We start from the raw sequence: 72089 nt of genomic DNA, 5'->3' as shown, positions 1-72089 counted from the left end.
AATTGATTTGACTTTTCTAATTATATGTATGACGAATGGTAAAAGAAGTCTACAAATATATTTTGTTCCTTTCTGTTATGTTAAATATTTGTATGTCATAATAGGTTCTGAAAATATTAAAAAATATTTATAGAATAGGGTTGTCAATAGCATTATATTTACCTTTCCATTAATATTTGTGACTTCCTAAAATATATATATATATCAAGTGAAATACCATTCTATAAAAGGAACATTGAATACCGTAACGCGTCGTAGGGGAACGGGAACGCTAGAAGTCCTATATTTTCCATGTCAAAAATGTATTCTTCCAAGACCTTTGTGCGTATACAGATATATACTTAACAAAATAACATCATCATATATCAGCTACAAGCATTTATCATATACTTATAAATGAAATACTGAGAAATGTTGTTGAAATAAAATTCGTATATTCATTTTCCGTATCCTCAACGTATAATTTGATTTTTCGTATTTTCACTGGTGTCTAGAAAGACTGCTTCCTTCTAAATTCACCCAATACACAAAATTAATGGGGGGGGGGGGGGCTCTTTCAAATTGTACCGTCAAAATGTGAAAATGCGTATTATTAAAAGAAAATTTAAGTTTCTTTTTATATAAATACAGGATTTATTTTTATCTTGTGGTATGAAAATTGTCATATTTCACTCGTGGCTGTCGCCACTTATGAAATATTTACTTTCATACCACTCGATGAAAATAAATCCTGTATTTATAGAAAAAAACATGAATATCCTCTATATGACTCGTACATGTATTTAAATGCAACATACAGTAATGGTGGTAAATAAAGAGTTCAGCGATCGACGGACATTGTTATTTAACAACATTAACCCGTTATTCACTATTTAATGTGTACATAATTCTGTAGTTGTCTGAATTGTGTCCAGTGCTACAGTATACGTGCAGTAAAGAAAAAGAAAGAAAAAGGAAAAATACTTTGCTGTAAATTGTTCTTATTTTGGGAATGTAAGAAAGAGAAAATTATATCCGTTTATAGTTCCATTACAAATTTTATTCAATGTATAGAATAAAATAATTTCTCACATTCTAGTGAGAAGTATCACATTTTAGTTCGATATTTAGCACATTCACTCGAAACATATCAGTATCATCTCGGGTAATTTATTATGTCTAATAAATTCAGTATTGAACTTATAAATACTCATTTAATGTCTTCTTTTTGTTTTTTTAAATTCAAATCATACTATTGTTTAGAACAAAAGAATTAATTGTTGGCACCATGACTATTTATTAAACCTCTATATAGCCTTGCGAAACGTCACATCTATCATCCAGAAAATGAATATCACCGGTCAATATTATTTTTTTGCAATAATCCCCAGGGGTGAGTAATCTTTATAGACTTAACACAACGTAATGTTGAAGTTCTCTCCCCTGGCTAAGCCTCTAGTTTGCTATTATGCACTATTACTCTGAGAGACGTGTGTTATTTTATAATATAGTTCTCTCGTAGATTGCCAAAATTGTAACGATTATGATCGTAGCAGTGATAATAACGATGAAAACAATAACATTGGTGTTATGATTGTCGTAATGAGTATAATAATGTTATAATTGCTAAAAAAATCTGACGAAATCAAACGGACATTGTCCTGGTGACATCTAGGATGATTCATTTGTAGATGTCGATGACGTCGATGATGACAATATTGTTGTTGAGGGTTACAAGGACGGTGACGTTAATTACGGTGACAACGTCGAAGGGGTTACACAGGGTGACAACGACGATGACGTTTTGTTTATGGTGGAACAGTTGAGGGACGTTGCGTAGAGTGACAACGACGAAGACGTTGTGAAAATGACAACAACGTTGAAGTTTCACTAAGATGATAACGTTGAAGATTGCGACTATGACAATAGTCGTTCCGACGATCATGATGGCAACATTGGTGATGATTACGTTAATGGAAGCGTTAATGGCTAAGTAAGCAACGAAAAATGACGGCATGGATTATGTTGACTATGACGTTTTATCACAAACCATGCCGTTTAAAAGTTGCGACTCCGTAAATATGGTAATAATATAACACGGTCGTGTATATATATTGACGTGACGTCATATGCGTTACAGTATATAAACATAGCGTTAAGACGCGCAAAATATTAGCGTTATTCTATAGGCGCATCAATGAAGAATGGTTCTTTTTCACTTCAAACGGTCTTTTTTTTTTTGGTATATGATGTAAATGTATTGTCGAAATAATCTAACTGATCAAGGCACAATCATAACTTCACTGACGTCATTAAACCTTTCCAAGTATTCCATAATCAAAATATCCTATACATTTTTAATTTTGCGGTTTGAATGTAGAAATTATCTTTAGATTTTGAAAGAACATTCCAATTGAGATTATCTATTTTGTTGCCAAAGTCGAAATCACAAATATAGAGGATATTGAATGAGTGTAATTTTAATACTGAATTTATTGACCGAGCTGAATAATATTATGCGAGCCTTTGGCAGGCATAATATTATTTTATTCAACGAGCTTGATAAATTTAGTAATGAAATCATACGAATTTATTATTCTATACAGACAGTGACGATGACTGGACAAAGATCAAGACAATGCCATAAATAACTTTAGGATGCTGTTTGTTTTGTTGAGTTTTAATTGGCGCTAGAACTGTAAAATCCTTTAGATACTGTCAATGTCTGTACATTTTTTCAAGCGATCACCTATGTTGAACCACAAACTTTGGACAGTTTCATCACTTAAAATAATCCAAATTCCTTTATCGAATTCCAACTAAGAGCGGTGAGGGGCAAGTGATTTGAAGTAGTATATATAAATATGTTATCATCATTAAAAATGTATTGACAATGAAATCATTCAATGGCTGTTGCAGTATATAGACGAAATGTGTACTCAACACACATCCAGAATATCTGTCTGTGGACTTTAAAGCAGCATGCTTCCAAAATAATGGTATTTTCTGAAAATTTTGAAAATGTACTTAAAAGTAAAATGTTATGAAGATAACAAGGAAAGAAACACATTGCAAACGACACATACAATCCACATAAATTACCGGAAAAAAAGGTCAAATTATACAAAATAAGCCCTTACTGCGTTAGTAACGCAGTAGAAATATGGTAATAAATTCTACAAAATCAGTTATTTAAAACACATAACATGTACATTATTGCTTGAATCTTAAATAATTTTAATTTTCTTAAAATTATAGAACTTTTCTCCCAAGTTTATTTTTATTGAAATATTTTGGCTCATCTGGAGGCATGCAGCTTTAACTTGGTATGTACAAGAATTCATGTACAATTTTATAATACCGATAATTATACTGGTACAAGACAAACATAATCTCCTTTGCATTCAATTAAACACATTTCATTACAGAAATTATCACACTTTTGTTAATTATTCTGCGCTTTGAAAAACACTGGTGCTAGCTTATGCATGAGTATAATCAAGTTAACCATACTAGTTGATCAAATCATTTATAAAAGCGAATCAAACTTTTACCACTTTTATCAATTTAAAACCACTTTCAAGCTCGTCCCCGATCATTTTCATGTCTTATTCTCTTATTCCTTGAACAGTATCTATTTCAATATTTACACTACTTGGATCATGAACTTGAACCCTCAGACACACCAGTACTTGTGTCATACGAAGAAACCTTCTCTTGGTCACAATAGGACTGGAACCAAACAGTCCTATAACAATGACAGACTCCTACTAGTGAACATTCTTTATTGTCAAAACGTTGTACAATAGATTGTCAACATGTCACCTTTGTATAGAAAAATAATCAAGATGCAAGAGACTGTCAATACAGTATAGAGACTGAGTATCTATCAGAAATTTTATTCAAATTATATTTGAATGTTTGTTTGATTGTGTTTCGCAATATCGTGTTTGCTGTTCTGGCTTCTGCATAATAATTAAGATATTGATGACTATAAGGACGTTTGTGAATCTTGTGCCATATTTGGAATATCTCGTTTGTCGTTCATTGTCATGGAAATCTATGTTACGTTCGCATGGCAACATGCAATGTGTAACAGAGGACGTGTCAGTCATTTCATTAATATCTCGATTTCAACTGGTAAAGACACATGATGACGAATAGGTTGTGATGATTAAACAAAGTTAATGTGAACATTTTCATATAACGTTCGATAGTTTAGTTTAGGTTGAACATCAAAAAAAGAATTTATGCTTAAGAGGCACATAATTGAAATACATAGTGGTAATCGTTGATTTCTTTACATTCCGTCGATTTCCGTCGCGCAAGTTTCCACACTGGTATGACGGTAGGGGGTCAGAATCGTACTGGATACATAGAGAAAACTAATAAACTATATCTATGTTGAAAGGCAATTAAACGTTAACTATATGGTATGTAACGACGGGAATATTGATTTCAACTATTTAATATATTTTTTCGATAGCGCATAAGAATAATTTTTTATGCATACACCACTTTTACAGTAGCATTGCATTTTTGGTGCAATAATTAAGCATATATATTTTCATACTCACAAATATTCGATGATCGGCAATTATTTGTCGGTTATTATCGGATTATGAAGTATAAGATACGGATTTCAATGTATGGTACAACGGTATATGTATAAAGTAGAATATATGTATAAAGTAGAATAAAAAATGAATTGTCTTGGAGCTTATATACCGTCATGGCCCTATGTTGGGCGCCAAATGTAAAAGGAAGTACGATGTGCAGCCTGTCAGGGGCTCAAATGTGGGACGCTCTGAATATCGTTCCGTAGCTCTACCAACTGAGCTATCAAGCCTTTCACATATCTTCTCCCCTAATTATAGAACAGTTTTATACCGAAATTTGTCAAAAAAATGATTTATGGGCACAGAAAACACTTCATTGTGTTCTAAATATTTCATATATCATCTTTATAGACCTTTTTACAATACGATTCTTCCATAGTAACCGATGTTGCATTTCGCGCATGCGCTTTCTGCGTAGGGCAAAAGCGCAGTGAAATTGAGAACAGTGTATGATACTTTTAGGCTTTAATAGTCGTGATTCCATGTTATGTCAACCAGAAAGCAGTAATTTTGGGATGACTTAAAGCGGTAAGTACTTAAAACATTAATTGATATTTATAACAGATATAATAAAGCACTGTCTGTTCCTTGATCCGTTTTGTGCGTTAGAAATATTTATTCGGCTCTAAAATACTGCCGTGTTCCTTATCGCGGTGCTCGTTTTAGCCACTAAATTGCACAATTCTTCGTTACTTTTGCACAATTCCTACGTTATTTGCACATTCCTGCGTTACTGGACGTACACGGTGGTACCCGTGTCTTTGATTTCACTCTATATTAATGTCAGACTACATCAACTTATTTAAAATAGAAAAAAATAAAAAAATAAAATGATCCTGTAAACTGTCATACCGCTATATGTTATAAATTAGTTACATAACGAGTATAATAGTATAACAATATGTGGACATATGGTGTTTTTTCCTTATCTTGTATCGGTTGTGCAGTTAAATATAGTTTATTGTACTATATCAATAAGTCGTTGATAGAGATGAATTTCCTGTCTTTGATCTTCTTTCAAACTAAAATATAGGACAAACGCATTACTTGCACAATTGTTCCCGATGGATTTATTAATAAGCATCATTTTAAAGTCCGTGAAAAGCTTCTATAATAGAAACTGTGTGAATATTTTCACATAGCTTTGGTTCACAGTTTCCATATGCAAGCATTGAACATGTTTGTACTGCACGTTTGTAATGAAAATTTTCATTAGGTAACTCGTGTGACATTAACATCTTTTATATGCAATACAAAAAAGGTCACTGCACCACAGAGTTATAGAGATTATCAATGTTTTTTTACACTTTCCGTGTACTGTTCATGACAATATGTATCAGCGTGTCGTTTTTCTGATTAGCCTCTATTTTTCTGATGTCCTTAAAATCATTATGTCGATGGTGTTGTTATTATGCAAGAATAAACAAAGTAATGCTATTTATCACATCCAAAAATAAAGGTAGTCATGTCCGGTGATGTGCCTTTCAAAACGGACCGATCTTCCTGTTTACTAGTATTAGATACCCTTTTTACCAAATGTTAGTAATCATTTTTGAGTAACATAATAACAAAATAATTATATTCTCTTTACTTCTATCTATTACAATCTCAAACTGATTGTCATGAATAACGAAGCTACTTTCATAAATTTTTATTGTATTGCAAAAATTAACGCACTTGCCAATTACCCCCCTGAAGACAATCACAATTGTTCATTACTAGAAAGATCATGCTGCAGACTAATTTTTTCTGCATTTTAGACAGGAAAGTGTTAGATTATTCATGAGAACATTTAGCCTAGAGACACTTTAAGATGCAAATTCAAACGTTTAGCCTCAAGTCACCGTTTTTTTTGTCATTAGATTTTCATTCATATCAGCCGTGTTGACAAGTAAGCCTGCAATAAATTGTGATAGTCCATGCATTTATTACACCTCCTTCTATCAGATTCCATTTCTCATTAAGAGTTTCCTTAGTTGTGTTCTCTAGAGTTAAATAGCTTTTATATCTCAGTTGTGCTCCAACAAATTACTACAATTTGAATAGTTGCAACATCTTTATCAGACACATACTGTTTAAAACTTGAACAATTATGCTATGTGTTAAAAGTAAGCGATTATGTTAGAGTTTAGTAACTTTAAAGAATTGTTCGTATGAGTCATATCACTTTGTGTTACATGTGTTTATTGTTATTTATAATTCAAAAACTCTCTCTCCCCTATCTCTGTCTGTATCTGTAGACATCATTTAATTGATTTGACTGTTCTAATTATATGTATGACGAATGGTAAAAGAAGTCTACAAATATATTTTTGTTCTTTTCTGTTATGTTAAATATTTGAATGTCATAATGGGTTCTGAAAATATTAAAAAATATTTGTAGAATAGGGTTGTCAATAGCATTATATTTACCTTTCCATTAATATTTGTGACTTCCTAAAATATATATATATATATATATCAAGTGAAATACCATTCTATAAAAGGAACATTGAATACCGTAACGCGTCGTAGGGGAACGGGAACGCTCTAGAAGTCCTATATTTTCCATGTCAAAAATGTATTCTTCCAAGACCTTTGTGCGTATACAGATATATACTTAACAAAATAACATCATTATATATCAGCTACAAGCATTAATTATATACTTATAAATGAAATACTGAGAAATGTTGATGAAATAAAATGCGTATATTCATTTTCCGTATCCTCAACGTATAATTTTATTTTTCAGTGTAGTGAAACATATTTTCCGTATTTTCACTGGTGTCTAGCCAGACTACTTCCTTCTAAATTCATCCAATACACAAAATTAAGGGGGGAGGTCTTTCAAATTGTAGCATCAAAAGGAGAAAATGCGTATTATTAAAAGAAATTTTAAGTTTTTTTTTTATATAAATACAGGAATTATTTTATCTTGTGTTATGAAAATTGTCATATTTCACTCGTGGCTGTCGCCACTTATGAAATATTTACTTTCATACCACTCGACGAAAATTACGGTGTTCCGTTTGGACACGTTTGGACAATCGTGACATTTTATTTATTCTGTACCCGCGATGCACGATGGTACGATGGTGAAAACGCGATGGCACGATGGTACGATGGTGAAAACACGATGGTACGATGGTGAAATCACGATGGTACGATGGTGAAATCGCGATGGCGCGATAGTACGATGGTGAAAACGCGATGTTACATCGCGTTTTCACCATCGTACCATCGTGATTTCACCATCTTACCATCGCACTTTCACCATCGTACCATCGCACCATCGCGCCATCGTGTTTTCACCATCGTGCCATCGCGTTTTCACCATCGTACCATCGCACTTTCACCATCGTACCATCGCGATTTCACCATCGTACCATCGTGATTTCACCATCGTACCATCGCGTTTTCACCATCGTGCCATCGTGCATCGCGGGTACAGAATACAGAAAACGCGATGGCACGATGGTACGATGGTGAAATCGCGATGGTACGATGGTGAAATCGCGATGGTACGATGGTGAAATCGCGATGGCACGATGGTGAAAGCGCGATGGCACGATGGTGAAAACACGATAGCGCGATGGTGCGATGGTACGATGGTGAAAACACGATGGTACGATGGTGAAATCACGATGGTACGATGGTGAAAACGCGATGTAACATCGTGTTTTCACCATCGTACTATCGCGCCATCGCGATTTCATCATCGTGCCATCGTGATTTCACCATCGTACCATCGTGTTTTCACCATCGTACCATCGTGCCATCGCGTTTTCACCATCGTACCATCGTGCATCGCGGGTACAGAATAAATAAAATGTCACGATTGTCCAAACGTGTCCAAACGGAACACCGTAGAAAATAAATCCTGTATTTATAGAAAAAAACTCCTATCCTCTATATACATGCAACATACAGTTATGGTGGTAAATAAAAAGTTCAGCGATCGACGGACATGGCAATTTAACAACATTTACTTGTTATTCACTATTTAATGTGTACATAATTATGTAGTTTTCAGAATTGTGTCCAGTGTTACAGTATACGAGCAGTAAAGAAAAAGAAAGAAAAAGGAAAAATACTTTGCTGTAAATTGTTCTTATTTCGGGAATGTAATAAAGAGAATATAATATCCGTTTATAGTTCCATTACAAATTTTATTCAAGTGATAGAATAAAATAATTTCTCACATTCTAGTGAGAAATATCACATTTTAGTTTGATATTTAGCACATTCACTCAAAACATATAAATATCATTTTTCGCCAGTGGCTCTCGTAATTTATTATGTCTATAAATTCAGTATTGAACTTATTCTCATTTAATGTCTTCTATTTGTTTTTAAATTCAAATCATACTATTGTTTAGAACAAAATAATTAATTGTTGGCACCATGACTATTTATTATACCTCTATATAGAGAATAATAGGTTGGTGCCGTGGATGGAGAAAGTTTATCTGGCGAGGCGGAGAAATTTATTGGGTGAGCCGAAGGCCAACATTATAATGATAATTATATTTTTTCTTGAAAAGTAGTCCGGCAAACTATGCATACCACGTGATCAAGTGCCGTAGATCAGTAAAAATATACGGCACCTTGTTATCGGGCCGAAATTGATACAAGTGACAGGATAAATATAGCCTTACGTGAAGTCACATCTATCATCTCAGCCCCGGTCAATATTATATTTTTGCAATATTCCCCAGGGGTGAGTAATCTTTATAGACTTAGGACGACGTAATGTTCAAGTTCTCTCCCCTGGCTAATCCTCTAGTTTGCTATTATGCACGACATGTGTTATTTTGATATAGTTCTCTCGTAGATTGTCAAAATTGTAACGATTATGATCGTAGCAGTGATAATAACGATGAGAACAATAACATTAGCGTTATGACCGTCGTAATGAGTATAATAACGTTATAAATGGTAAAACATCTGACGAAATCAAACGGACATTGTCCTTGTGACATCTAGGATGATACAAATGTAGATGTTCATGACGTCGATTATGACAATATTGTTGTTGAGGGTTACAAAGACGGTGACGTTAATTACGGTGACAACGTCGAAGGCTAGTGCTATGACAATAGTTGTCCCGACGATCACCATGGCAACGTTGGTGATGATTACGTTAACGGTAGCGTTAATGGCTAAGTAAGCAACGAAAATAACGACATGGATTAAGTTGACTATGACATTTTATCACACACCCGTGCCGATTTTGCGACTCCGTAAATATGGTATTGCACGGTCGTGCATATATTTTTGACGTGACGTCATTAGCGTTATACAAACATAGTGTAAAGACGCGCTAAATGTTAGCGTTATACTATAGGCGCGTCAATGAAAAATGACTCTTATTTCACTTTAAATGGTCTTTATTTTAGGTATGTGATAAATAGAGGATATTGAATGAGTGTAAATTCAATACTGAATTTATTGCACGAGTTGAATAAAATTATATTATGCGAGCCTCTGTAATCAATGAACTTACACGAATTTAATATCTTTTGCGACTCCGTAAATATGGTATTGCACGGTCGTGTATAAATTTTGACGTGACCTCATTTGTGTTACAGTATATAAACATAGCGTTTAAAATGTTAGCGTTATTCTACAGGCACATTAATGAAGAATGGTTCTTTTTCACTTCAAACGGTCTTTATTTTTGGTACATGATGCAAATGTATTGTGGAACTCATCTCACTGATAAATACACATGTACATAGGTTCACTGATGTCATTAAACCTTTCCAAGTATTCTTTAATCAAAATATCATATCCAACTTTAATTTTGCGGTTTGAATTCAGATTTTGAAAGAACATTACAATTGAGAATATCTATTTTGTTGCCAAAGTCAAAGTCACAACCATTACAAATATAGAGGATATTAAATAAGTATAAGTTTAATACTAAATTTATTGAACGAGTTGAATATTATTATATCATGCGAGCCTTTGGCAAGAATAATATTATTTTATCCAACGAGTTTAATAATTCAGTAATGAACTCATATACGAATTTAATATTCTATACATATATATACAGACAGTGACGATGATCCGGGCAAAGCCATAAAAACTTAAGTTGTATTATGTTGTTGTTTGTTGTGTTGAGTTTTAATTTGCTCTAGAACTGTAAAAGTTCTTTAGTTACTTTCATTTTCTGTACAATACTTCAAGCGAACACAGACTTTGGATAGTCTCATCACTTGAAATAATCCAAATTCCTTCATCGAATCCGAACCAAGAGCGGTGTGGGGCAAGTGATTGAAGTAGTATCACTATGTATAAATATTTTATCATTATTAATTACACGTATATAGTATTCTTGTTTAAAATGTATTGACAATGAAATGGTTCATGAGCTGTTGCAGTATACAGACGAAGTGTGTACTCAACACACATCCAGAATACTTGTCTGTGGACTTTAACTTGGCATGTACAGGAATTCATGTACAATTTTATAATACCGATATACTGGTACAAAACAAACATAATCTCCTTTGCATTCAATTAAACACATTTCATTACAGAAATTATCGCGTTTTTTGTTAATTATTCTGCGCTCTGAAAAAGGCTGGTGCTAGCTTATTCATGAGTATAATCAAGTTAACCATAATAGTGGATCAAATCATTTATAAAAGCTTAAAAAGGAATCAAACTTTTACCACTTTTATCAATTTAAAACCACTTTCAAGCTCGTCCCCGGAAATATTCTTGAAACATGTTATTCTTTTCAAATACATGTAAATCTATCTGATTCAAACGTCAAACTTATGTGCATCTAATCAACTATCAGTAAGCTCTTTCCGGAATAACTAGCTACATGTATATTTTTATTTGTTTGGGTCGTCAGACCAAACAAATAATGGTAGCGAAATTTCAGAGCCTAATGCTGTTAATTGCAAATGCCTAAAGTAGTCCACTTTTTTGAAGCGGTTACTTCCCTTTATATGTACACTAACGCCGAAAAATTCAGGGTAGATCAATGCGTAAAGATTGTCAAATGACAGGAGCATTAATTTTCAAGCAAAGTAGTTCCCGAATGGTCGAAGATTTCTAATATTGTTTCATTCTTTATAGATATACATGCTTACAGCAAGCTCCATGATTATTTTACATCTGTGTTTAGCGTCGAAATAATAAGAGTTACAAACCCTAATTTAGAATAATATGGTTTTCTTCAGGTCGTTAACTTATAAATTCACCGTGGCCGGGGGGTTTGCACGCTCGCTTATGAATCGAGAGGTCTCGAGTTCAAATCCCCCGTTGAGGCAACTCATTTTTTAAAAAAAAATTTAAGTCAAATAAACATTGAATTGACTATCAGTGTTGCAATTAGTCTTATAGCCAATTATCTACAGTTAAAACACTGGAAAGCATTGGTGGCACTATACAAAAACAAATTGGTTTATAATCTCACAACCATCACCTTTCTGACATTCTGAGACCCAAACAAATTCAGCGCCTTCTGTGCTTTGATTCATTATGGGTTTTATTTCTAGTATTGATACAAACTTGCTGTGATGCTGTATTCTGTACATGTCAAGCCTTTTAAAACTAGTGTAAATATATATGAGCCACGTCACGACAAAACCAACAGAGTTCGTTTGCGACCAGCATGGATCCAGACCAGCCTGCGCATCCACGCAGTCTGATCAGGATCCATGCTGTTCGCTATCAGTTTCTCTACTTGTAAAAGGGTTGGTAAGCGACGGCATGGATCCTGATCAGACTGCGCGGATGCTGATGTTGGTTTTGTCGTGACACGGCTCATATTTAGTTATAATATATATATACAATGTATACTTACTTAATTAATAAGGCATACATTAGATGGTGTGAATTATCAATATCATTTGAAGATATACAACCAAAAATTGCTTCTCCCTTGACACCATGATTCTAATTGGCTTATAATCACCACACTGGAAATAAGCGTTCGGGCTTAACTATCTATTTGTCTGCTTATCCCCTTATCTAATACCCCGGTCACATATTCACGGAAGAGCCACGGATTAATTCCGACATCGTCCGTAGCTACCCGTACTGGTCAGTAGCTCTCCGTATTGTAACCGTAATCAATCGTAGTAGTCATTGTATATCCGTAGCGATCCTTGACAATTTCTGAACATGCACAAAAATTTGCTACGGAAAAATAAACCGTAGCGTATCCCTGCTAATACGTTGAACTACGGAGAGGCAGCGATTAGCACGGTCTTATACGGTTTATTGCGTTGCAACACGAAACAGTACGGAATGGTACGGTCCATCACTGTTTAGTACGGATGAATTAAGTATCATGTACTTTTTCAAGGGTATAAAATACTACCTTCTTGTTAAAAAAACAGACAAATTTGCCGGGAACATTCAATAAATGATAATTGCCAATTTTCTGGGCTGCAACTATAACATTAAAATGGCTTCAGAATGCGGAGGCAGTTGATCCGAGCTGCTGATGACAAATGCCATAGAGGTTAAAATACTGTATTAACATCGGTACAACAATTTCAAAAAAGTTATAAGAATACACATTTAATATGACATATTTTACAAACATTGGATCGTGGAAATTGGAGTAAATATGTACATAAAACGAAGTGTCTCATAAAGCCTCGGGACGCTGGCCCTTGAGTGATTATAATATAATTTAAAAGCTTGTAACATATTTTTAAAAACATAAACATTCACGATAATTAATGAATGTAAAATGAACAGCCAAATTGTAAAATTAAAAGAGAAGCAGTTTTTGATAAACATTTTCCTTTTAAAGTTTTACCCTATTAATCAGAAAACAGACAGATGGGGAAAGATGGTTTTTTAAAAACCCCTTCATGTTTAAAAATGAACTCCATTGGGGCCAACTTGTTGAGGACCAATTTACTTTAATCGGACCCGAGTGCTGGGTTTGGGCGGATAAGGCGAAACCACTTTCCCCCAAAATCATTGAAAACCTGAAATTTTTTCTGGTTTTTTTCTTGTGAGAATTTGAAAAAAACTGCAAAGGTTGTGGACGGATGTATTTGGGGCCGTAAGATCCCTGGAATCTTCTTCTCCCACAATCGTTCTTCCCGTATCAAACCGTACTTTTCGTCTAACCCGGCTTAACCCTTTGCAACCCTTTGTGTATCCGTAGTGGTCCGTCGATTTTGTATCCTCGTATCAAACCTTCGGGGCCGTAACAAATTCGTGGCCCTCGGGTGCTTTTGGTGGTAAGTAATTTTGATATACTGATATTTCCATCTTAAAGACTTTTATAAATCTACACTTAACAATATTGATAAAACTTGTAATATATCTAAATTTATTAAATATCAAGCTCTATACTGTGTTTTAAATGTAATTTGGTTTAACCTAGTCATGATTTTATCTGTGATTGAGCATATTAAATTTTTGTTGCACATGTAACATTAATAGTACATTAAATAGAAAACAGATGTAAATAAAAAAAGGTATCCGAAACTACTGATGCATGTTCAATAATTGGTCGAAGATACTGGGTACATGTTCTGTATACTTGACTCAAAGTTTTTCAGCTTAATTAAAACTATAACATTCGCAATGTACCTAAAAACTTTTGCCTCTGATAATGCTTAAATTCCAAATATGTTGATGTTTATGCCATGAATCATCTTTACCAAATGAATTAACGATTTATGATGCCATGAATCAAAATTAACAAAATGTAATACGTGTTATATAAATGATTGTCAGCATACGTTATAGCAGAGAACATAGATGTAAATCTACATCTCTGGTTATAGACCCTATATTTTATATGATTAGGAATGTATACGTACATGTTTATTAAAAATAATGTGTCTTAATGTTCAAACGCACGTGCTATGTATTTTAATCTTTTCAAACAGAATTCAATTTATTTCATTAAATTGTAACGTTTTTAATATTATATTTATATATTATTTTATAGTGTTGTGTTCTGTGTTGTCGGATGTTACTGAATAATTTAAGATAATTTTTCCACAAAAAAAAAAAAAAAAAAAAAATGAATAAAGTAAATAAATATTTTTTTTTTAGATCTAACTATCTAGAGAATAGCTTTTACGCGTCTATACCTGTGTATATAGATTAGTAAAAAAAATCCAGAATGTCCAGTGCAACCTGTAATCTTACGAGATATATACAAATATAACTATATAATGGCATTACAGCACGGAGAACAATCAATCTAGCCGTTTAACTTTGACCTTAATCCAGATTAACGTTGAAAGATTAGCCATTAAAATATAATATTCCCAGTATGTTATTCTATGTGTTGAAAGTTAGTTTTATTTTATATATAGGCATAAATAAAAAATTATAATTTTTAAAATTAAGTGATGTTAAAGTTAATATGTATATGATAATTAAAGTTTAATTTCGAGGGACTTTCAAACATTTCCGTCAAAATATATCCCGGTTAAAAACCCTTTTCGGCAACGTGATTCTGAAACTTAACTGGCACGCGCGTTGCTTAGGAACTAAGAAAACGGAAGTGGAAAGCGTCAACTCGAAAGTGTTTTTGATTTTCACAACATAAAAAATAAGGAACATTTACAACGCTCAAGACAATGTTGGTGCGACAATGGGTCTGAAGGCCCGGGGGATTTTCAAAATTCCCGGGCCCAAAGCAGCCCATTGTCAAACGGGAGAATATAGAAAGCAATAAAAAGTTACACACTTTAAGTCCCCAAGTTGTTTTTTTTTCAAAACTTTTTTATTTTTTGAATTCGGGGTATTTTAATGTAGTTAAAATTTTTAGTCTTTGTTTTAACAGTGATCAAATGGGTTGTACGTCTTGAAATTATTGGGGCACCATGCAGATTTCACTGACTTAAAAAGGGTCGGTTTTCTTGGGTCCCGCTCTATATTCTCTTGGGGGGCACGAAAATATTTTTGATTAGTCTTTTAAGTAAAGATGGTATCGGAATATGTTTTCTTGAAGGTTCCAGGCTTTATTTTTTTCCCATTCTTTTTGACTTTTGAGACGGGATGTATGCTGACACTGTCTGTCCGATTAATTCACTGTAGCAGTCAATGAATTTAAGATTTACTAGCCCCAATTCCAGTTTTTAATTTTCACTGGCCATGCCCATGGGTCACCGGGCCAGTGCTAAATTCGATGACTGCTGTAGAATACCAGAAACGATTCACATATTGCATGGACAAGACACAAATCAAAAGATGGGTCACTCACAGATAGACTCCTGAGGGTCTGTTTCATCTCTTGCCTGATATAATGCAAAAAGGCATACATGTGATATCCCAACAAGATTTTTAAAAAATCGTGATATTTGGACCCTGATCCCGATATTACAGATTTATAATTCCCGATATTTGTTTCTCAATAAAAAAAATGTCAGCGTAAAGAATCAAACATAACATGTTAACCCTTCGGGCATTGATTGTTGTGGGTCCACATTTTGGATGATTCAATATTGTGTTGCTATTAATTGACAATAAACAGATTCATAGTACAAATGACCACCCGAAGTAACTCTCGCATGTATACCTTAATTTAACATATGTGTCGTCTGACGTTTTTTGTTTACATGCCATGATTCAGTCTTCATTTGACAGTAGTAGTACATGCTATGACACAACAAATGCATAAATTTACATGGACAAATTATTTCGTTGCCGACTTTGTTTTTCTTTGATGATAAAGATGTAAGGTCGGCAGAATCCTTTGAGATGCGACTACAACATGTCTAATTCATCTTTTTTTAGTGAGCTGGTAATTTTTATCGTTTTCTTTTCAGAATAACAAAAAACGTTTAGGAATTATATCTATTCTTCAAAAATGTGGACTTAATTAACAGAAAATTTCTTGCATTTTTTTTAATGAATTTATTTTTAGTCTTATATTATCTTGTTGCATTAATCAAGGACTTTATTTGCCATTTAAAGAATTGCTATACTTTTAATATAGAAGAAACCTGTCAAGCAATTTTAGCATGTCACATTGTTGCTACATGTAGTTGCTGAAAAATTCCAAACGTGCACATTTCCATTCAGTGTTTTGATTTATTGCATGCATGTTCTAGACAGAAACTTTTATAGACCTATAATCATATAAGACATTGGCTATATGACTAGATGTTCTTTTTTATTATAATTATTATTCTTTATTTGAATATTTGCCTAAACAGGTACAGATGAAACTTTTATTTTATATTTTTTTCTTAAATAAGGTTAAGAAACAACTTTTGCAAGGTGTTGATGACCAGAAATCCACATACTGTGTGCAATAATTTGAATAAATTATGTTTTAGTTCAAATTGACCTACTAACATTGGGCATCCTAAATTCCACCCTGTCCTAGAGTCAATACTACATCTATTGATGTCCCAAAGTCATGGGAGATACATGTATATACCCTTTAATAAAAAAATAGCAACAAAACATTTGGATTTTTTCAAACATAAAAGTAAATCTAATGTATTGAAAAAATTTCTTCAACATAGAAGATCAAATTGATATAACTTACACTGAAAAATACTCACACCATTTGGGATACATTTATTTTATGTCTTTGATTCATTTAATACACACACAACAGAAGACACAACTTAGTGAATTCAGTGTTTTAAATCTTTATAAATAACTTATTCATACACTAGAAATACCCTCCAAGTTTTTTTTTACCATAGTCATGTATTAATAAACACAATTGAGTCAATGGTAAAAGTCAATAGAGTATTGATATACTGAACATGAAATAAATTCACACCATCAGAAAGATACTGTATAGTTAACAAGGGACAGCACTGGTATTACATGTACAATAATTTCTGAAGTTAATAACTTATAGAACACAAAAATTGCTTATTTAGCTTATTAATAATCTCTTTAAACATACATGTTTAGATTAAATTGCTATGGCAAATTTAAATTAGCGTTTTTAATCATATACATGTATGTACTTGTAACTATAATATAATTATATTATGTAGCCATATAAATAATAATAATAATAAATACCACATTTATATAGCGCCCTTTTCATTAAAATGTTCAAAGGCGCTTTACATCAATCATATATGTCTAAAACAATATAAATGAACAGGATTATGAACATTAAAAATATTTTGCATTAACTAATTAAAAGTATAAATTATGGAATTATTTTTACATATTAATACAATATAACCTAAAGATCCTTAAAACTCACTTTACAATATTATTGTCATACATTAAAATTGTCTTCAATATATAAATGTGTAAGAAATAATGTGCCTTTTAACATAAACTCATAAATAAATATTAAAAGCTACTTTAAATGCATATTGATGATTTTCATTGTTTTGTTGTCATACTTTACAACAGAAAATATATGAACGATTGATAAAAGAATGAATACAGCGACATCAGACTAAAAGAATATTGAACCTAACGAACCTGGATAGCATGAGTACTGCTACACCAAGGTCCAGTACCGAGGGAGTCAGATACCTCCCCACAGCGCATGCAGACCCCCAGGATAAATACCATATTATACATGTAAAAAGAGATAAAATACCTGAAAGAGAAAATAATGTTAAGTTTTTCACACTTTTATTCATAACTTGATGTTATTCAAAAGGCAACATGTTTAAAAAAAGAAAATGTTAAAGGGCTGGATTGAAAATTAATTTTGCCCCCCCCCCAAAAATGACTATAATTACTGAGAAACATTTTTTTCCATCTATTCTTTTTAATATAGACATAACAATCCTAAACAAATCTCTCAGTCTTGCCTCTTGACTAAATGCACTAAGTGTTGATATGTCTTTGGATCTATTATAAAACATTTTGATCAAAACTTTTAATGTTTAGAAACTTGTTTCTTAAGTGACATTACTAATAACTGCAATTATACAAGGCTGATCCGTTCAGTTGAAATAAGCAATCAAAACACACATCTATTTGGGACATAGGGGGACAAGGTTATATATGGTCATTTTCCTACCATTCTTGTTTTCACACAGTTTTTGTCTATTTAATTTGAAGGCACTGGAGTTGACTGCAGGAGAGAAGAATTGTCTTGTAGCACGATCAAAATGTCACCTACAGCTTGGAGATATGCTCAGTGCCCTCAGTGATGCTGAAGCCTCGCTAGAAGATGACAAAGATTATCACAAGGTACATTTATATAATTATCTTTTGTTTCTACTATACTTGTAATAAAAAATTGTATAAAAGATTTGCCCTGCTTGGACTATGGAACAGTCCATTTAAATATTAAGGGAGCTCAGTAATAAATACAAAATTTGTTTTTAGACTGCACGCTCTGTACTGGTGGTAGAGGCTAATTAATTTTGATTCTAGCAAGTTAAGGGTTAAATGTATATTTGTGAAGAGCAATGTAAATCTGCTTAATGATTTCAAATCATAAGCAGAAAAAATGTATTTACCGTACACAACTTCAGTTCATAAAATACTAGCCTGTGGGTCATGTCCTTCATATTAATTGAATGCGGGATTGATAAATATTACTGTTTCATTATTTTATTTTGTAGTCAGTATACACGTGATTCACAAGCTGATTTTTTGTATGGCTCTTCTAGATCGATCTGTATCGTAAAATGTATTGTCTTGCAAACTAGCAATATGCAACCCTAATTGTTTAAGTTTTTTAATTTGTTGTTAAGAGTATAAATGATTTAAATCTTAAAAACTTCAACATCTTTATTTTAGATATTGTTTTATTAAAATATTTCAGGGAATATACCAAAAAGCACAGGCATTGTACTACCAAGGAGACTTTGAGATGGCACTTGTATTTTACCATAGAGGTCATAAACTGCGACCAGAGTTACAAGAATTCAGACTGGGTATCCAGAAAGCACAGGAAGCTATAGACAACAGTGTTGGTTGTAAGTCTACCAAGACAGTGTTCCCTAACATAACTGACTTTAGACCTCCTGTTAAGAAACGACAGCGAGTTGTTTGCAGGAGAACTGGTTGGAGTCTAGATAAAGTGTTGTCCTATAAACCTTCCCTTTCTACCTTTCCTCCTTCTGTCTCTAACATGAAATCTTCTAATAAAGGTAAATACTTCTGTCTTACTCTAACACTGTCTTCTCCTTTACAGGTAAAACTCTCTTACTCATACAAATTGACTTCTAAATAGGAAAATACTGGTTGAAAAATATCTATGTATCTCTTCTGACTTTTTCTGTACCTTAATTCCCATGTCAGCCTTATATAATGTTTGCATTAAATTTTCCTGATTTATATATTTATAAGATTCACAACTCTATGCACAAGAAATACAAAACTTTACACTTTAATAGTTTTAATGTTTATATTTTATTGCAATATTATGAACTTAATATTTTAAAGTAATGAGTAAACATTATTTTTTTTTAAAGTAGAATTATTGAGTAACTGGGGTGATTTAAACTGAAAATTTAAGGTGATAATTTTATTTCAATTTCAAAAATCATGTGTGACAGAAGAAATTAAAACAATTGCTATAAACTAAATTTGTATACAACACAGAACATACTCTTTATTCTGTCAAGTACACCATGAAACAAAAAAGCTATATTTAAGGTTGACAAAGCTTTAAATGGTGTACAAGTTTTAAAAAGGAAAAAACATTACTTATTCAGAATTTATGGTCAGATTTTATTGTAAACCTTAGACTTTTTTTTGGCAAAGTGTCAGAGAATTGAAGCTTCAAATTTTATATCAATGTTTTATTGTATAAAATAATGATTTATAATGTTTTTGTAATTACAGCACCAGAAACTGTTAAACTCACAACAGAGGGAGATTTGTCATACTTTGACCAGTTACTTGATGATGTAAGTTTAAGTTATAGTATTTCAATAATATAATTATTATTTTAAATATACCCCTAGAACATTAGCATCCATATTAGCAAGGTTATTCTACCAGCACAGTGCATGTCTCTTAAACTGTTGATAGTTTTTCCTATTAATTAATTTTTGTCCAAATGTGGTATTCTTGTTAAGAAGTTGAATTTTGATGCTACCTACCCTTTTAACCCTTTATATAGAGGATATTTATTTGTTTTGTATGTAAGATTGAAATATATTTCACTGAGTGAAAACTATATGCAATATTTTTACGAGTGGCATAGCCATGAGTGAAAATAGAATAGCTGGTGTTCAAGAATGAAATTTTCAACCCTATATGTAAAACAAATAAATTTTCTTTTTATTTCATGCTTTTAAAGTGATTTTATGTATTTTTTACTGATTTTACCGAGTAACGTCTCGCATTCTCCTTTATGACGTCATCACATCATGACGTCACATCATCAATTTTAAAATATAGTTCTGTTAAATTTCTCTAATTTTGTTACATTTTTTAACATGATGTATGATGACATTGAATTTCTTTTCCTAAAGAAGCAAAGCTTACATATGACTTCATTTATTTCTGCCTGTTATAATCCCCCGCCGAAATATTTCGGCGGAGGATATAGAAATAGTCTCCGTCCGTCCGTCCGTCCTTCCGTCCGACATTTTTGTCCGGAGCATATCTCTAAAAGTATTTGAGTTATCAACTTGAAACTTCATAGGTGGATAGACCTCATTGAGGAGGAGTGCAGTGCACAAGAATGATAACTCTACCTTGCATGATTTTTGAGTTATTGCCCTTTGTTATTTTTCAAAATTGATTTTTGTCCAGAGCATAACTCCAAAAGCCTATGAGATATTAACATGAAACTTCATAGGTGCATAGATCTCACTCAGGAGGTGTGCAGTGCACAAGAATGATAACTCTACCTTTCATAATTTTTGAGTTATTGCCCTTTGTTATTTTTCATACCTAATTTTTCACCTGAGTGGAGCATAACTCAAAAAGTGTTTGAGATATCAGCATGAAATGCCATAGATGGATAGATCTTATTGAGGAGGAATGTTGTGCACAAGAATGATAACTCTTCCCTATACAATTTTTGAGTTATTGCCCTTTGTTTTTTTTCATGCTATTTTGTCCAGAGCTTATCTGAAAAAGTATTTGAGGTATCAACTTGAAACTTCATAGGTGGATGGATCTCATTGAGGAGGAGTGCAGTGCACAAGAATGATAACTACCCTGCATAATTTTTGAGTTATTGCCCTTTGTTATTTTTCATTCTATTTTGTCCAGACTTTATCTCAAAAAGTATTTGAGGTATCAACTTGAAACTTCATAGGTGGATGGATCTCATTGAGGAGGAGTGCAGTGCACAAGAATGATAACTATACCTTTCATAATTTTTGAGTTATTGCCCTTTGTTATTTTTCATACCTAATTTTTCACCTGAGTTGAGCATAACTCAAAAAGTGTTTGAGATATCAACATGAAATGTCATAGGTGGATAGATCTTATTGAGGAGGAATGTTGTGCGCAAGAATGATAACTCTTCCCTATACAATTTTTGAGTTATTGCCCTTTGTTTTTTTTCATGCTATTTTGTCCAGAGCTTATCTGAAAAAGTATTTGAGGTATCAACTTGAAACTTCAAAGATGGATGGATCTCATTGAGGAGGAGTGCAGTGCTTAAGAATGATAACTCTACCCTGCATTATTTTTGAGTTATTGCCCTTTGTTATTTTTCAAAATTAATTTTGTCCAGAAGCATAACTCAAAAAGCCTTTGAGATATCAAAATGAAACTTCATAGGTGCATAGATCTCACTCAGGAGGTGTGCACTGCACAAGAATGATAACTCTACCTTTTATAATTGTTGTGTTATTGCCCTTTGTTCTTTTTCATACTTAATTTTTCAATTCAATTTTTTTCTCAAAAAGTATTTGAGGTATCAACTTGAAACTTCATAGGTGGATAGATTTTACTGAGGAGGGATGCAGCACACAAGAATGATAACCTACCCTGCATTATTTTTCAGTAATTGCCCTTTGTTATTTTCAGCCATCAGTATTCACATAGGTTTCAAATCTGTAATCACTATAGCCATCAGTTTTCATTACCAAAAGACCTCTTAAAATGGAATTATTCCGCTCTACTACATATACATTCTTCCAATGAGCAAACACATTCGGCGGGGGATGGCCATGTTGACATGGCTCTTGTTCCATTTAGTTATGGTATTCTTTTCATTCGCATTCAGATATAGTCCGGCTACAGTGAAAATTATATTTTATAAATTTCACTAGTGTTTTATCAGAATATAATCTTCTGATATATTACCATTAAACACTGGAAAGCATGAAATAAACTTGATATCTCTGAATTAAAAAAACTAGTATCTCGCTTTCTCTGTACTAAAACTAGTATCTTGGTATCTCAATCCTAAAATTTATTTCTATTTCTATTTTCCAGAAAAAAATCAAACGTAAAACAAATACATATGGTAGACAAGCAACTCAACAACTTAATAAATCAACAACACAACGGGTACCTGTAGGCAGTGAGAAAACTATAAAACAACTTCTAGGTGAACTGTATGGTGATAGACAATATCTAGAAAAACTCCTCAAAGAAACAGGTATTGAAGATGCAATATACTTAAAATTGATAAAACTTTCAATATTAAATAAAAGGGAGACTAATAATACACAATATCATCTGGAAGTGTACCCTGAGTTGTCTCCCTTTATTCTTCACACCACAGCACACACTTGTATAGCTTAGATTTGAACTGAAAAAAAAAGTGATTAATGAAAATGTATATTATTAGTATAGTTTATTGGTATTTCACATATAAATGTTTGTTCTTGAATTAGGTTAAGTTTTGTATGAATAATGTTCCTTGAACTGCTGGAACTGTATGTGACAGCCTTTTCCATCTGCACAGAGGCAGACCAGCTCACATATTCTTGCAGTCTAACCAGGCTTTATACTTTTGATAACTCATTCTTTGTTTTTCTTGATATTGAAAACTCTTCAATTTTGTATTTGATTATTTTGTATTTAATAATTTTGCATTTGATATTATAAACTCTTTGATTTTGTATTTTGATATTGAAAACTCTAACATTGAATGGACTTCCAAATTAAAAACAGGACTAATCCTTGACAAAAAATTCATCTGATTAAGGATGAGACCGATACCTAAAGATATTTGCGTAACAAAATTTTTACAGATCCAAAATCTGAAATGGGTAAAACAATATCTACATTGGTGAATGATGGTCTATCATACCTGGACACACGGTCAGATTTCTGGAGACAACAGAAACCAATGTATGCACGCAGACATGACCGACTGATGCAGAGAAGGAAACGTGAATCTGCCTCTCACAAACTCTCACCTAATGATTATATCTTGAAGGAACTCGAAAGAATTGATCAAGGTATGTTTGTACAAAATCTAAGTTTATATTTGATGATAGGGCTTGCTTTCTTTGCTCACTGATATTTTTAATATGCAGACTGCTTTTCATATAAAGATGTATTATTAGCTTGCAATAGTCAGAAAAAAACAATCATAATAGTAAAACTAATGTATGAAGACAATGGGAACAAACAGGGGGGATTGTGGCAGCATAGCCGAGTGGTTAAGGGCTTCAGACTTGTAATTTACTTGTAATTTAAGGGTTGCTGACTGTGTGTATTTCAAGGGAACAGATTTCAGACTGTATCAAAAACCATATAGCTTTTAATCAAAACTTCTCATAAAAAGCTTATAGCTTCCAACATAATAAAAACTTGACACAAAAAACTAAACAGGGGTATTAATACAGCATGACAGTTTTGTTAAAGGTTAATCAATGTAATATTTTTCTGTAAATTTCAGCCCAGGTTGAAGGTCGTTACCAGGAAGCATTGAAGAGATCGCAGAAATGTTTATCTACTGTACAAGGGTTCTCGGAGGATGACGTACCTAACAAAGTGGAGGTTGTGGCTAACATACATAGTTGTATTGGTAATGCCCACCTTGAGTTGGGAGCTTATGACAAAGCTCTAGATAGTCACCAGACAGACTTAAACCTCGGAGAGAGAAAGTTAGTCTATATACACATGATTGTTTCTCTGTTGCTTAATTTTTGAAATCTCTATACTTCTAGATGCTTGTGTTGAAAAAAAAATTATTATGATTTTACTTTTGGTACTGTAGAGTATATCTCACCCACCTGCAACCTGTACCCCATCTAATTCTTTTCTTTAACATATTTTATGAACTTTTTTAAATTAATACCTGCTTTAATATCTGCCATATATTTGCTTTGTGTGAAAGAAAGTGTTTTGCATTATTGATACATTAATCTTTTCTCTGAAATGCCTTTATTTTGTGATTTCCTCACATAAACATACATGTTAATAAATATTAAAATGATGTTCCATTAGCCTTAATTTATTAAAACAATTGAAAACTTTATCAACATGATTTTTATGAATAAGATAAACAATAGATACAAATAATAGAATATATATGGTAATTTATCTCCAGTGTAACCCAAGAGTATTTTAATTCATTTGTCAAATCTTATATAAATGTTGCTTTAAGATGCTTCTGAATCAGTGCCAAAGCCTAAAAGTTATTTTTTTTTCAGTTTTGTATTTGATAATATATATGTATAATCAGTTCAATGAAAACAAACACTAATTTTAGCTTTTAACTTTTTGTCTCCTTAGAAAAACTGGACATTTATAAAGTAACAAATGACTCAACATTCTTTTAACTATATGCTAGACAGAATGTGATGTTAACATGGAAATAAAAAACTTTGTCAAACAAAATAATTGCTACATGAATACAGCAATATAAGTACTGGGATCCTACATATTACCAGACAAAATATGATGTTTTTTCGTTGTAACTTTTATTTAAAATAATAGAAAAGAATGTAATTTTACCCAAATAATTGTGAGTTCTTAATATATGTAAACATTCCTTTATCAAACATAAAGTTAAATTTTTGACTGTAGAAATGTGTTTTTGAAGTAGGGCATTAAAAGAGGAAAAAAATCGTGCAGACAACTCAATTTACTGGACATTGTGTTTCAAAATATTTTGCAGTGTTAAATTGAAATTAAGCAAGGAAACTACGACTATTGAATGGCTATGTTAATATACTGGAAAAAACCAGTATGTCACTAAAATAGACACGGCAGCCATGCTTGTTACAAAGAGGCCAATCTAGGAGTGTAATTGAAATAAACACTATTAACTCAATTAACGTATTGATTCTTCATGATCTTTAAAAGTATGACACATTTTGATATTCAAACGGAATTCTGTTCTTTCTCATACAGTTTCCTTTTGATCATCATGTGGCATGTTGTAAAAGCCATAAAGTCTATTATTTGTACATTTCATGTAGAGTTTCCTCCCATGTGCGTAACCTGTTCCCTTATATGTTTTTTAATTTGCATTTCTTTGTAGAAGACAACAACAAGATATTGTCTCCTGAGTAAACTTTGAGAAGAATTAAAAGTAAAATCTATTTAAAATAAGTTAAATAACCGATTAAGGGCCTCAATATTTCGGAAATGCGCAGAACAGATTATTACCCTGCATGATCAGGTCATGGAATAACTAGTAAACAAAAGGGTATGTTACTAAATAAAGAACTGAATCAACAATATTTGCCTGAGAGTGGTTTTGTTGTTATTTGCTTTGCAGTAGAAAGTGTGTGTGTACGATTCAGACCGGAAGATTTTTTAATTGAAGCAAGAAAATAAAGCCTTATTTGACTGGAATAGATTTTGTCCGGTAAACTGATTGTCCGGTAAACATGTAGGACCCCAGTAAAATATGGATCTACACACAAGTGTTTTTTTTTTATTAATATAAATGTATAAATATATTTACAGTGATATGACAGAAGCAGTATCTAGAGGTTTGGACAATATTGGCCGTGTTTATGCCAGAAAGGGAGCATTTGCTAAAGCTATTGAAGTGTAAGTCAAACTTACTGTTATATTTATTGCTTGTTCACTGGCAGTGTTCCTTGAAAATATTTAGCCTTTTAAAATTCAGTTCCAAACAAAGATCTATTTTATGTACATAAAGAATCAATTTAAAAAAATATATATATTTGATATTAATTATAATTCAGTTTGATTGTCTTATTGTACTTAAATATTTTTTTAGAGTCAGGTCAATCAGTAAATGTAACCTGACTGAACTATATACATGTACAGGCAACTACACTATATAAGGTTATTGCTCAGTACTTTTTTTTCACAAGTTTGTTTCTAAAAATATTTTGGTTCTTCTGGAGGCATGCAGCTTTAAATATCCAGGAAAAATTTCAAGAATAATATTACATTTAGCTAGTGATAATGAATGGAAGTCAGTTATACAAATTTAGTAATGTTAGGGTTGAAAATACTTTAATAATTTGTTAATTTATGTATTTACACACAGATGGGAACGTAAGTTACCTATGAGTAAGTCACCGCTGGAGAGCACGTGGTTGTACCACGAGATAGGCCGCTGTTATCTGGAACTTGATAAGTATACCGAGGCTAAGAGTAATGGTGAACAGTCAGAGACTGCAGCTCTAGAAGCCGAGGACCAGATGTGGCAGTTACAGGCCCTTGTCCTAACTGCCCAGGCAGAAGGTTAGATCACTTATCATTATTCTTGGGTAATGGTTTAAATGAAGCAATACTGAAAGAAGGATAAAATTGTGTACCCTAAACCTGTTGGTGGCAACTGAATATACTTATGCCTGAAATAATGCACGGAAGGGCACCTGACGTCTTCCTCCACCAGTAAAGCTGGAATGTCGCGATATGACCTATACTGTGTCAATGTGAAGTAAAACCCAAAACAAACAAAAAAATACCTATGCCACCAGTGCGGACCTAGACCAGCCAGCATATGTGTGCCCCATCTGTTACGTGTTTGCAATTCAGTCAATACTTATTTTAAAATTCTCGTTAAATAATTATGATATATGACTTTGCCAAGATTAAAAAATACACAAGTCCATTAATATATTTAGTGTCAGGTAAAGGCTTAAGTATTGCCCGTATGTTTTATTCAGAAGCATACAAGTTAATTAATGTTGTGTCTTACCTTTTATTCAAACCAGACAAATTGATAATAATTGTTTAATAGTAATAATACTTGTGTAATTTTGAATAAAGTACTTACAGAATGAAATATAATATAAACATAAACATATTTTCTGTAAAGTCAATCTATTATTGTTAATGGTTTTATAAAATTTAACTGTTGTGTTATTTATTAAGATATATATAAAGTAGATTTTCTACATTAATTTTTACCACTTGCCCCTCACCGCTGTGGGTTCGAATCCCAACAGGGACTTTGGATTCTTTCATGTGAGGCTATCCAGCTAGCTTACGGAACATCGGTGGTTTTACTCAGGTGCCTGTTTGTGCCTGAAATAATGCACAGAAGGGCACCTGAGGTCTTCCTCCACCAGTAAAAGCTGGAACGTCGCAATATGACCTATACTGTGTCGATGTGACGTAAAACCCAAAATAAACTAACAGTAATTTTTCTTTGAGATCAAATATGTAGTATTTACATAAAAATGAAGTTGAAGAAAATGAAAAATGTTTGTTAAAAAATTGTTTTTTAGACTGAACAAGTTTTATATTTATAATTGATTGTAATATTTTCAGTAAAACTTGGTCAGTTAACAGCAGCAGCAGCAACCTTTGAAAAAGCTTCAGAGCTAGCAAAATCACAAGGTAAACATTGTGTACATGTCTTTGTTTAAACCATAAAATAGAGAAGAAAAAAATGAATGGGGGATTTTGATAAGTGAAAATCAAGCAAAAATTTGACTCAGGACACTCGCCAACCTTGAAAACTAGTAACATGCAAACCGTGTCTAATGTGTGCATTATTTTGTCAAAATTTTGTGTTTCCCTGTGATAAATAAAATCTTGGATCTGCCTGTAAGTTTCAGCATGTGTATTATGCACCATGGGTTTTGGTTGTGGATTTATTCAGTATTTCTAGAGTTATTGTCCAAATACATTTGACCTGGAGTCAGTAGATTGACAAAAAAGTGGAATCTGGGACCAACTGTGTCCTATGGACACATTTTTTGTTTTATGACAAAAGCAGGTTTTCTACACTGAATGAGCATATCTAGCTTTACCTGTTTCAGGAGATAAATCTGCAGAGTCTGCCATAAAGAAAGCTATTGATGAAATAAACAGTAAGATTGTAGCTGATGGTATACAACCTGCCCGTGAAGAGACAGAGAATAAAGATGAAAATGAAAATGCTGCTGATGCTGATAAAACAGCAGAGAAAACAGATGATGTAGCCGAGGAGAAGCCAGCTGAAACTATAGAAACTGGTAACAAACAAGGTAAATCTTGAAACTGTAGAAACTGCTATCAAACAATGTAAAACTTGAAAACTGTAGAAACTGGTAACAAGCAAAGTGATTTTTGAAATTGAGGAAACTGGTATCAAACAAGGTAAATCTTGAAATTGAGGAAACTGGTAACAAACAAGGTAAATCTTGAAACTAAAGAAACTGGTAATAAGCAAGGTAAATCTTGAAACTGTGGAAACTTGGTAGCAAACAAGGTAAATCTTGAAACTGTAGAAACTGGTAACAAACAAGGTAAATCTTGAAACTAAAGAAACTGGTAATAAACAAGGTAAATCTTGAAACTAAAGAAACTGGTAACAAACAAGGTAAATCTTGAAACTGTAGAAACTGGTAACAAACAAGGTAAATCTTGAAACTGTAGAAACTGGTAACAAACAAGGTAAATCTTGAAACTGTAGAAACTGGTAACAAACAAGGTAAATCTTGAAACTGTAGAAACTGGTAACAAACAAGGTACATCTTGAAACTGTAGAAACTGGTAACAAACAAGGTACATCTTGAAACTGTAGAAACTGGTAACAAACAAGGTAAATCTTGAAACTGTAGAAACTGGTAACAAACAAGGTAAATCTTGAAATTGAAGAAACTGGTAACAAACAAGGTAAATCTTGAAATTGAAGAAACTGGTAACAAGCAAGGTACATCTTGTAACAAACAAGGCAAATCTTTAATCTTTAGAAACTAGTAACACACAAGGCAAATCTTTAATCTGTAGAAACTGTAGAAACTGGTAATAAACAGGGTAAATCTTGAAGGCTTTGTATACAAGCTGTGATTTTATATTGTGTGGTATGTTCCACCAAAAAAAGCTTCCCTGACTCAAGGTAAATCAGCAGTTGGTAATTACAGAGGAAGGCAGCTGAGTCGTCTTTTGGCGGTAAAGTTAGAGAATCAACATGTTTTATTTACAGTGTTACACAGTGTTAGAAATAACAGAAATAAAAAGGGCAAAGCAGCTCATCATAGCAGAATATGAATATACAATTTTGTGGGCAACACCTTGTAAATCTCTAAATTATGAAACTCTGTGAAAGTATCAATGACTTTAATAGGCTTTACATTATTCCCATATTAAACAGACAGGGCATTCTTAAGTGCATTTTTATGTGATATATGCACATAATAATAAAAAAAGAATGCTAACATGTCATATCAAGTCAAATGATGTATGGAATTAAATACTTCAATCTCTGTTTAAAGTAGATTAACATATTTGAAACAATTCTCTTTTTAATTAGCATACAAGGAATAGAAATTTATTTTTCTTTTGGAATTTAATCTATAGAGAATATCAGATGAGTGGATTTAATACTAAATTTATCGAACATGTTCAATAAAGTCATATTGTGCGAGCCTCTATATTTTTACACTTCTGACCTGCGGTTGATATGATGAAATAATGCACGCTAACTCTAATAAATGGACAGTTCCTCAGGTGATTCAATTAGTTCAAAGCTATTTTGACATTTTTTACAAGGATCAGATTATTAGATCTATAAAATAGGCAAGTTTGCACCTTCAACTCAACACATTTTGATTCATGAAATAAAGTTTTTACACTCAAAGGTCTAGAAAATGAGCCTTGTCATGAAAAAACCAACATAGTGGGTTTGCAACCAGCATGTATTCAGACCTGCCTGCGCATCCGCACAGTTTGACCAGGATCCATGCTGTTCGCTAATCAACCCTATTACAAGTAGAGAAAATGATAGCAAACAGCATGGATCCTGATCAGACTGCACGGATGCCCAGGCTGGTCTGGATCCATGATGGTCGCAAACCAATTATGTTGGTTTTGTCATGACGCGGCTCAAATTATTAATTGCATGTGTAAATTTCAGAAGAATCATCAAGTAATAAAGTATCACCAAAGACCACACCTAAAGTTACACCACGTGACAATAAAGATACTTCTAGTGAGAAACCTGAAGATAAAGCTGACACTACAGCAGAAAATACTGACACACAACAAGATAAAAAAGAAGAAGAAGATGCTAGATCTGATATTTAAATGATGGGAGTTTTACTCGCCTGAAAAAAATCAAATTAATAAACAAATCAAAAAAATGCTTATAAGGTCATACCATGTCAGTGAATGTGTGATCTCTTTAAAGAAATACCTGTCAACATTAACTAGCTAAATTAATGTTTTTCATTCTAAAGTATTCAGTATTTTGATTATTTTTAGGTCAAGTTTGGACTTTTAAAGAACTTTTGAATTTATTTTTTGAATAGCTGAAATTTTTAAAATAGCAGATGCTTGAGGAGGTACAGCGTATTTTCTTTTTTCAATTATTCTGCATTTAGATTTAATTTTATCACTTGAAAATTCAAAAAGAAATATTCCTTTAACTGTTAATGCCTGTTGAAGAAATACATTTACTATCTTAAGATAGTTTAAGTAAGTTTAATATACAGTGTAATACTTATGGAAGAAATTTGGTTGAAAATTTCCCCAAGTTAATGTAATCAAAATTGACTTTAAGAAAAATAGATAATAATTTTTGAGATAACTATTGTGAGAAAAAGGCTGTGAAATATTTTAGCTAATGAGGGTGTTTTGTTTAGATTGATTTATAAATCCAGCTATTTGACAATTATTCCACCTGTAATGTGTTAAGTTATTTTGTTAATGTATTAATCTTGTCAAAAACTGGAGATTATCTTTTGCCAACCATTGTTTTACTGCCAACTGTAACATTCTTGCCAAAGTACATGTATCATTTTTTTCAGTATCATTTCTAACACTAATTTTTGAAATGCAAGGGGTACAACTGTGAACAGCATAATTTTTCAATATTTTAGAATTTGCTCCCTTGGATCTTTTGATATTTATGAAGTCAACATTTAAATTTTAATTAGATAATTTATCAAAATGAATGGTTAATTTCTATCAGATATAATATATATTTATACTAAATGCTGTTTTAGAAAAGAAATGCATAAAAAAGAAAAATGTGTCACACTTTGTATTTCTTATCACACCTCAGGTGATATTTTCTATGATTTAGAAGTGTAGCTGTGTATTTATATGATATGGGCTCGTTATATGTATCATTTATATAATACCTGAAATCCCAAACAGTTGACTTATTCCAGTACAGTGCTAGTTAAAGTAATGATTTAAAACAAATAAAACTGGGATGGTTTGTTCAAGAAATTACCACAGGCTTTTATTTACATTGATGTCAAATTATACACTAGTTATTCATTTAAAGTAGCTAAGGATCGAACACACAACCTACGTCAGTCAGCAGTATCAACGAACCATTGTGCTATTTGCTCAGTTGCCAATTTTGGTTAAGAACAATTTTATAACGGTATTTAATAAAAGCTTTTTATAAATGGTTGGGATGAAATTTTTTTTTTAAACATAGGAAGGAACCAACTCCATTATGTGTAATTCTGCATGAGAAAATATAATTAAATATCTGCATACATCATATGTTGAAAATGTATTAAAATTTGGAACTTTTTACAGAATTATATTTCGAAAAGTAAACGCTGGCGTAATGATTTCTATTTTTTGATGATAATTTTTTTTTTTGCCACAAATAAGGCAGCAATTAGTCATCTTTGAAGTACATTTGGCCCAGTACACATTATGATTATTACGAGGTCAATCTGGTCATGTTTTCGCATTAATGTTTCTAGAAAAAAACAAGTTTGGGGCACTTAAATTTGTAGGTTAAAGAGGACAAAGTTTTCTTTTTTATATGACATTGTCATGATAATAAATTATAGAGATCTACCGTGTGCACTTTTATATACAGTGTACATAGATAGAAGTAGTTGTGTTACAGGGCACGTGCCACCTTGCATACATAAATAATGACTGATCTCGGAAACAAGTGTTTCGCAAGGTGAGAAATGAATGTTAAATAAGCGCTGTCATGAAAAAAACCAACATAATGGGTTTGCGACCGGCATGGATCCAGACCAGCCTGCCGATCCGCGCCGTCTGATCAGGATTCATGCTATTCGCTTACAAACCCTATAACAAGTAGAGAAAATGATAGATAGCGAACAGCAAGGATCCTGATCAGACTGCGCGGATGCGCAGGCCCTTCTGGATCCATGCTGGTCGCAAACCCATTATGTTGGTTTTCTCATGACGCGGCTCAAATGTCACTGTATAGTAAAATCACTTAATTCAGTACTTTCCTCGTAATTGACTACAAATAACTCCGGCTTTACCTCCTAGTTATCTCCCCCTTCCTTTACTTTGTTGCTTGTCATAATAATGTAGGGGTCCGTACTCTCAGTGCCGGAAAGAGCGGGTGGGCATAGGATACACACACTGATAATAATTTACCAGCATAATGCCAAACGACGTCTATACATTATATCTTGTTAAGTGTGAACATATTCAAGCTGAAATATTCGTCAAGTTCTTGCAAGTTATATCAATCAAATTCAAACCTGCTTCCTTAAACCAGCAAGTACAAGTGTCCTCACATGAGGTCTTGTAATCGTTACCTGCGTAAAGCTCGAACCTTCATTCTCTAGGTTGATACTGAGCTACCACTTTGACATCGCTACATAGAATCTTGTAAACACATAATTTGCAATGTTTTATTTTCAAACGAAATAATGGATAAATTGACGTAATTATAGTGTAAGTGATCTTTATTTTTTACTTTCAATTCAACATCTGATTCATTATAGACATCAATGTTCATCTTGTTTACCTGAAGAAAAGAAAAGTTAACGATGATATAATATAGAAAATCTGATACTACACCCTAGTTCACCACACACATACAGTCTTGCAATTAGTAAAAAAGCACATGTAAATTCCATCAAATAAATATGACTGAAACTAGTTCAACCCTATGCTTTGTTGAAAACTGTAACTAACTACCAGTGATATTACTGGATCTTCATTACTAATATTAACTTAAAAGATTATCTATGACGTTTGTTTTTCTGGTATCATTTGAAGTGATTATATTTCGTTACATATTTTAACATATTGTAATGGCAGATTTATAAAGAATTTCTATCACTCAACTTGTCATATTGTTAAAAAGATTGTCACTTGCTGCCGTGGTAACATTTTAATGTGGTCAATATTCGTTTTGATTGATATTGGATGTTTAAAATGTTTTGGCAACCGAATTGTTTAATACTCGTACAATGTAGGAACCAACAACTTTTAAACTTTATGTAAAATGCAAAGCAAATAACACAAACACACGTACTGTATTTTTAACAGTTCATAGAATCTTTCTCCCAGATTCCAACTGTTGATGTACCAACTTGTTTGCCCATTTTGTCCTGGCAGTAACACACAGATCCCGAACATCCCACTGATGCATAGTTACCGTTCTTGTCACAGTAAAACATTTTACCAATTAGACCGGTCTGCTGGTATGCATATTGATCCCTCGCACATTCTGTAACGACATTTAGACATCGTTAACCGTAAGTCTACAGGTGACAACACATTCTACAAATGCAGACCAAGATCTGTGGGGGCGTCTGTGGCCGAGTGGTTAAGGTCGTTGACTTCAAATCACTTGCCCCTCACCGCTGTGGGTTCGAATCCCGACAGGGACTTTGGATTCTTTCATGTGAGGAAGCTATCCAGCTAGCTTACGGAACGTCGGTGGTTCTACTCAGGTGCCCGTTCGTGCCTGAAATAATGTACGGAAGGGCACCTGAGGTATTCCTCAGCTGGATTGACAGCGATAATCTAGTATTGACAGGGATAATCGAATATTGACAGGGATAATCGAGCATTGACAAGGATTATCGAGTATTGACAGGGATAATCGAGTTTTGACAGGGATAATCGATAATATTGACAGGTATAATCGAGTTTTGACGGGGATAATCGATTATTGACAGGGATAATCGATTATTTACAGATATAATCGAGTATTGACGTAGATAATCGAGTATTGACAGGGATAATCGAGTATTTACAGGGATTATCGAGTATTGACAGGGATAATCGAGTATTGATAAGGAAAATCGAGTATTGACAGAGATAAAAGAGTATTGACAGGGATAATCAAGTATTGGCAGGAATAATCGAGTATTGACGGTGATAATCGAGTATTGGCGGGGATAATTGAGTATTGACGGGGATAATCAAGTATTGACAGGGATAATCGAGTATTGACAGGGATATTCGAGTATTGACGGGTATAATTGATTATTGACAGGGATTATCGAGTATTGACAGGGATTATCGAGTATTGACAGGGATAATCGAGCGCAGGCTGGTCTGTATCCATGCTGGTCGCAAACCCATTATGTTTGTTCTTCATTTTATTGAGTTTTGACTGAGATAAACGAGTATTGACAGGGATAATCAAGTATTGGCAGGGATAATCGAGTATTGACGGTGATAATCGAGTATTGGCGGGGATAATTGAGTATTATCTGAGCACAAGTACCTGTATATTATGAACGGCTCAATTCCATATCTTTAGATGCCAAGTTCTTCAAACCAAGGTGGACGGTAGGTTAATTTTCCCTTGCAATATTTTCAAGCGGTTTTTATTTTATATAACGAAAAGTGGGGACCTTTTGTAAAGGGCAAAGTGCGCATGCACTATGATAGCAAGTGAAGTTTATAGTGTACGGTGATAGACTATCAATAAATTTCTTTATTAATAATTATTGTAATTTTATTCCATATACATAATTTACGACCGGTTTCATCATGGTAACGTCTAGTTATTACTGTTTTATTACATGAGATGCAGTAAAAAAACAATTATGCCTACTTCAAAAGTCAGTAAGAGGTGAACCGGCATATAAAATCAACAGTGCAGCTGAACCGATATTTCCGTATTTTATAATGCAATCTGGCAATCATAAAACGGAAGCTATACGGCCGATCACGCGCATGTCAAGTGAATGAAGTTATCGCTGACACAGGCGTTCAACGTGTAACACATATAAGCATTATGTAAGACATTATAAAACTTTTTTGCCCATGTTTTATACACATTTGTCTAAAAAAAATGTTGGGTATATAAATATTAAATATATTAAAAATTTTTGCAAATCGAACAAAAATATCTTCAAAGGATCTTGCATCGTCGGATACCCACGGCCGAACCATTAACATTTGTTGCATGATATGTAACATGTTTATTAATCGTGGGTATCCGACGATGAGAATCTTGTTGAACTGAATAACCGAATTTTTTTTCTTCTCCGGACTACGGAGTTACATACCTTGTCTCTTTTAATATATACCGACATTTGTTTCAATTATTTTTTAATACATGATATGTGTTGTAAACATGGAAAATATGGTTCTATAATGGTATGCTTATATGTGTCTCACACCGAACACCTGTGAACGGGCGATCACCAGGTGTGGCTGTAGCTCAATCTGACTAAATTAAGCTCCTAATTCAAGAAATAACTTGAAAGCACTTTATGCCTCAGAAAGCGAATAAATTTAATTTCATTTAATAAAACAGTCAAAAATAAATTTTATAACGTTTACATAATAGTATAAGAGCATAGTTGATTCTTATTATTTGAAGAAAAAGTAGTGCTGAATGTGAAAATATTGATAGAAAAGAAGCAAATTGTTAACAAAGTAGTATTTTGACTGCCATACAAAATACTCTTTCAGAATGCATGTACATGTACTTATTGCAAAAAAGAACAGAAAGAAAAGATTGTTCAGGTGATTGTCCAGTGACTTTTCGAAATTATAATGGGACATAAATAATAATAATAATAATAATAATAATAATAATAATAATAATAATAATAATAATAATAATAATAATAATAATAATATTAAATAATAAAAGAAAAAAAATGGTAAAAAATGAAAAAAAGATAGAATCCTTTCTGAGGTATAATGGACCTTTAATTAGATCTGAACTTGAGTCGGCAGTAGCTAGAAATAAAAATAAAACAATTGATATTAGAAACCTACTGTCAATCATGAAATAAAGTTTTAGATAAAGGTCAAACTAATCTGTTAACAGTAAAGCCCCTGCAGAACGAGTACCTTTTTATTAAAGCAATAGTATAAATTCTTCTTATTTATGTATGGCTACATAACAAAATCAAACCTCTCCCCAGCAAAACTTTAAACTTTTCACTTACAACCAAGTTCATTGTCTTCATTCAGAGATTGTTGTGTAGTTCAAAAATATCATAGTTTGAAAAACATTAACTTTAATGAACAGGGACAGGCTTTGACAAACGTTTACATTTTTTTTTGAATATGAACGCGCATTTATCTATAATACACGCCTGTGAAAAGATGCCATAACCCTGCTGATTATGAATACGACAGTTCATGCCACATAAAGAATAGTTCGCGTTATAAAAATTACATATTCGGCAGTTAATGTCAGTAAACGAAATACTTCACTTAATAATAATACAAACGGCAGTTCATTTCGATTCAAAATGTAGTTCGTGAAATAATACGAAAGACAGTATATGGCTGTTAAAGAAATATGTCGCTGAATTATAATCTATAAGGCAGTTCTTGTTAATTAAAGAAATAGTTTGCGTCATAATACATTTACCGGTTCTATAGTTTGTCAAAGAATCGAAATAGTTCGAACAATATTGAATATGACAGTTCATGTCAGTTAAAGAAATAGTTCGAGTAATAATGCATATGGCAGTTCACGTCAGCTAAAAAATAGCTTGCGACAGTTCATATCACCTAAAGAAATAATTCGCGTAATAATACATACGGCAGTCCATGTGATCTCCAGTTTCCCATCTGTTCACCATGTAACCGCTAATCATCGAACCGTCAGAGGTGACACAATATGCTCTATAAAACATTGTAAATTACTGTTTATAAGCATGACTTCAATATTTCAAGACAATAGATATAATCAATTATTATTTTATTATTTTCAGAGAAAATGTATGTATGAATTCCCAAATCTGCGATAAATCAGAGATCAAAAGATATAATTATGTAATGTAACGTGTAGCAATATTCATTCACATGAATTCTTTTATCTTTTGATCATATACGGGCATGTATCTAAACATATCGTTCTTTCTGCACTGTAAACATAAACAAAATATTTTTCTGTGTAACTATAGCTTAATATAATACAAAGTAACATAGATAGAAGTTGTTATAACATTTTTAAAGTAAAATGTGGCTTTTTAGTATGTCCGTATGCTCAATTCTCAATATAGATTCAATACGTGGATGTATCATCCAAGCAGTTTATTCTTAGTGTTGCGCAGTTGCAGAATACTATTTATGAATATAAAAGGTATTAATGAAAAATTAACTTACTGAGAGCCAGCAAACTGCATTCCTTCATATGTACCATCGACCTCACAGTGGGGCTTCTCAAGTCCGAGCAACATGGGTTGTGCTGTAAGTCTAGCATTCACTGCCGCCAACTTATCGGCGCACGTGGCTGAAAAAGTTTTGTTTTAAAATATGTTAAGTTGATTAAGCGTTGAAATTTAAAAAAACCCACCACAAATTACATTATATAATCTTACAAATTTCTGTGACATGTTTTACATATGAAATCATAGAAAGGAAGATAATTATGTTGATAATGCACATTTACAGTACATACGTTCACAATTGCCATACACCGCTTTGGAGTTTTATATTTTTTACGATTTTGTTTTGCTCATGAATTTTTGTTTTCTTAACCATAACGCATAGCTATTTAATGAATTTATAAGTGAATTTCAGAAATGCTTGTTTACACGCATTAATTAATATTGAATTAACATAGATAAAAATCTAAATATATATGGGACATTGCACATCAAGTACGTTCAGTGTAAAGAACGTGGTTTTATATGGAATAATTCAAAATATTTTTTTGAAATAATGTAGTGCAAACTTCATTAAGAACACTTAAAACGCAACGTTTTAAGAACACCGACTGACGTTACGACGTCATGCCAAGCCCGCATACGCTATCAATTGTGTATGTCACATGTTTTATTTTACATAGTTCAAAATAGCTTTCGTAAAGCCTGAGGTATAAGATTTTCTGCAGAATGCAAAAGTCTGCGGGAATTCCGGGTTGACCTCACATACATATATATACCTCACATTAAACTTACCAACGTCTCTCTTTACGTTCATACGTTGACACGTGCTAGTTTTAGAGTCACAGAAGAGGCCATCAGCGCACTGTGTTGTTGATGGGACACCAAGGAATAAAGTACTCATGCACTTTTCACCTTCCGCTGTAAGTAAATATAATAAATACGTCCGTAAGTCGTACTATATCAAAGCTTTTCATCACATGTCCGTGCTTGTCAGTTGTAGCACAGCTTTGATGTATTGTCAATTAGCGTTATTGAGGTAACAAAACGTCACTTTCAATTGTTAAGTGCAAAATGATATATGTAGGTAACACTGAACAATGACACGAATGTCTATGTCTCTTATTACATATAATACAGGGTTGAGTTCATGAATTTTTCGGACTGTTTTCAGTTTGACTTCCTGTAAAATTAACAGCGAAGGACTGAATATAACAATATTTTTCATTGGTCGTTATAAAATAAAATGTAAAGGATATATATAGTTCAAACAAATTCTAAGACAAATTGAAAGGGTTATTTCTTACCATTCTAAGATAACATTTTAAGGATAGCTCTAAAATAAAATGTAAGGGATAGTTTTGCCACTATTTAAAAAAAAAATGTAAAGGATAGTTCTAAAATAAAAATTTAGATATATATGTATATGATTACAAAATTTATAACAAGCAAAAGGGACACCTGAAATAGAAATTAACCTACTTTGAAAAATCATCAATATCAATATGCTATTATTTAATTTCAATGTTTACAAAACAGGCATTTTCTTAGCTACAAGAAATAATTATTATGCCATTGTTATGCAAGCATTATTTGGTATTTAAAACTTAGAAATAACATAATTTTGCATGTCCCACCGAGTATCTTTTTTAAAGATACTTTTTGTTATAATTATCTTTATATTATAATTAGTGCTCGCCAATTTTTTTAAACCAATCACCGACGAGGATTTTTCAAATTTTCAGGTTTCAAATCCTAATAGAACAGATATTATATAAACTGGACGTTTTATATTATAAAACGCAAGTGGGCGGAGCACTAAGCCGGTTAGAGTGCATATTGAATGTTCTTCGTAAATAAGAAAGCTACAGTCGCTTCGCAAGCTCCGCTCCTTTTTAGCTTTCTTATTTACGAAGAACACCCAATATGCACTCTAACCTATACTTATTAATGTACTTTAAAAATCTCAAATATAACTTAATGTTTTTATTTTTGAATATGATGATATTTTATATAAATCATTTCTAACACGTGAGAACCGGGCATAAAGTGCACTTCATTTAAAAAAAAAGACATGCCGTTCATTAATTATGTATAGTTTATTATGGGGAAACAAATCCGTGAAAATTACAGTTGAGCGTGGTGCGCGTTTATAACTTGTGTGTTCCTAAATGTGACATTCAGTTTGTCCATGTGATGAATTACAACAATTAAGTGTATAACCTATGTGTCTTCTTTTTAGGTCAAAACGCAGACGACAGCCATCTTATCTGTTGTACAGATTATTTTATGTTCCGCTCATCAAAGTACATTGTACTGGCAATGTAATTTTCACGGACTTGTTTCCCCATAATCAACTTAAAAACTTGCTCAAAGGTATTTTGCCTTCCACACAATGATTTACGACGGCCCAAATGACCTTCTTGTAGGACAATCCGTATCATGGCTGCAGTCCATTCGTTATTTTTATTAGAATAATTGGCCAAAATGTCTTAAATTTCCAAGCTCAAGAATGGAAATATCACATTTTAATAACTTTAAATGACTTGCACATTTGACAAAAATGGTCAAAGGAGGAATTGTAAAATTATATCATGTTTTAGCTCGTTATATTTTTTTTTGTGTTTTAACATTTAAGACACATTATGCCTCAGACATCCTTATTTATTTCAATTCTTTAGAAATGTCAAACATGTGTTTAAAATGTTTTAATAATGGATTTAGAGCATTATAGATGTTAAACAAATGAGAAAATTTAAGGCAGTTATGTGATATTAAATTGAAGTAAAAAGAAAACAAAATTTTTCCCCAAATAAATTTCCCCAATGCAAAAGAGGCAAATGTTAATTATTTTATACAAATGAAAGAAATGTTTTTGGAAACTGTAACAAAAACCAAAAATAAAAAGGTTTTGAGAAATAAAAATGAAAACATATCAGACAAAAATTGGGCCTTTAACCCAGATTTATAACATTTTAAGTTTAACCCAGTCAGCCTTTTTGTTGTCTAAATGGTAAAAAATGTTAAGGCCAATTGTTTTTTTTACGAAATCCCTATTTTGATGGACTGTTCTAAATTAAAAACATTCCACTCAATACAGGACTGGAGCAGTACCTCTAGACGCTTGCAATAAATAGACAAATATCGTGTTTTATTTTTCGCCGATTCTTACATTTTTACATAATTATAATACATAACTTGGTGTGAAAAGATGAATAAGACCTTTTAAAGTTCATTCCGTTGGTTGAAAAGGCAAGATTTTAGCATTTTATCAATCAAGCGCCTTGTCTGGTATATACCGGAATACGGTATTTAGTGTGGTGCTCCAATCCTTTTTTTAGTCTCACTTAATGTGTCAGGTTATATATCTGGTTGTTAAAGTGGTTCTATAATTCCATACTTTGACCTAATGATGTGTAAGGACAATGTTCTGATAAGGAAAGATCATGTTTTAACCTACTAGAGCTATGTGTGGCAATGATTTTATCTCTACCGAACAATAAATTCATTTTGATTAAACAAATTTATGGTATTCGCGCAATTTATCGCCTATTTATTAAGTCGTAGTCAAAATTTAAGTACTGTATATAGGAATTTGATCTTTACTTTTACGTAAATATTCAATACATCTTCTATTGCTAACCGTTTTAACCATCTAATAACATAATAAAAATTTGATATTCACGTGTCCCAAAATATCCTACATCAATAAAATGTTGTCGGGAGTTTTGGAACCACATTTTATGATGAATCAAGTAGTATTAACAACTAAAATATGCTCACATGTTGATCAGGGGATTTTTTTCATCCTTAATTTATAGTTAACTTCTACAAAATATATCATAAACAGGTTTTATGATTTTACGTATTGACTATTTTTTCTTAAGGTTATCATAAAACAGTGGCATGATTCTCCTAAATTTCACATCATGCAAAAAATAATAATATCCACTTAAATGTACAGGAACTAGGTGGAAGCCAGCAAAAAAAGGACGATTGATAGTCATTTCTAATTGAAGAACTTAATGGAATTATACTTCTAAATGTTATAATGATGTGCGGTCCAAAATACCCGATGGTTCACCTCTCCTGGGACCGAAAATGATTATCCTATGCAATCATTATATTGACAGGTCAGCCATCATTATAGAGACAGGTCAGCCATGTAAATTCATCAGGCTCTGTACTGTTTTCAGACTAACTTAATTTTCATCTGATTATGTACAGTTCCATCAATGAAAGTGCAGAACGCCAATTAAGAAATTTACAAAGAAAGTATTAACCTATAAAATATCTTTATACTATTAATCACAAAATGAAGATTTAAAGCGTCTATTTTTAAGGAATTTGTGTTCGAATCGTCCGTGGAATCGAATCCCTTTACCCTCGTTCTTTAATATCATCCATGTCTCATAGATAGCACTTCTAAAGTAATGTTCAGTAATAAATGCTTCTACAATTATAATCCAGAAAAAAAGTTATTATACATACCTAACTCAGTGATACAGGCATCACAACAGCCACAGAACCCCCCGTTTGTCTTGATTGTACCCCCACAGCTTTCAGCAGTAACGGCTGCACATCTTACCATCTGGCACGCATTTGGTGGGCATACTATGGCATGGGCCGCCGCCACCAACACAGATAAACATAAAAACTTCAACATTTCTCTCAGAGTAGTTTACAAATAACCCAAGTCTGAAAATCAGCAGACTTTTATCAGGCAACTTTTAAAGCAGCTTGGTGACAGATGTTCCTTAAAAGGAGAAACATTTATTTTAATCAGAAATCAGTGTTTTTGCGAATATTTAGAGGCATAGGTATGGGCATAAAAATTTGAATCTTTAATGTTACGTCATGGTACGTTTCCAAACGTCATCATTCGTCACACACTTCCATAACGCTTCAGAAAGACAATTGATAGATCTTTACTGTAAAATAAGTGAAAAACCGTGACAAGAGAAGTAACTGTTTGACGTCATTTGGTAAACTGACGTCACATCTGACGTCATATTGCGGAAATATTACACAACAGTGAGGTTCTCAGTGAGGCTGAGGTCCGTACAATGATTTGGGCTGACCTTAAGGTCATTATAATGCTATGACGCCCGAAGTACTGTGTGATATTTCTCATATATGTATATTATACCGCGCTCTACTTGAACATTTAATAGTAGAAGAAACGAGGAAGAATCATAATTATTGTTAAAAGACCATTGCCCTAATCTGACAGAGGCTAGCATTATATGATTTAATTGAATACATTCTGTTTCCTCTTCTTTGGTGCATAAATTATCTCAACAACAACAACAACAACAACAACAACAACAGCAATTTTAAAATCACATTTATTCATTAACAAAACTTGTTTATGTACACAATAATTATATCTTTACATATACAAATAGATCTGCTAGTTGATTTTTTAAAAAGCTTTTTTTATACTAGAAGCAATAATGATCATAGATATTTTATCTAGCAGATATAGTGTATAATGAAATAGAATATCTTCAAGAAAGCCCAAAACGGCAAAACTGAAAATGTTGCAGACTTGGGTGATTGAGCCTGTTCATGGGCGGTACTGGAGAGTGTAAGTTACCGTCCACGCCCCCTAGCACCGGTTTAAGCAGTATTCAACATAAAACATGAAATGGTAAGATTCTAAATTTTAAAGCATCCCCAGATGTGTTCACAAGGCAGTTTTCATGGAACTTTCAAAAGACACGTTAGTAGCATTCCATGAAAAGCGGCGTATGGTCCCCAATTAAAAGAATACGTGTGCCCTAAACGAGTCAACAATGGGCGGAGCAAAATTATTACCAAAAACAGTTGTCCTACAGAAAAGACGCTATGAAGAGGTTAAATGTCTTTTCCAATGACAAAAAAACAACAACAAAAAACGAAGTGTGTATTTGCTATTTTTGCTGTAAAATACTCACAAAAGCATTTGACACACAATCTATGGTATAGAAGCTTTAAAGATAAAATATTAGTCTTGCAAAATAACGGAAGATTGTGTCATGGTCGTTAGATAATGGATAAAGAATGTATGTACATGTATTGTAGGAATGACGCCTGATTGTCGACATTGTCCGTTTATCTCAAAACTATAACTGTAACTTGTTTTATAAAAGTTCACGATTAGTCTTCATGAGTATAGCTCTACAGGCCTGATATAGTTCATTCATGATATTTTCAAATTCAACTTGACTCACAAGATTCAATGTAATATAGATCTATATATCTTATGGACCAAAACCAATGTTGCAACTACATACATTTTAATGTTTACAAACTCTGTAAATGTGCCGGATAAATGACATTAATTTAATTAAGTTAACAAAAATGAAGATTAAATAATTTAGTCCATTTATTGGTTGGATGATGTAACATATTAGGCATCAACCTAACCCCTATCGCACCGATAGTGTTCAACCTGGACTGGCCTCAATTTTGCCTACATAAAATATTTCTTAAAGCATTATCAATAATAATGTTGTTACTGTTATAAAACTTACACTTAATGTAGTTGTATCATAGTTTGGGATCTTTCTGTTGAAAATGTGTCAAAGTTAAATCGTATGCCCATAAATACGGTGTGTTTATTGGGTTGCAGATGTTAGTTGCCCGCACTCTAGTTACTGCAATGTTTGTTGAGGAAAAACGTTGACTTTTGTCTATGATACATAAGAGGAAGAACATCAAAACACTCAGCAATCTGATATATACTCGGGGGCTACGCCCCCACCCCCTCGTACAAATCAGATAGTCTGTTCTTTCTATTACTTTTACTTTGAAAAAAAAAAAAATCTTACCATTCAGAAAACAACGAAACATTCCCAAAATCCATTTACATTATTATGTTACAACTTACAAAGTTGCAATCCAGTAAGAATATAAAAGTTACCTCTTATACGGTGCACATAAGTGTACTAAATTCAACACATTATTCTTAAGTTTCAAAAAAGAAACTTAATACCACAGATTTTACATAATATAGTATTATAATTATTTTTCTTCCTCGTATATGATACTATTTACATAGTTAAATTTTAAAGTTAATGATAGGAAGAGTTCGTGTTTATTTTTCTGCAATGCGATAGAGGAGCCAATGGCTGGGTCGTTTATAAATAGCCTTAATTGTTTCTAATGTTATAGCTTTATATGCAAGTATAGATTTAATAAATAAAACCATGTGAGGAGAAAGGTATCCATGTGAGGAGAACGGTAGCCATGTGAGGAGAAAGGTAGCCATATGAGGAGAAAGGTAGCCATGTGAGGAGAAATTATGGAGGGTTTAAGAGGTGTCTCAATTAAACCGCAAAACATGCATTGCTTCAAATTTTAGGAAAAATACGAAATACGAAAAAAATATATAATAATTAAAAAAAACAACATTAAAATAAATAAATAAATAAATAAATAAATAAATAAATAAATAAATAAATAAATAAATAAATAAAATTTTGTTACTGAAATATTGTATTATTGTCAGTGTTAAATAAATTCGTTCTAACAATCTCCCTTGCGAGATTTTGTAACAAGCTTTTGAACGTGGTAACTTATATACCAACCAGTCTTCTATATAATTCCTTTGTCTGTCAGAAAATACGATATATGTTAATTTGGACTTTCTTAAATTACATTAAAGTTCAACGCTGAAAACTAAGAATAACCAATTAAGGAATTTCGATTCATTAAAGAGCAACAATTAACTTGTATCATGTTACAAGAAACTTAACTTTTTTACGTTACTTAATAAAGAATGTAATATGCACCGTTTCCTCCTTTTTTTATTTTTTTTAACTGAATGACCTTTGCTTTGAATGTTAATTCTTACGATTTAAGGTTAAAGGTTTTGAATCCGCAAGTATTGTGAACATTGTGTCACAAGATGAGAGAGGCTGAATGGTATCTGACCCCGAGACCACGTCTCATTTACAAATCTACTGGCTCATTTACAAATCTACTTCAAGATAAATCACAGAATGTGATGCAGAAACTTAGGCCTTATAAAAGACGGAAGTGGACTTGATTAAAAGTGCACACGTAAAGATGAGATGTGTGTCTTTATAAATGTAGCCATTAATGCAAATAGGTTTTGACGTCTCGTTACACATGTATTCAGCCATATTGCTATAAATAAAATCAACTGCGAGGGCGGCGGTTAATTTATATATAGTAAGCATGTTCTGACACATATTGTTGTAAATAAACAGACAAACAAACAAACAGGCATATCGTCGCTTGAAAACTGTAATGTTCTATCTCCAAATTTTCCAAAAACAAGTTAAATACACAATTTTGTCCGTAATGGACTGTTCTATCTCCTTGGCATGTTATATTTGTGCTTCAGAGCTTCATAAATAAATTACAACAAAACCATCCTGTTCTATCTCCACAAATTTACTATGTCTTGATAAATAGACTGTTCTAACTTACTGGACTAATCATATCATCGGTAAATGTCACGTGACCTGTGGGATATATGCAATATACTGTTCTAAATCCTAAATTATCGTATCAAAACATAGCATCAAATCACGTGTTAGCAGGACACCCGCCATGTTGTACGAAACATTTTGAGTTAGATGGTTTGTTGTTTATTTAACAAATTAATACTAAATATAAGTAATGAATGATATTATGTATTCATTTATTCCCTCCAATCATTGACAGTTTAGTATTAAGTCCTGTAAATTTAATGCATGTGATTAAACAACAAGCAAAACTGATCATGATTTGAAAGTAATTTCGGATGTGTATTTTCGGATAGAAACAACTGTGATCATACAATTTCATCAAACAAATTCGTAACAAAGAAAATGTGTTATATGTTCCTAAGTTTCTTTAACGTAAATACATTCTGTCTCAGAAACCAATAATTTATCTTTATAACAGACCATATGAGTTTAAAAAATTGACTTGTACTCATTGCCAATATGAAACAAAAGCATAAGATGGTTTTAGGTTACTGACCAATGTAGAATATTTTGGAAACTATAACAGAAACTCCAAATATCAGGCTTTTGAGAGATTAAGATAAAAGCATTTCTGGGGCAAAAAGGCCTTTAAGAAAATTTATAGATATTATACGTTTACATATAATATATGTTTTCGAATGCGTTAATGTTATATAACTAATAGATTGCTTTAAATTAAAGTAAACACATTTTATACCAAATACAGAAGGAAGAAAAATATTCTTATACGTATATTTTGTTTGTCTGAATTTCTAAATGATTATTTATATAGCATTATGTTTGTAATGTTTTTGTACACGAACAATCTTTAAATTTCACATTTTTCAAAGTCATGCCTGCTCCACCTTTAAGGTCTTTTCTAGCAGATATGATCTCATTGCCTATTCAAGTTATAGAAACATTTTTTTACATACCTTCAATTATAAAACTTCTTACCAACACACAGAACGTGTAAAGCGCATAACAAAATAATTACTGCTATTTCAAACTTTTGGAAGGAATTTGAATTTGACCATCTTTTGAATTTTCATAAAAAAAATCTTGAAAGATTCTCCAAGCATTCTAGAAAATTTGAAAGTTTTCTTTTCCCGTTTATAACTTTATGTGGGTATTTTATCTTTATTTATTTAAATTATTTGTTTAAATGTCATTTAATTATGTAATGGATTTAAGGATTTTAATAAGATTACGAATGTCATAGTTCATGTAGTTAGATACACATGGTCTAAGAAATAGTGTAGTGTCAACGTCAACTAATCAAGGGATGATTAGCCGAGAGCAATTAAGTTAAAAGACATAATGTTCTAAGTCACATTAAACACTTTGATTTCAACAATTTTTGAAAAAAGTTACAAGGACTGTTCTATCTCCAAATGTTTTTTTAGGTTTTTAAGCAAGGAAATATTAAAATCCATATATCTTTAACGATATTGAGTTATTCTTCTGACACCACGTTTAGTAGTTTTTAAATTTTCAAAATCCGACAATAAATAAAAAAGTTATGCAATACTAAATCTTTACATGCTTTTTTCTAAAAAACAACAAAATGGCACTTAGAACAAAACGTTTTTCAAGCGACGATATATCAACTCCAATTATTTCTTTTCAGTCTTTACGTATAGCAGCAATTACTCTGTGGTTGTCCTTTGCGAGTCCGCCTCATTTATGGAGGCACACTTGTCTTGTTTGTGGAAGCCTGCCGCAATTTCAGAAGCATGCCTGCTTCGTTTGCCCCTTTGCATTCGTGCAAACCCATATCCTTGATTACACCGGTCTTTCTTGCATTTCCTTGTTTGCGCGAACATGTTCGAACACCTGAGTCTCATTCCACGCCTATTTAACACCAGAGTGATACCTTCTCTTAATAAAGATTTAAAAAGATTAATTAACTACTATTATTATTATTACTATGACACGGTAAATTGCTCTATCGCAGCTTTCGAACCAGGAACCAGTGCATGTCGCTGAGTTTTGAGTGTGAGTGTTGTCTTATTATATATTTTGGTAAGCTCTGCAATTGAAGACTGCTATACATGTACCGTCAAGATTTGATAAAGTTTCCAAAAAGCATGAAGTTGATGAAGTTAAGTTGAACTATAGTTGTGGCGTCTTTTCACAGTTAATAGCAAATTTAGCGTTGAAATGGACTGTTTCATCATGAAAGAAATTCGCTTAATGAGAAACATTGCCACAACTGCAGTAGCGGCATGGCCGAGCGGTTAACGCGTCGCACTAGTAATCTAAGAATATCTAAATGCTTGGGCTCAAATCCCGCCAGTGGCAAGCCGTTGTTTCTTTGAGTTGCTTTGTTCCAGGAACAGATTTGAGAGTGTGTCTTTAGACTGTCAGCTTCCTACACAACCGAACTAGATTAAATTCTGTATAATTAAAACTCCAGTTCAACTTTACGTTTCTTGGAAACTTTAATGAAATCTATATGTTGTAGTTTGCCTCAACTTTCAATATAAGACAACTTTCTTTTGTTCGAACATCTTGCAACTTATATGTATGTTTATAAAGCTTTTGAAAAAAGAAAAGAAAAGGAAAAAAATATGTCAGCATCAAAAAACATTTTCATCTGTACGTACATAATGTTCGGACATCTTTATTGTCTCTCCCCAAATGATTAATTATTGATATGTTTATATATATTTACTATAATTTGTATTATTTTGAAAATGATAGGAGCATGTAATCTATGCTTAATGAGTGTCTATCTTCCCGTTGCTGCACAAATAGCAGCTTTCGCAGCCGAGCACTGACCCAGAGCATGTTACCAGTCGTGCCATTAAAGAGTTAATATTGAACCGCAAAGTGGTGATAGTTAATCTTCGTGCAATTACCACAGAGTATTAGCCAAAGCCCAAAACAAAAGGTCACTGTACAGCGACGTACGGAAAGGCTTTATCCACCAATTATGTTTGTAAGGTAAGAAAACACAATAGGAGTATAAACATAAATCACAACAGTACGCAAAGTTTTACTTTATTTTACTTTGAAATCATTTACCTTATTAACACTGTCATCTTACCTGACCCAATGTGAAAAGTCTATATACATTAATGCGTTCAAACACCGGTTAATCTTTTAGTTCACTTAGAAAAAAAGTCATCATTTGTTATATTAAAACAACATCAATTTGTAGATGTATTATACTATTTGTAAGGTAATTTGTTATCTTATATGTAACATTTTCCGTGATTTATTGTTGACTTTCTATCAACACAAGTTCACACAAGTGTTAATAATGGTATGAAAATAGCAGCCAATAAACAGATAAAGCTGTTTCATGTAACGTCCTTACGCCCTCTATATGGCGGGAAATTGGAGCAGCATATAATACAAGGATTTTAAAGAAATAAAAGAATTTAAAACAACAATACGGTTTGTTTAATGAAATATGGATTTCAAGTCTAAATGAAAACTTTCACAGTCATGAACAAATTCCATTCTCAATATAAATCGTCTCTGAAAATCCCCTGTCAATGAGACTGCTTTTTATTGTAAAGAAACTAATGAAAAGAACAATTTTCTTATGAATCCAATGTCAACTGTCGCAAACATAAAAAAACTTGAACATAACATTTAAAAAACATATGTTATTAAAACAACATGACTGTCATTAAAACAACTGTCATGAAAATCAACAGTACTTAAAATAACGGCCATGAAAATCCACTGTCATTAACAAACAAATGCCATGAATCCGATATCATTTAACAATTTTAATGTAAAGAGGCACTTTCAATGAAAATCAGTTGCCATGGAAATGAATAGTCCTTGTATTCCACACTGACATAACATTTTATATGTGACGTGATAATTGATTGTCAATTCATCTTCCATTAAAATGTTCAGTGGAAAACATCATCAAGATCCTCGTCTTTTTCGGACAATCTACTTTCTAGTGTAGAATCCATGTAGGGTATACCAGAACTCATGCTTACACTTTTCCTTACAACAAAACCAGCGTTCGAATCTAAAGTCACATTTTCGTATTTTACATTATTTGATGCTGTTCTTGTGCGTTTACGCTCCGGCTTTTTAGGTGCCAAATCCGATTTAGAATTTGTCCTGGCATGCTCACCTCCATCTTCACTGCTTACACTCACTGTGTTCACAATTTCGAACTCAGCTGTGCTGTCTATGGCTCCCCTCTGTGATACCGTACTGAATCCCCGGAAGTACAGCCGGCGGGTACTTGTACTGTTCTGTTTACGTAGTTTCCGGAACGTTCTGGAACGTAAAAGGACACTCCAGTAAAATTTTAATTAACATTAAATTTACATAAACATTCCCAGCCGAAATACTCATTTTTATTACTGTTTGACATAAAGTATTGTATCATAGTTTGGAGACCTTTCTGTTGAAAATGTGTCAGGGTTAAATCGTATACATATACATGCACAGTGCGTTAACTGGAGTGCGGGTATTAGTTACCCGCACTCCAGAACATGCCCATTGATTGGCTCATTTTTGCTGGGGTTTACATATTGTGACGGCAGAGAAAGGGAAAGCGACAGAAATGTCATATTCAGATGTTCGTTCATTGGTTCATTTTTGCCGGGGTTTCATATTGTGACAACAGGGAACGTGCTTTTAAGTTTGACTATGATACAAAAGAGAAAGAACACCAAAACACTTGGCAATCTGATTAATAGTCGGGGGCTACGCCCCCTCGTACAAATCAGATAGCCTCGTGTTTCGGTGCTCTTTCTATTACTTGGAAATATTGTTGAGATGTTAGCAACAAGGAAAAAATATATAATTATGAAGTTATGACATCGACCTAATAAACCTTTATTCTGTCACATTTCTACAACAAACATATCTGACTATCATCAATATACCAGACTTACCCTCGTTTCTAAATCAATATACCATACTTACCCTCGTTTATACATCAATATACCAGACTTACCCTCGTTTATACATCAATATACCAGACTTACCCTCGTTTCTAAATCAATATACCATACTTACCCTCGTTTATACATCAATATACCAGACTTACCCTCGTTTATACATTCAATATACCAGACTTACCCTCGTTTATACATCAATATACCAGACTTACCCTCGTTTATACATCAATATACCAGACTTACCCTCGTTTATACATCAATATACCAGACTTACCCTCGTTTATACATCAATATTACCAGACTTACCCTCGTTTATCGTTTCGTAATTTCAATAATACCAGACTAAACCCTCGTTTCTACATCAATATACCAGACTTACCCTCGTTTCTACATCAATATACATTACACATATACCAGACTAACCCTCGTTTATACATCAATATACCAGACTTACCCTCGTTATACATCAATATACCAGACTTACCCTCGTTTATACATCAATATACCAGACTTACCCTCGTTTATACATCAAATATACCAGAGTTACCCTCGTTTATACATCAATATACCAGAGTTACCTCGTTTATACATCAATATACCAGACTAACCCTCGTTTATACATCAATATACCAGACTTACCCTCGTTTATACATCAATATACCAGACTTACCCTCGTTTATACATCAAATATTACCAGACTTACCCTCGTTTCTACATCAATATACCAAACTAACCCTCGTTTATACATCAATATTTACCAGACTAACCCTCGTTTAAACATCAATATACCAGACTTACCTCGTTTATACATCAATATACCAGACTTACCCTCGTTTATACATCAATATACCAGACTTACCCTCGTTTTCTACATCAATATACCAGAGTTACCCTCGTTTCTACATCAATATACCAGACTAACCCTCGTTATACATCAATATTACCAGACTAACCCTCGTTTATACATCAATATACCAGACTAACCCTCGTTTATCCATCAATATACCAGACTTACCCTCGTTTCTACATCAATATACCAGACTTACCCTCGTTTCTACATCAATATACCAGCCCTAACCCTCGTTTAAACATCAATATACCAGACTAACCCTCGTTTATACATCAATATACCAGACTTACCCTCGTTTATACATCAATATACCAGACTAACCCTCGTTTATACATCAATATACCAGACTTACCCTCGTTTCTACATCAATATAACAGACAAACCTCGTTTATACATCAATATACCAGACTTACCCTCGTTTATACATCAATACACCAGACTTATCCTCGTTTTATACATCAATTATACCAGGCCTACCCTCGTTTATACATCAATATACCAGACTTACCCTCGTTTATACATCAATATACCAGACTAACCCTCGTTTATACATTAATATACCAGACTTACCCTCGTTTATACATCAATATACAGACTTACCCTCGTTTATACATCAATATACAAGACTTACCTTCGCTTGTTCATCAATATACCAGACTTACCCTCGTTTATACATCAATATACCAGAGTTACCCTCGTTTCTACATCAATATACCAGACTAACCCTCGTTTCTACATCAATATACCAGACTTACCCTCGTTTATACATCAATATACCAGACTAACCCTCGTTTATACATCAATATACCAGACTTACCCTCGTTTATACATCAATATACCAGACTTACCCTCGTTTATACATCAATATACCAGACTTACCCTCGTTTCTACATCAATATACCAGACTAACCCTCGTTTATACATCAATATACCAGACTTACCCTCGATTATACATCAATATACCAGACTTACCCTCGTTTATACATCAATATACCAGACTTACCCTCGTTTATACATCAATATACCAGACTTACCCTCGTTTATACATGAATATACCAGACTGACCCTCGTTTATACATTAATATACCAGACTTACCCTCGTTTATACATCAATATACCAGACTTACCCTCGATTATACATCAATATACCAGACTTACCCTCGTTTATACATCAATATACCAGACTTACCCTCGTTTATACATCAATATACCAGACTTACCCTCGTTTATACATCAATATACCAGACTTACCCTCGTTTATACATCAATATAACAGACAAACCCTCGTTTATACATCAATATAACAGACTTACCCTCGTTTATACATCAATATCAACAGTATAACTAACAGACACAAAAGAATGCCAGAGCCAATCCCTATACCCACATACATTGGAACTGAAAATATAAAAAATAGTCATTAACTAAAATCTCTGAATATTAGAAAAAAAATCCTCGCTGGCAATAATATATGATATGTTTAAAGTTGAACCTTTGACAAATACATTGTAGTACCTTTTTAGTGTCATTTCACTGAGGTAATGATGTATGGTGCCCATTAATATAAAACGTGATTAATTTTTTAATTAATTATTTTTTTTGAATAAGTATTTTCTTTCCCATAATTAATTTACAAAAAATAGATAAATAAAAAAACAACATAATGTTATATTAACATCTATGTAATAGTAAAATAATGTAGTACTCTATCTCACACCTTATATAATATAACCAGTTCAATAAGAGCAATTGCACCATGAGATGTTCCATTAGAAAACATTATCGGGTCCAATCGTATCAATTCAGTTTTGTTAACATTTCCAGAATCCATAAAGTTCATATCAAATCCATATCACACCCCATCTAGCCTCGTTTTCATTTTTGATAGTCCAAAATTTATTGTAATTGAAGTTACAAAGTTCTGTCAAAATGATGGTGTGAAATAAAGAGGTCATTAAACATGGTTGAGAACAATACTGATTTTATTGGACCCGTTCACAGATGCAAAAAACACTATTGGATAGCGCCTCATCCAATATTAGTTTGACTGCTGTGTACTCGTCGAATGGAATTCGGTATTGTTCTAAATTGCAATTGGGTTTATAATTTCACATTTTTTATAGCTCAGATGGGATTATAGGTGATAGTGGGTAAACTTCATCTCTCTTCAGTGATTTGATGAATTACATAATATTTATGATATACAATGTATGTGATATAAGAAAATGTTTTAGATGCTTTAAATGTACATATGCCTCAGAGATGTATATTTTTTCATTCTTTAGAAAGGTCAAATATGAGTTTAATAACTTTAAAAATTAGTTAAGAGCATGTTAGATGCTTATCGCCTGAAGAAAGTAGTACTGAATGTGAAATTATTTGTCATTAAAGTAGAAAAACGTTAACTTCCACACAAAATACCAAATCACTGTTATGTACTTAAGGTAAAAAAGGAACAGAAGCAAAATATGGTTTTGGTAACTGACCAAAAAGTACCTTTTTGAAAACTAAAACAGGGACATCAGATATTAAAAGTTTTTGAGAATAAAATTAAAGGCATTTTTCTTGCATATTGTGCCTTTAATACGTATAATATATATCCATATTTCGTACTCAAAAATATTCTATTCTCTTTAAGAGGTTTATTATTTAAATATAAAACAACTTTTATACAAACAGACGACAAACGACTCAGAAAATCCAATATACCTTTTTTAATTTGTTTTTTCAACCTGCAGAAAGTTTGTACTAAAAAAAAACCCAACAAAACATCATTTTTCCTTACGATTTCTTAAATTGGGCTTTTGAAAGAAACTTTTTTTATAACAAATTAATGATCATTATAGCTCTTCCTGTCTATAATTATCTTTATTTACATCGTACATTATCTATCTGGCGTGACTAATTTGTACTTAAACATTTTATTGCCCTTTAAAACTAAGACCTGAGTGCGATATTTAATATATCTTGTTCAGTATTGCGATCAAAGTATATTTGAATTATTTTTTTATAAGTAATGTTAACTTTGTAAATAGGGAAGTACCGTTTGGTACCGCAAGAAATAATAGTTCCTTAAACCTTTAAGAATGATGAAAAAGACTCAATTCCTGACTTATTTTAATGGTATTAACGGTTGTATCCTTGCTTTACACATCATTGATTTTCAATGATGAAAGACAAAAAAAGTAAATTGACAGGGGTTGGGGGGGGGGGGGGTAGCACAAGTTAGGGGGCGGTAGCACAAGTTGGGGTAGCACAAATTAATGAGTAAAAATGACTTAAAGAGGAATGCCGTCTTTCAAATTGCCGTTTTTCAAGAATTGATTTTTTTTTGTTTTTCTTATCTGTCTTCTACTGCGATTATAGAGAATGACAGTTGAACACTTAATTTGACTTATGGTTTTCATGTAACCATTTTTTTCATTCCATATATGTTTTTAAGAAATTATTTGTTTGAAGTACAAAAAATTTCAAAACAATAAGATGTAAAGTCATCAAGCACTTAAAAATGTCTTAAACTTTGATTATTTATCATACGTAGATGGACATTGTTTAATTGACAATATTACAATGGTTGTAGGAAAACACACATTTACAGTGAATAAAAATGTATTTTAAATCGTTTGATAAACGAACGATAACAAAAATAATTAAAAAATACACACCGAACTATTATGTTTTATTTGCCACTTTGCATACCGACAATATTTTCGACATCATTTGGCTATTTCCGATAGTTTACGTGTTTGATATTTACAGTTAATAAATATGTGTTGAACTAATGATTTTGGTGTGCAATTATGTACTTTTCAGACGTGTTTTTAACGAATACATGTACTTACAGTTTTGATCAAACGTATCTGTAGATGTGTCGTTATTTTCTGTTCCTTTCGGATCATGGTTCCCGGCTGCAAATAGTTTTTTAGGAAGATTATTGTACAAATTAGATTTTTGATTTGTATTAAAGCCGCACCCAACAAAGAAGAGTCATATGTTCCAGCTTTACTGGTGGAGGAATACATTAGATGTCATTCCGTGCATTTTTGTGGGCACAAACGGGCACCTTGGTAGAACCAACGATGTTCCTTAAGCTAGCTACTAGCTAGTGTTGAAAGTATAAGAAAAATATTTAGAATATTTAAATGTTCTAACTGGGCATAATATTATTGTATCAAAATTATATGTTCTAATATATATTTTTTATATTTCATTTATGCATTTTCTCTTTTAATTATGTTTAATGATCCGTTTGGAGGTTAGAGTTTTCTATTAAAAGCTATTTTTCTATAGAGTAACAGAACTACCGGCTCACGTGCTCTTCTTGTCAAGGCCAAAACAAAAAACAACACAGATAATATGATATTGTCTTTGTTGCATTATATTATACGATGTTAAATGTCATATTCTGACCCTCTTAATCATAAGAATGTCAAAGTCATTGCACATGGAGTAAATATCAATTTGTCAAACATGTTTATAGTGTGAACACCAAATGTCGCGGTGACTTAACATTATATTGCATAATAATAGTGAATTTATCATGCAAAACACCACAGGGGAAATTCTAACTCCATAAAGACATGGTTTCAACTTAATAAATTCACGACTTTCACTTCACGAATAAAGTTTTTACAATATTATTTTCTTTACTTTTCAGTTTTATATCAACTACATGTATATAGAATAGATATTTTATTATTCTTCGTATACGAAGAGAAATTTTCTATATATCAAGTTTTTAATAGTGGCAATAGCTTTATACAGAATTTAGATAATTCAAAGTTCATACTTGGCGGCCTAAATCGAAAACGAAACTCAAAATCGCCATATGATTCGAGAGCTGTATTGTTAAAATAAACATGTCATGCCATATTGTACAATAATTTATATATACTTATAAATGATATATTGAGAAATATGATAAAATAAAATGCATATTTTTTAACATTTTGAAAATAAATCCTGTATTAATAGGACAAAATGGAAAATCCTATATACATGTATATACTAACCAAAATATATATCATAAATTATAATATATAAGTAACGTTACCACTATTTGTATACATGTACACAGGGTGAGAAAAATGTGCAGCCTGACCGGGACTCGAACCCGGGACCCTCGGAACACCGTTCCGTGGCTCTATCAACTGAGCTATCCGGCGCTTACACATCTAAATATTTCATAGTTCTGAACCGTGACATACTCCCCCTGCTATATTGAATTTCGTCCTCGAATTTCACAGAGTTACGGAGCAATGCAAATTAAACTCTGAGCTATATCAGTCACGGTCCCCCGTTGGGCGCCGAATGTCACAGGGTGAGAAAAATGTGCAGCCTGACCGGGACTCGAACCCGGAACCCTCGGAACACCGTTCAGCGGCTCTACCGAATGAGCTATCCGGCCGCTTACACATCTTCTCCCCTAAATAGTGAACAGTTCTGAACCGTGACATACGAGTATTAATTACTTATGTATGCGCCATCGTACTTATTTGTATTATATATATCCTTTTCGTTTAAAAAAAAACCCCAAACAAATATCTCGGACATATCGACGGTTCCTCGTTCATCAGCAAACACAAACATCTCTATGTTGAGAGACTGTGCGTGTTTTAGTAATAAAGTGCCTTGGACATAACCACAGATTCATACAAAGTCACAGGGCTTATAGAACTCGAATGCTCATCACAGTTAATAATATTTAGATAAGTTCCTCTAAGTGTAATGAATGCACTCTTTATAGAACTCTTGGTACAAGTTAACCTCAAGATGAACATACGTATATATAGGTATGTCATTAATAACATCATTTCTTGACCTAAAACTTGTAGTGAAGTGGTTTAACAACGCTAGAATAGCACATTTTTGAGCATTGTAAAAGAACCTTCATTTACATTAGTACTTAAATTTTTTAAAGCATTTCATCGATCTCCTATTTCCACAGTGATACAAAAACCACGTCGTCTGCAACTGAAGGCATATACTCTGTCTGTAAAAGCAAAACTCACTGTTACTAGCCGTGAGCCTTTTTATGTGCACTCTTTTTGGAATGAATTAGACTTCATTAAATCATGTTTACACATTCTTGTCTCCACGATTTCACAATTTTAACTTCGTGACTACATGTAAATGAAGTCACGATTTCTTTGTAACAGAATTCAACTTCACGAGGTCACAATATCGATACATGTACATGTATTACTAATTTCAACGTAGAATTCGATAATAAACGATGCTAAAATCGATGCTAAAATCGTGAATAAATGAAGTCAAGATAGTAAATTATATAGTGCACATAGCGAAATTATGAGTTAATTTTGATGAAATCGTCAATTCGTGAAGCTGTGCCGACTGCACGAGACTGTTAGAGTAATATACATGTTATTATGTGGCTATAATCGTGCAGTGTCTAAAACGTAAGATGACGCGAAGCAAAGTTCATTTTTATTGGAACTTAAATAAATAAACAAATAACTTATTTGTTTTCCTCTCTAATACTATCTCCGTTTGAAAACATTTCAAATTCGTCGACATGTCCGTATTCCCTCGTTGGGTTCATTTAAGGACGTTTGTGTTAAATACGTCACGTATTTATTTCACACGCTGCACAGATTATAATCTGAAGTATGTACTTCCGAAAATTATTATAATTTTATAATTCGAACATTTTCCTTGTTCAAAGACTGTTAATCAGAATCTGCCTTCAAATAGATACTTAACCCTTACTAGTCTAGGACCGAAAATGATTTTTAAAGCCTTTGCCGCCAGTATAGAGCCAGGCCAGCCTGCACATCCACGAAGTCTGGCCTGGCATATATACTGTTGACCAGTTGATTTTGCACGTAAATCTGCATAACCCGAACAATGATTATAGAAAGACAATAAAAACAAGACGAAAGCTGTACAAGGGACTCCACTGAGGTTTATTGACATGATGGGACGGAAAATATTTTTTCCAGATAAATTTACCATTTGATGTAGGTTCAGTCCACTGAGCTTTGTGCAATATTTCAGATCATTCGCGCACTTCGTTTTTCCAGAATAATTATTCAAATTGTAAAATAATGACACAAAAATGAAAAGCGATTGAGCTAAGAAAAGCATAAAAATACGATTTTCAATTTATTTCAAAGTATATTTCTTAACTATCTTTGCATATATTTCTGTTTAAAGTGCCCCAGCTCATTTATGTAAGAAATTCAAATGTTATGTTTTTAGGCTTTTTAACCTCAGTGGAGTCCCTTTAAGAAATTCAGCAGCAATGAACAGAAATTCAATAACTGACGGGGGTTTTGAGTAATAGGAATTTTGCTATGTCATTAAACAGAGCACAGAAAGAACAAATATTTATTTCATAGCATATTCATATATTTCCTACCCATCATGTATGACCTTATCAATATTTTCAACAACAAAAGTGAATTAAAACAATGTGATATTAATGGTTTGACAAATGTATCAGCGTTCCATACATATTATTATGTTTTATTCTAAACATTACCGAATTTAAGCAGGTGCCCGTATGTTAACGTAAGTTAGGACGAGTGAGGCTCTTGTCCGAAAGTTGTTCTAACGAGTGACATGAGCAAAGTCAGTTCATGTATGTAACAGCAATTTATTGATCCATTACATGAAGGAATCGTCCCGTTTAGATTAAACTGATTTATTTCTTCCAAGATAATGCACTTTTCAGTCTTGTATGTAAAGATAAAAAAAGAAGATAAAATAAATATCTATTTTAAATATTACCTGAGACTGTTGTGTTAATCTTCATCACTATAGGGTGATATTGAGGTTCAAACTTAAAGTAGATGAATTATTCCAAACTCTTCAAACTGAATGTTGGTGAAATTTATAAACAAGCTATGACTGATATGTTCTGTACTAGTTCATAAAAAAACAAACTGAAATACTTAATCATCCCTCCATCAAACAAAAAAATACTTTGTCTTAAAACACTTTTTTTCACACTGTATGAATGTATATTAATTATCAAAGCAAATAAATCCGATATGTAAGTTATGAAAAATAACCGGAAATACTTCATAGAAAGGAACAAACGCATTTCTGCCCTCTCTAGTACCTACTTCCGGTCGGAACTTAATGCGCTAAGCTGAATCCTGTAATATTTTCCGCGTCATAAGCGATGAAAGTGTATTTATGGAATGTATAGTAAGTAAACAAGCTAAACGATCTTCAAAGAATTTCAGCAAAATTTGTTTTTTATTTATGAACAAAAATACATTGAATCACTGGATATATTGTTTATCTGTGTTTGAATAAACAAAAACATATTTTTCATCAATGGCATTTAAAAAATATTTATTTGATTGGAACCATTGTTAAAGTAAAGTAAAAAGCACCTACTTTGATTTTAACAAGAAATCAAAAAAGTAGATGTCTAACATATTATATTTTGGGCCTCATTTGATTTAGATATTGCTGATGTTTAAAGTTGAAGACAGTATATAATTCAACAAGAACAGTGGAATCGAGAATAAATCCTCAAATGTGACTGATTTTCAATAGAACATTTAGTACGAAATTTCAGTGGGCCGAGACCATAACATATATACGAGAACCCATACTGTAACATCAATATGTTCTCAGACAAAGAACTCATTTATGACGGATCAATTTGTCTGTAAGGACCCAGGCATTATATAATGTTCTTAAAAAGGATATTTGTTGTGAGGTAATAAGTTCAGATCCATATTGTTAAAACCAGATGAGTAAATTTTGATGCAAAATGCAATATGTATCAATATGCAATGAAATTAAATGGAAGAAGAGTCAATTTATCACAGACTTTCTGTCACGTGCACTTGCAAAAGCGTCTCGACTTTGAGTGAGGCGAAAAAAAGTTGGAGAACCACCCTAAATACTGTATTCCGTTGTATACCGGATAAAGCGCTAATATCCCGTCTTTTAATCCGCAGAAATGCACTTTAAGACGTCAGATTCATCTGTTCATGTAAGACTTGGCGAAAATAAGCGATATTTTTCTTCTTTGTGATCATGATTTCCGCAAATGTTAATGTACTGCTCTATCTCTATAGTAAGTTAAATCTCTAGACCATAACATCTGGTTGATTCTTGCTATGTACCTTTTTATGATGCGCTCCGTTACCGTTCATATTAACACCATCTTAAATGATGCCAACAGTACCACAAAGTTTACCTGATGATATCTCTTTTCGACCAAGAAATGTTTCTATTTATTGATTATCATTCTTACCTTATTTTGCAAATACGTTTGTCGGTGTTGTGCACGGTCAAGTGTAGGTATGTCACGTTTAACCGTTTAAACGGATCCTACCGTTTTCTTTTAGCTAACAACCGGTTAGGAAACACAAAAAACCGTAACTTAAGTTAGTATTAGTGAAATTGCTGATTATTTTAAAAAGTACATGTATTCTAAACATAAGATATGACTTTTTATTATATGCCCGAAAAAATTTCGGGCATATTATGTTATACCCCCTGGCGTCCGTTAGTCTGTCTGTCCGTCCGTCCGTTAGCAATTTGGTTTCCGGAGCATAACTTAAGTTACATTTGGCCTACAATATTCAAACTTCATAGGATGATTGTCCATATTAAGTAGAACACCCCTATAGATTTTGGGGTCACAAGTTCAAAAGTCAAGGTCACTATAATCTTAAAACTGAAAACAGTTTCCGGAGCATAACTTAAGTTCCATTTGGCCCATTGTATTTAAACTTCATAGGATGATTGTCCATATCAAGTAGAAGAGCCCTATTGATTTTGGGGTCACAAGGTCAAAGGTCAAGGTCATTATTACTTAAAAACTGAAAACAGCTTCCGGAGCATAACTTAAGTTCCATTTGGCCCACAGTGTTCAAACTTCATAGGATGATTGTCCAAATTAGGAAGAAGATTTCTATTGATTTTGGGGCCACAAGGTTAAAGGTCAAGGTCACTATTACTTAAACTGAAAACAGTTTCCGGAGCATAACTTAAGTTCCATTTGGCCTACAAAATCCAACTTTCATAGGATGATTGTCCATATTAAACGAAAGACCCATATTGATTTTGGGGTCACAAGGTCAAAGGTCAAGGTCGCTATTACTTTAAAACTGAAAACAGCTTCCGGAGCATAACTTAAGTTCCATTTGGACCACAGTGTTCAAACTTCATAGGATGATTGTCCAAATAAGGTAGAAGACCCCTATTGATTTTTGGGTTACAAGGTCAAAGTTCAAGGTCACTATTACCTTAAACTGAAAACATCTTCCGGAGCATAACTTAAAGAAGTTCCACTGAGGTGTATAAGCCTAAAAACATAAAATTCTATTTTTCATTTAGATAAACATATAAAAAATTCATTGAAAATCATATGTTTGTGCTATTCTCGGTCCGATTTGGGTAAAAAGCGTTTATTAATAAACACTTTTCAGTTTGGGTCATTTTTCACTATTATAATAATTATTCTGGAAAAATGGATCAAGCTAATGATCTGAAATTTTGCACATAAGTTATTAATATAGATCTACATTACATGGAGTAATAATCTCAAAAAATTATTTCCAGTCCCGTCATGTAAAAAACACTCAGTGGAGTCCTTTAAGTTCCATTTGGCCCATAATATTCAAACTTCATAGGAGGATTTCGTTATACTTTATTTGATTCCCATGTCTTACAAATGCTTCATCCTTACTAAAAAACAAATTTTTTCGGGCATATGATGCTCCGCCTAGCGGTGCTATTGTCTGTATTTCAGTACCTGATCGTGTGCGGTACTATCCTAACGGAAAAAAGTTACTTTGTAATCGAACTTCTATTGTAATCCTTGTTGAGTACAACAAAAAAATATGAACAAAATGTCATTTCTTGTCATGAAGAAAGAAAGTTAACGTTGATAATCGGAGAATTTTATTACTACGGTCGGTTGAACGTTTAACACGGTTCAAGGGGGAGAATCACGCCGTTCGTTACCCAAACAAACAAGATGGCGGATGCAGCCAAAAAGTAGGTTTTTCCCCTTTTTTCTCTGAAATTCTTGATGTTCTGATGTTAAAGTACATATAACAACCTTCTCCACACTTTTCCTGGCACACAGGATTTTATTTCATGATGTTTCGTCCCGTACTTCATCTGAAATGCGCGTCACCAGATTCGAAGCGAGAGAATTTTCCACCGGTTTGATCGTGGTAACGTACGGCTTTTTCTCTAAAATTCACTGTTTTGTTTACATATATGTATATTAACTGAATCCACTGACTTTAAAAAGTTGTAATATGTCGTTATCTAAACATTCATGCCAATTCTGGCTAGAATAACCGCTGAAAATATTAATATCGGGGCATTTCCGGAAATGATAACGTATGGCGCACAAAATATCAATGATAACGTACGGCGCATTCTTTTCTGATTAATTGATTTTCTTTAAAATAGAAAAGTTATGTTTACAAGACATAAGAGGATGTGTAGAACATATACTAAGAAACTGAAATAAATAATATTACTGTCCAGCTTTATTTGTCATCCAATGAAAGCGTTGTTTTTCTTAAAAAATCTTTGTGTAAATTTTCATAGAAGAACAAAAGTCGATGAGATGATATATCAAAGTCCGTTCATAGCAGCCTTCTATTTTTCATAGTGTTTCATATAACCGCGTTAATGCAAATGGACAGGTATAGTGACAAAATAAAGTTAATATTAACGAAGCCAAATGAAGCTTGACACTAAGTATGTTTGTATTCATCCGTAGCTGTTTTACAGAAATAAGAAATATTCTCCGGTCGCTATCGCTCCCGTCGAAGTTTCTAATTTCTGTAGAACAACACGGATGGACACGTGAGTAGCGTAATCATTTTTAAAAAAGATAGTGACGTCATCTTAGCTCATGAGCGGTCTGGCATTAAAGGTTTCAGACGGGTTTTCGGCATGGATAAAAACATCGAAATCCAAATCCGATTTGAAACTTTATAATTAACACTAGAAATTAATAAGCAAATTCCAATGTCACTCTTTGATTGCTGATACCTGAACTACTTTTTTTACAGAAATTATTGTTTTTGTTGGGGCGTTTGTTGAAAGAAAAAACGCCAGATTATGATAGGCAAATTCTTGCATGTAATTGTTTCGATCAAATTATGACGTTCCTATCATTTACAATTATGAAATCCGCAATTGGTGCGAAGGGACCTTCATTTTTTAGGATATGTGTATAAACATATTGTAATTGCGTTTATGCGTTAAAATCGATTAATATACAACAATTTTGCATTAATGGTTCATGTTATGTATGTTTTTTGTATGTATGTACATGTATATGTGTGTATGTATATGTATATACAAGAGACCTATAAGTTACTGGTTTAAAGATCAATTTTGAAAATGTTCATTATGTAACTCCTTAAGAAAATTTCGGCTGGTATTTACTTTATCAATCAAAATTGATCTTCTCCAAACTTTTTCATGATTTTTGATATTATGTTTATATGAACAGTTCGTTATTGTGCATATTTTATGTCCGCATCGGCTTTAAAGCCTATTGGAATAAAATAAAATGTCTACTGTCTACTATAATAAACAAGAAAATCTTACACACATTCGTATGTAATATAGGTACGATTGCATTCTACTTTTGTGAAGACTTTTTATGTTTGCTGCATTAAAGGTGTAATGTAAAATGAACAAACATGTCATGAGATATTTTATATCTTTAAACATTTTCATGGAATGTAATTAATGTATCATCATATTAAAGTTGCATGCCTTCAGATGAGAAAAATGATTTCAAGGAAATCAAAATATGAAAAAAAAATCACGGTCAATTGACTGCTTTGAAGCATAATCACAGGATAAAATTGCAGGAAATTAAAAACCTTTTTAATACACTTAAGGTAGAATTTCAATGTAAGTCATAGTCACAGATTTGAGATATGATTATTTATTCATATTAACATCATTATTGGTTATATATTGATAAAAAAACCCGAAAGACACAGTTTGTAAATATTTATTACAATAAAATATGAAAAAGGTACTTTCCATCCTATGCGACGCGCCGAGGTTAGCTATATTTATTATTCCCGCGCTAAGTGACGGTGGTGCTTCGGATAATCACTTGAGCCATTTTACGATACGAAAATGCCTGGCCCTGCTCGGCCGAAAAGATATGAAAAAATAATTGCAATTCAAAGTTTGTTTGCAACATAAAGATATGGAAGCCTTGGAGGGTCACTTTTGAGTTTCGACTTACGGATATTTTACTTTTGACTTTCGACTTTTGACTTTTGATTTGTGACTTACGTCTTATGACTTTTGGCTAACCCATTTTACACGTGCTCTAGAAGCTGAAAGCAGCAACTTTGGTTTCAGGTATGTTTTTAAACGTTTTAAATAATTTCAATGTGATTTGTCATGGAGGAGAGGATGTGTTAAGGAGGGAATTTAATGTTATTTGATATAATCCCATAGTGGTAACATATCACAGACTTTAATTCCACAAGTGTGACTGTGTGTTTTGTACAATCTTCTATGTTCTAAATATGTTCATTATATTAGTGCTTATACATTTTTTGTTTTCATCACAAAATCTGTCCATGAGTAACAAACAAGTAACTGATTAACAAGTAGACAGGGAATACAAGTTTTACGTCTTAAAATGGCATGGTGCACAGTATTAAACATGTATCGCGCTTCAGCATTTTATTGAGCTAACACGGAATCAGTAAAGAACGGCAAGTGCTATGTTCATACACACAAGTACAAAGTTAACTTAGATATAGAACCAGTTAGAACAAAATATCCTACTAGCATTTAAAATATTTTTTCGCACCTATCAATCTTTAAAAAACGGAGCTAAGAGGTTTACCCATTTTATATAAAATGAATGTATAAACATTTAGATAAAAGATAAACTCTTATTTCAGACACAACTACTGGACAAAAGGTAACGAGGATGAAAACCTTGATGTTGATCTGTGTCTTCATCATTATACTGTTCAGCATTACCAAAGCTACCGTGTCAAGATACCGACCCTCAACATCTATAACAAACAAAACTCTGCTGATAATAGAGTACTTTCTGGTACAGCATGTCATTACAACGTCATTTAGTACAGTGAATAGACTTTTTAAACACTTAAATTTAAAACGGCGTAATGGAATATATTCTCCTTTTGAGACTGTGTCTGATGTTATAAACAGAGAAATACAAACAAATGGACAACGCATAGAATACCGTACAATATGGCGTAGGTTAATGCTGGATTACCACATGTACGTCAATGGGAGACGACGTCATGGAAATAATGAGAGCGCTTGATCCGGATAGTATTGAGATGCGGAAAGCTCATCACTTATGCCGACGCGTATACTACGCCATGACATATGGACGGTTCCATAAGGATTTTATACCCATGGTGCTGTGAATGGGTATAGTAGAAAAATAACATGGTTAGATGTTTTGGACTCAAATAACGACCCACACCTTATTGCAAGATACTTTTAGACACCTTTAATGAACATTATCAAGTCCCCCTCACCCAATTACTAGGTTGTGATGTTGGTACGGAAAACTGCATTGCTTTACTATTGTAGCAATACTTCAGACACGATTCTACAGATCCGATAGTTGGTACTTGAAGCCTTGTAGCTGGAAAAAGCACATCTAACCAACGCATTGAGAAGTGGTGGTGTACATTACGAGAAAAAATGGAATCCATTGGTGGATTTTTTTTCCAAAGACTTACGCGGTACTTGTGTATTCAATGATCTGGATCTGATACAATGTTAGAACTTACAATTTTGCTTCATGGACCTCATACAAACCGAGTTAGACCGGATTGCACATGAAATAAGGCAACAAAAAAGTTCTTCTGTTATTTGTGATAAACCTGACACACTGTTTTTTGTACCAGGTCTGTATGAAACTCACGACTTCGGCAATGCAGTTATCTTAATACGTCTCGTATTTGCAAAGAACATGTTTTCACGCCTAAGAAGACAATGTGAGGAATTCATAGAATTAGCACCCCTTCCGAAGCCAGATCTACAGATGCCATTGGACGCTGATTCAGCACTACAACTGTGTACCGAGTTGAAAGATTTAATTTTGAGAATAGATTTAATATATATACGCTTTGAAACGACTAATACTGATTTGTTTTCGTGTTATTGATATATACTAGTTTTTCGTGTTATTGATATATACAAGGTTACTATAGGTTAAGTTTCAAAAATGATGTTTTAATATCATAAAGACGATAGTCTACGATTTCACTTCATTATATGGTCGTTTGAAGATATTGGTTTGTAAATATTGAGCAAATTACAATATATTTGTAAATTATCATTTAAGTTATAACCACTCTATCTTGCACTATAAGGCATTGTAAAATTGACAACATTGTTTAGTGGTATAGTTTACCTAAAGGACACATGTATGCAAAATTTAAGCAAAATTTACCGTACGGTTTTGGAGTTGTAGGCATTATTATGTGTCAGAACATATAAACTAAAAAGGCTTTTTAAAAGGAAAACATGCTTTGAAAGTTTTAAAAAAATATCCGTGTAATCTCATTTAAACATGTTTTGCAAGTGTTGTTTGTTTAGATGCAAATAATAACATTCTAGTAATAAACTATGCATGTTAAATGCATGACTATTCTCGACACGATAGAAATATGCATGGAAATGTTTCTACCCACCAATTTGAACATTTTTTATCATATCATTCTAAATTTAAAAAATCACTAAAATTACATTTAGTCAAAGGGCTTGTATCAATGTTTGCTAAAATCTTTCTAGAAATATTTTGATTCATTCTGTGAAATATGGACGGCTTTTACCGGCTAGTTTGTAATATATAAAGCATTGAAAATGTTATAATTGTAATTTGCTCTTAGATTTTTTAAGCATTAATTAGGCAATGAATATCTGTAAAAAAAATATAATAATAGAAAACGAGCATATTTATCCATCTTAATATAGCTAGAAAAATACAAAAATACTGTCAAAAGAAAAAATGAAGAAGAAAAGTTGGCTCCTATGGGATTCGAACCCACAACCCTCTGATTTCATGCAACTAATGTAAATACTCTTGAAATGGAGGTAATGCATTAGGATGGTCATACCTTAACGGGTCATTTCTTAAACAGTCTTCGCATGTATTTTTTTACGTGTAGTGGGAATCGTCCTTAAGTTATTAAAAAAATCAAATCTAAACACATTTATTGTACAAGTTAATCGTCCTTTTAAAGATTTCCAACTCAGCAGCCTGTAAATATTAATTTGTAAAGTTTTTACATCACAATATATGTAGGTGCAATTTTGTAACTTTTTACGTTAAATACTTGCAGTATTTCCTTTTTGTTTTTGGCATACGTATTACGAGATTAACTGCACTATATGAATCGACTTCTGGTTGTATCTCTTCTATCAAGCACTGGTTACAAAACGGCTTCCCGACTAGGAATAGAACCTCGGTCTCCCGCGTGACTGGCAGGGACACTTTCCACTATGCCAAATGTCACAGGGGGAGAAAGATATGCAGCCATACCGGGATTCGAACCCGGAACCCCTTACAGGGCTAGCTCTGTCCCGACCGAGATTGCACATCATCTACTGAATAGATTTTAAGTTATACGTGTAATTTCAAGTATGTGTAATTAGATTCAAACGTCTTATTCATTCGCAACAAATAGCAACAATACTTTATAGGATGTATTATGGTATTTAAAAGGAATATATATGATTGTTATTTCAAAAAATCTTTGTGATCTTTGTAATAAATGCTGACTTATTTTCTCGTGTTTTTTTTTAGATTTGGCCTTATGACTTTTCACTTATAAGTTATCACTTTTTACTAATGACTTTTATCTTTTGACTTATAACTTTTGCCATTTGCTGTTACTCTTTGCCTTGGTATAAACATTAGTTTTACTTGATTTTAGATTAATGCAAAATAAGCAAATTTGTGATACAATCACCAAACGCAAGGGAGCACATCAGCCGAGAGTGGTGTTGAAGTCATATAATGTTTACAAGCAGATTTAGCCACTAGCCTCATTTTTGCATTAGAATTATTGCATTCATATGTTTGTTTTTATCATAGTTGATCGTTTTTACGTGAAGAATCAACATCAATTGTTAATGTGAAATCATATGTATAGAAGTTTTAATTCGGGACATTCATTTATAAGTGCCGTCTGCAGCATTAAGTATTAAAGTAAATAAACTATTCTTGATAAATAACGATTTTTTTATTCAGATTAATCAGTTCTAAGCTATTTTCTAGATGTGTAGCTTTATTACAATTTTTTATTAACATTTTACATCTTGAAATAGATTATTTAGTTCCTTGTTGAAGTTAGTCACGGTTGACTCGTACGCTATTTTTCCGTGTTGAATATTAAAGAGGGTACACGAGTTAGGCATTATAATACATTAAAGTAAATGAGATATATGTACGGAATATTATGTAGTAGTAGCTTTTTAAGGCTTTGTATTTTGCTACAAGCAGCGGTGGAAAATTGATATCTCGCGAGACCCGAGTCGAGTGAGATATCAATTTCACAATGTTGCAAGTAGAAAAATGCATAGCCTCAGAAAGCTACTACATATAATTTTACTTTTATTATATACCTTTTCGTTTTTAGTAAAAATGATTTTCATTAAACTACACTTCTATAAGAAATTTCAGAAAATAAAAAATAAACTTTATGACTGACGGATGAATACGTAATTTTATGCAAAACCGGCGATGCCTCTTATAATTTTGGTTCCCGTTCCTAAATGCTACGTAAGACACAGCTAAGATCGGAGCCAATGTCAAAAATAATCCGACATTTCCATATATGGTTCCGTATTTGTCACTAACATAATACGGAATTTTCTATCCGTTGGAAGAAAATTTAGAGGTATATAATAAAATTTAGAAAAAGGTTGTGGCACAAATATGACTTGAAAACTTTTGATAATTTCTACTTCAAACTTGTACTTTTTTACACTATCATATTAAATCTGGTCCTGAATGATAAAAATACATTGTCCGCCTTTGTTGACAATTTATTATTGTGTTATTTAAACTTTGTTTTAACCAAAATAAACTTGCAATTTTCCACCGGAATAAACAGTATTTAAATGTTACAGAGAATTTATTTATCTATGTAGAGATAGTGTTCCATTAAAATTATAAGTAATAGGTTGAAATGAGCAAAGCAGAAATAGAATAGCCATCACTATAGAAGTAAACTGTGTAGAACCAGCCAACTCCCTCAACAAACTACCTAAATAAACCTCTACCGAGAGACCACACTACCAAAGGTTTTTACCTCACGGTCTAGACCGTAACAGGTTGGCAGAGCTATCAATAATTGTTTGGAATAAATGCGTTTAAACAGATAACAACAGACATTTTTTATTCTACAACCGTGCTTTATTTTGTTTAACAAAAGTGTTGTCTTATAAGAAAACAAATGTATTAGATAGGCAAAACAAACTGAATTTGAGCCTCATTATATTTAATTTAAAAACAGAGATAAGAAAAACAGAGGTAAGCATTTTTTTTCTAAAATAGCGCACATGCCTTACCTAAAAGCTAACACTAGGGAACAGCTAAAAATAAACACTGCCATCAACAAAAACGTCAAGTATTTACGTCACAGACGACATATATACATGCAATATTTCTACAAAACAACACATCGTTGATACGTTACTGATGAAAAACTAAGAAAACATGAGTGATCTAACGAAGCTTTTAAAAACATGAGATAAATTAGGTAAACTAGTAACGCTAGAGTGACTGTATTATTATTGAAGTCAATATTTTTAAAATCATTGTCAAAGCGTTATTTCTTCATTTCTAAAGGTTTAAAAGAGAGTAAAAACAAACACAGTCTCTAGCTAAAAATTTCCTAGTTAACTTTAAGAAGCTGTATACATTGTATAATGTATATATGATTATTAAATAACGTCCACCTTTCGAAGAATAACCGACTTTATATATGTAATGGAAATATCATAGTCTTTCGTAATGAGCATACCCCCAACCCACAGCATGTCGAACAAGGGAATGTTTAACTTAGAAGAACGATTAAAAATGTTATAATCAAAAGTTTTGTTAACAACACAATGCACTCTGTCTCGCCGAGATATATCTGCCAGTAAATTCAAATTGATGCCGCCAACAGTTTTTGGGATAATTATGAGTTTAACAAAATGTAAGTATGAAAAAAAAAAAAAATCAACAACATAGGGGACTTTCTAAAATGTAGCTATGATAGCAAGAAGTATGTTTCTTTCTGCCTCGCCAAGCTATATGAACATGCAAAGTTTGATTTCGATACCTTTCTTTAAATTTAAGTTTTAAAATTTACAATGGGCAAATACTGAAATTATGAAAGCCAGAATTATGAATTCATGATTTTTCACACTTTTCTCTGTCTCACCATGACATTGCGTGTTTCCAAATAAAGCGTCCACAATAAGTGGTGGGGTTAAAACTTGAAAATTATCGAGCGTCTGAAACAAGTGTGAACGCACGTATTCCAAAAATGTCTGAATATTTCCATAGACAATAACGAAGAAAACAAAATCACTAGTGTTTGGACATTTTGCATTTGCTAAACTGTACTACTTTCCACTCTGAACGAACGCTGTTTTGCCATGAAACCTCTTAGTCTTCTAAACTGGCTCCGAAAACTTGACAAATATGTATTGCTGATGCTTTTGCAACTGCTTTGTAGTTGAAACCATTCGACAGCACGTCCTTAATTCCTACAGGTAGCTTTACTAGAATTTAAACTGAA

The 72089-nt window shown here is 32.7% G+C and overlaps 3 protein-coding genes across 4 annotated transcripts; 1 reads left to right on the top strand and 2 right to left on the bottom strand.

The window, feature by feature from the left end:
• The first annotated feature begins 18515 nt into the window (after nucleotides 1–18515).
• Nucleotides 18516–31800, top strand: LOC132722862 (outer dynein arm-docking complex subunit 4-like). 2 transcript variants are annotated; one of them, XM_060707446.1, is made up of 11 exons: nucleotides 18516–18719; nucleotides 19300–19453; nucleotides 20325–20389; nucleotides 22884–23049; nucleotides 23648–23857; nucleotides 24301–24508; nucleotides 26322–26408; nucleotides 26878–27074; nucleotides 28110–28178; nucleotides 28604–28810; nucleotides 30682–31800. In XM_060707446.1, exons 1-11 carry the CDS (start codon nucleotides 18531–18533, stop codon nucleotides 30849–30851), a joined length of 1722 nt encoding a protein of 573 aa, XP_060563429.1. In that variant the 5' UTR covers nucleotides 18516–18530; the 3' UTR covers nucleotides 30852–31800. The 2 variants fall into 2 exon arrangements, with proteins under 2 accessions (XP_060563429.1, XP_060563428.1); XM_060707445.1 differs by having other exon boundaries at nucleotides 19300–19627.
• Nucleotides 31801–33401: 1601 nt separating this feature from the next.
• Nucleotides 33402–42796, bottom strand: LOC132722861 (uncharacterized). Its single transcript, XM_060707444.1, has 6 exons — nucleotides 42596–42796; nucleotides 38900–39025; nucleotides 38103–38229; nucleotides 37537–37619; nucleotides 34045–34239; nucleotides 33402–33531 (listed from the first exon to the last, which is right to left on the bottom strand). The coding sequence occupies exons 1-5, from the start codon at nucleotides 42768–42770 to the stop codon at nucleotides 34052–34054; spliced, it is 699 nt and encodes a 232-aa protein (XP_060563427.1). The 5' UTR covers nucleotides 42771–42796; the 3' UTR covers nucleotides 33402–33531; nucleotides 34045–34051.
• Nucleotides 42797–50208: 7412 nt separating this feature from the next.
• LOC132722860 (uncharacterized) lies at nucleotides 50209–60351 on the bottom strand. Its single transcript, XM_060707443.1, has 4 exons — nucleotides 60055–60351; nucleotides 56145–56210; nucleotides 53616–53700; nucleotides 50209–50823 (listed from the first exon to the last, which is right to left on the bottom strand). Exons 1-4 carry the CDS (start codon nucleotides 60077–60079, stop codon nucleotides 50442–50444), a joined length of 558 nt encoding a protein of 185 aa, XP_060563426.1. The 5' UTR covers nucleotides 60080–60351; the 3' UTR covers nucleotides 50209–50441.
• Nucleotides 60352–72089: the final 11738 nt, after the last annotated feature.

The sequence above is a fragment of the Ruditapes philippinarum genome, unplaced genomic scaffold (genome assembly GCF_026571515.1).
Source record: "Ruditapes philippinarum isolate M1 unplaced genomic scaffold, ASM2657151v2 ctg490_1_1_1_1, whole genome shotgun sequence".
In the NCBI taxonomy this organism is placed as follows: domain Eukaryota; kingdom Metazoa; phylum Mollusca; class Bivalvia; order Venerida; family Veneridae; genus Ruditapes; species Ruditapes philippinarum.
This window is presented reverse-complemented; position numbering and strand designations above follow the sequence as displayed.

Bases quoted from the DNA above. Each gene is read 5' to 3' on its own strand.
- LOC132722862 (XM_060707445.1), top strand. From the start codon at position 18,531: ATGGTCATTTTCCTACCATTCTTGTTTTCACACAGTTTTTGTCTATTT. The intron at 20,390-22,883 runs GTAAGTTTAAGT...TCTATTTTCCAG, and splicing joins TTGACCAGTTACTTGATGAT to AAAAAAATCAAACGTAAAAC. The intron at 26,409-26,877 runs GTAAGTCAAACT...ATTTACACACAG, and splicing joins TTTGCTAAAGCTATTGAAGT to ATGGGAACGTAAGTTACCTA.
- LOC132722861 (XM_060707444.1), bottom strand. From the start codon at position 42,770: ATGTTGAAGTTTTTATGTTTATCTGTGTTGGTGGCGGCGGCCCATGCC. The intron at 39,026-42,595 runs GTATGTATAATA...ATTTACTTACAG, and splicing joins TGCCTGTATCACTGAGTTAG to CGGAAGGTGAAAAGTGCATG. The intron at 34,240-37,536 runs GTATGTATTATT...ATGTCGTTACAG, and splicing joins TGGAGATCACATGGACTGCC to AATGTGCGAGGGATCAATAT.
- LOC132722860 (XM_060707443.1), bottom strand. From the start codon at position 60,079: ATGAAGATTAACACAACAGTCTCAG. The intron at 53,701-56,144 runs GTAAGTACATGT...TTATATTTTCAG, and splicing joins AGATACGTTTGATCAAAACT to TTCCAATGTATGTGGGTATA. The intron at 50,824-53,615 runs GTAAGTCTGTTA...TTTACGTTCCAG, and splicing joins ATATTGATGTATAAACGAGG to AACGTTCCGGAAACTACGTA.